The sequence below is a fragment of the Stegodyphus dumicola genome, chromosome 6, assembly GCF_044657685.1.
Source record: "Stegodyphus dumicola isolate Sdum_Otavi_A_Nest chromosome 6, ASM4465768v1".
Taxonomy (NCBI): Eukaryota; Metazoa; Arthropoda; class Arachnida; order Araneae; family Eresidae; genus Stegodyphus; species Stegodyphus dumicola.
The window spans coordinates 164,096,922-164,169,010 of record NC_140773.1 but is presented as its reverse complement, the minus strand read 5'-3'; the positions used below and the strand labels follow the sequence as shown (position 1 = coordinate 164,169,010).

At 33.4% G+C, this 72,089-nt stretch overlaps 1 protein-coding gene across 1 annotated transcript; it reads left to right on the top strand.

Annotated features, from left to right (window-relative positions):
• The first annotated feature begins 36,765 nt into the window (after window positions 1-36,765).
• Window positions 36,766-68,008, top strand: LOC118203389 (rRNA methyltransferase 3, mitochondrial). The gene is made up of 4 exons (XM_035375671.2): window positions 36,766-37,223; window positions 46,367-46,611; window positions 56,379-56,537; window positions 65,054-68,008. The coding sequence occupies exons 1-4, from the start codon at window positions 36,940-36,942 to the stop codon at window positions 65,602-65,604; spliced, it is 1,239 nt and encodes a 412-aa protein (XP_035231562.1). The 5' UTR covers window positions 36,766-36,939; the 3' UTR covers window positions 65,605-68,008.
• Window positions 68,009-72,089: the final 4,081 nt, after the last annotated feature.

The following is a 72,089-nucleotide window of genomic DNA, read 5'->3' as shown; positions in this document are numbered from 1 at the left end:
TGAGAGTCTGTTTTCAGGTATATCAATTAATTCGGGTTCTACTATATCATTCAAGGGTCTTCCAATGAGAAAATGACCTGGTGTTAATGCCTCTAAATCATTTACATCGGAAGATAAGGGAGTAATAGGGCGAGAATTTAAAACAGACTCTATCTCAGTTACTACAGTTAATAACTCCTCAAAAGTCAACCTTGCATTACCTACAATCCGCTTTAAGTGATATTTCACGGATTTTATTCCAGATTCCCATAGTCCACCAAAATTAGGTGTCAGTGGGGGAATAAACTTCCATACTATTCCTTCTTCACCTAAATAATCTGCTAATTTTTTGTCGGGATTTCTAATTAAATTGTTAATTCTTTGCAATTCGACATTTGCGCCAACGAAGTTTTTTGCGTTGTCTGAGAAAATGATTGAGCATTTTCTGCGCCTAGCAATAAATCTCTTTAAGGTGGCAATAAATGCGTCAGTGGTGAGATCACTCACTAGTTCGAGATGCACTGCCTTTGTTATAAGGCAAATGAAAAGAGCTAAATATACCTTATGAAGAGTTCCTTTCCTCTGTCCCTTGTACCTAATAAGAAATGGACCGCAAAAATCGGTGCCGACATGATTAAAGGGTGAGCTTGGATTTACGCGCTCTGCAGGTAATGACCCCATAATTTGTTCGATAGTGACTGGTTTATTTTTACTACAAATTATACATTCATGGGTAATCTTTCTAGTTAAATTCCTACCTTGTAATGGCCAAAATTTCTGTTTCATAAAACACAATAATGCTTGCGAACCTACGTGTAAATATTTCCGATGATAATGCTCAGCAATCAGCTTAGTTAGTTTGCATTTAACAGGCAAAATTATTTGATGTTTTTGTGAAAACATTACATTGGCCCCTTGTAATCGGCCTCCTACTCTCATTACATTATTTGTATCCAAAAAAGGGTTCAAAGAAAGTAAATTATTTTTATTATTAATGGGTTTACCTTGTGCGAGGGAGTTGTAATCTGAATAAAAACTACATTTTTGAACCTCTCTTACTAAAAAGGATTCTGCCTCATTTAACTCCTTTGAACTTACTCCTCCTGTTCTTCTCTGTGCTCCTTTCTGTTTTGCACACCTAGAGTTCCAAATGAACCTGAAAATATAACTAACAATACGTAATAATTTTAAATAATTGTTAGTGATATCTAGGACATTATCAATAAATTTTGAAGGCAAAGTGCATAAACAAGCAATGTCAGTTCTTTTTCTCAGTTCATTAGAAAATGTCTCTGTTTTTTCTAATTGTTCAAAGTCAATGTTCTTGTTAGGTATGACACCCTCACTCAAGAATGGAGGACCTTTCCACCACAGATCAGCAACATGCAGTTTGTCAAAATTCTGTCCTCGGGAAATAAGGTCTGCTGGGTTCTCCTCTGAACGCACATAATTCCACTGGCATGTCTGTGTTAGCTCTTGGATCTGCAACACTCGATTAGCAACAAAAGTTTTTAGTATATGCGGGGGATTCTGAAGCCATGCTAACACTATGGTTGAGTCACACCACAGACATATTTTACTGATGTCCAATTTCAATAAAGGCACCACCTTTGCAACAAGCTGTGCTAGCAGTACAGCTGCGCAGAGTTCCAGTCGAGGTACTGTCAGCGGTTTTAGTGGAGCTACTCTGGACTTGCTGCAAAGCAAATGTGAAGATAAATTATTGTCACTTCTACAGCGTAAATAGATGGCTACTCCGTATGCGTGTTCTGATGCATCTGAAAATCCATGAATTTGTATATCAGAAAAACTATCCTGTAAAACATCTACTGACTTTCAAATTGTTGATAGATTGCATTGAATCAATAAAAAGTTGCCAATCCTTAATTATCCTTTCGGGTAGCGGATCGTTCCAATCAAGCTTCAATACCAAAGTCTTTGGATGAAGATTTTTGCTTTTGTTATCCCTGGACCAAGCAGTCCTAATGGATCATAAATGCGAGCAATATCAGACAACACTGTTCTCTTTGTGTAAGTAGTTGGTTTCTTGATGGTTGATTTGTACGAAGAACAATCTATCTTTGGATTCCATAATAATCCTAAAGTTTTGATGCTCTGATCGTCATCGAAATTACTGAAAGAATATTCCTCTTGTCCATCCGGAAACTGCAAAAGATCAGGATGATTAGCACACCATCTGTGCAGACGCATTCCTCCACGTGATAATAGGTTAATCAATTGCGACTGTAATTCTTTAGCCTCTATTAGAGTATGGGCTCCTGTGAGTACGTCATCGACATAAAAATCCCTTTGTACTATTGGCGCTGCTAACGAAAAATTGTTTTTCTCGTCTTCTGCTAATTGATTAAGTGTGCGTGTTGCTAGATATGGTGCGTTGGAAGTACCGTAAGTTATAGTCTTCAGTCTATAGACCTTAACTGGTTCTTCTTCACTACTCTTCCATAAGATGCGTAATAAATCTCTTTGATGTTCTTTAATCAAAATCTGACGATATATTTTTACAATGTCTGCTGTGAAGGCAATTTTATGCGTTCGAAATCTGCAAATAATATCAAATAGTTCGTCTTGAACTAACCCTCCATTCAGCAGAATATCGTTTAACGAAATTCCAGTAGTCGTAGGAGCAGTGGCATCGAACACTACCCTAAGTTTAGTGCTAGGTTTCTCGGGTCTGAAAACCCCATGGTGAGGAAGATAATATGAGAAACTAGAGCTATCCCCTTCATCAATTTCTTCGGAATGGCCTAATTCATTATATTCCTTAATGAAATCTTCGTATAAGTGTTTCATTGCGGGATTGCGAGTGAAGCGTTTAAGTAGATAATTCAGTCTTTTGCTAGCGTTTTCTCTCGATTCCCCTAAAAGGCTAAGTCCTTCCTCCTTAATTGGCATTTCCACTACATATCTGCCATCATCTTGTCTCGTGTGTGTACGAAGAAAGTGCTGTTCACAAAATTCCTCTTCCTGACTTTTCACTTTTTTTGCTTCATTAATACCTTCAATCTCCCAAAACCTTCTCATGTTGTCAGATAAATTATCCCCATTTTCCACAAACCCACAAAAATTATCAACACTGCCTTGCTGCGGCATGCGTACTGACCCGCTAACGATGTATCCAAAAACTGACTGATGGAGAATCAGGTCTTGCATATTTATTCTATTTGTCCCCAGTAAATCAAAAAATATTTCGTTAGATAATAAAACATGTATTTGACCAGGTTTATAAAACTCTGGATCAGCTAAACCAATGAGTTGCAACTGCTTAACATCAGGAATGTTTATATATCTAGCAGGCGTTACGCGAGTTATTTTTGGAACAACAAAAAATTGTAAGGTACGAATAAAATCTCTAGTAGCGTTAGCGATGGTTGCTATAGCTTTTTCCTTAACACTCATAACTGTACCATTGATACCTGAAATAGAAGCGTTTATTTTTCTTTTCTTCAAATTCAATAACTCAGCATCTTGTTTAGTAATGAAATTATTTTGAGAACCGGAATCCAGCAAGGCTCTCAGCGAAATAAATTTTCCATCATTACCCTTAACGAAAATAATTGCAGTTGAAAGTAGAACTTGTTTATTAAGAGAACTGCAAATATTCAACGCAGTACCGTTAATGGACTTTGCTTGGTTGGTTTCATTAGTGTCACTAACCTTTTGGCTGCTTGCCATTGGAGTAAATGTATCAGCATTTGGAGAAAGATTACTGCTAAATTTATTAGTCTTGTTTGTGATTTGATTCGATGTGCCATTTGCTTTATCGAAATTTTCTTTATTTCGATCAAAATGTAAGAGCGAATTGTGAAATTTCTGACATTTTCTGCATGTATTAGAACTTTTACAGTCCTTGATTGTGTGGACCGAAGATAACAATTGAAACATAGTTTTTTTTGTCTTTACAAATTCCAATCGTTTTTTGACTATTGGATTTAAGAATTGCGCACATTTCAACAATAAATGATCAGCTTTACAATAAGGACAACTTTTTGAATTTTCCGAAAGTGATGTAAGAGCTTTGGTATTAAATGAACGTTTCGATTCCCCATGCGGAGGTTTGTAATGTGATAGGGTGCGAGCGTGTTCCTTCAAAAAACATGTCAGTTGTTTAACCGTTCCTATCTCGTCTTTTTTAAGTGACCTTTCCCACCAACACCGAGTATTTCTATCCAACTTTTCAACTAATAAATAAACAATTAACGTGTCTGAAAATTCTTCCACCTTTTGCTCCAATGCTTCCAAGGATCGTAAACATTCATGCACCTTATCGATAAATTTTAAAAGCGACGAAGTAGAATCACTCGTTTGAGGTATAGAAATTAATTTCTTTATGATAGAATTGATCAAATCTTTTTTTGTTGCAATATCGATCAACCAACAGATTCCATGCTATGTCATAATTCGAATCTGAAATTGGAATGGACTGAATAATATTTAAAGCGTCTGCCTTACACGAACTCTTTAAATATTGCAATTTTTGCGCATTAGTTAATTTGCTATTTTTATGCACAGCTGCGGAAAATAAATCCTCAAATTCAATCCATTCTTCGATTTTCCCACTAAATACTGGAAGAGACAATTTAGGCAATTTTATATCCGAAACAATTATGGCTTTACTCGAACCGTTTTCATTTGAGCAGCTATTCCTTTGAGAACGGATCTCAGAAATTTTTCTTTTAATTTTCAAATGAATTTCATCGAGATTATCTACTACATTTTCCTTTTCCTTAATGAATTCGTCAGTGTCCTTTTCTTCACAATGTGCAAATAAATAATCGAAAATGTTACTTAATTCCTTTTTAAATTCTAATATTTTTGATTCGTATAACTCCAATAAAGAAATATCTGCTTCATCCACTGTAGAATTTACCTTATTTTCAAACTTTCTGATACTGCATTTTAAACTTTTTTTTGTTAGCTTTAATCGCTTTCAATTCACTCATCATGAACAAATAAATAATTTATCACTTACCGTGATTGCAGATTTCTCGACAGCAATACCGGAAATGAACGATGACACAGTATCCAATCTTAATTGCGTAATCCACACGAAAACGAAAGCATTCCAAACACTCTATATGAAGTTATGCGTAATACAACCAAACGAAAGTATTCTAAATGTTCTAAAAAGTTAATTTTAGCAACGATATCTTTTACCTCCGGCTCGACGGACCATAAAGTGTTCATGCGATGCGTGCGTTGTTATACAACAATTTCAAATTAACTGGAAGTGGACTGTACTAAATATTTTATTCAACAACCTTAATCAATGCATGCCATCTTTCAAGCGATGACTTACTACTAACAACAACAGCAATAAAAAAAAATGAGTAAGCGTTTACAGGGTTGCTGTAATGAACATCTGCGCCATGCAAGGCGCCAAGAAGAGAAAAAATGACGTAATCTTACAGTTAAATAGTCTTAATGACTTAACAGCCGCCATCTTGAATCACGTGACAGCCGGAAGTCACGTAAATGGAAGGATTGACGTAGACGGAATGACATCATCCAAGTTTCGTTTTGATTTTGTGGCAATGATTTTATGTTTCAAAGTTTTTATTTTTTGTGGCATCGAATATATATTTTTAGGTTTTTGTGGCAACGAACTCTTGAACAACGTGTTTGGAATGACATCTCTTTTAATTTATTATTTTTACTTATTTGACATGTGATTAATATTAGTTTGATATTTGATTAATATTAATAATATTTTGTATGTCATTAATTTTACTTATTTACTCTTTTTAATAAGTATGTTAATTATTTAGAACGTCATTATTTATTTAATTACTTTTGATTGAATCCATTATATTTTAATCTCTTTTTAATGAATCTTAAAAATAACTCCACGAGCGGGATTCGAACCGCCACCTTTAGTATGGTAGGCGATTGCCCAAACCACTATGCCAGCGACGCCTTTCGAGCGAGCTTAGATTATCGCGTTGAGTAGAAAAACAACCATGACGTCATGAATCTGGGGGAAACAGGCAAACGTCATCTCTTTCACGTTGCAGCCTGTCGAAACCGCTTCACGCTTTCTGCATCCGCCGTGGCGAACGTATACAATCTTAACATCCAATCAGCATTCCGCTAACAATATCTATCTTATTTCAGCCAATCAGCGTTTCACTTTCATTGTATATTCCCTATAAATTCGCTCGCTTTCACGATTTCATCATTTCTACTCTGATTCTTGCTGAGTGAACGTCATTTTGACTCTGCCATTTTCCTGCGCCATTTCGTTTTCTTGTACACGATGTCTGCTAAACGAACTTATTCTGCATCTAATGTAAGTATTTTTCGCTTGTACCTAATTTCTAGATTACTGTTTTAAACATGAATTTTATTTCTTTTTGAATGTTTTATTTATTTAAATTTTTAATTGCCAGGTCCTGTTTGAAGATCCTGACTTTCCTTTTCGGGACTTAGATGACGATGTAAGTTTTTACACGTATTTTTAACGCACTTTCTATTTAACGTATTTTATTACTATTTGAATGTATTTTAAACGTATTTTATTTTATTTTGATAGTTAATCGATGAAGTGGATCAGATTTTTCTGGAAAATCCTATGGATCTACCCTTGTATTATCAAGTGGGTTCCGGATTTGAGGTAAACTTTCGTTATGATTCGATTAGAATATTTTTTCTAGTACTAGAAATGAATGTATTTATTTACTTATTTTTAGACTTCTCCTTCATCAGCTCGTGGGCCTGTATACATAGCCGGTATATATTTTTCTTTTTTACATGATTTATTGAAATAATGTATTTTTGAAAATGTTTGATTATTGCTGAAACTTATTTTTATGTTTCAGATCGATGAGGCAATTGTTTTACGGAAAAGTCTCGTCGTCGCAATCATAAATATCAAGCCGAGGAGATTACCTTCCACGCTTGTGGGGACATCGAAAGACTGCCTCAAGGCGTGCTAGGCATCCCGATGGTCCGAATTCCAAACACCGTCCGGGAATTATTTGAACAACTCATTCGCCGCACAGCAGCTGATTTAAATCCATCGGATCTTAACCGATTTTGTATCCAAGCAGAAGGCTTGGACAAACCTATCAGCGCATCGTTGATGACTGTTTCGACTTTGACGGTCGAAAAGATTTTGGCTGCCGTCATGAAAGTGCTGCAGTCCAAAGACAAGATCGAAATCAGGTTTCGTACGGTCCTTAAAAGTCCTTAATTTTTTCAAAAATGATTTTTGGTCCTTAAAAGTCCTTAATTTTGGCCAAAATGAATAAACGGTCCTTTTTCTCATTTGACATTTCTTATCATTTCTAATGATTGCCATTCTAAGTGTGAATTACGATTTCTCATGAATATGGAATTAAAATTAGACGGCTCTTAACCAATCTGTTGGCGGATTTGCATTGCAAACGATAAAAAAAAAAAACAATTAGCTACCCGAACGAAAGTATCGGTGTCTGATTGGCTATTCACCCAATCTTTCGAAACAGGTGTTATCCATAAATTTAGGCAGATTGTGACGAAAGCGTGAAGCCGGAAGTTCTTTAAGAGGCGAAAGTGGTGATGAAGGTGCCGGAGAATTCTGAAAATATTTGCCAAAATTAGAGCAATTCCAACTTGGAAGCCCACAACACTTCGACGCCAATAGGAACGAGATGCCTGGAAAGTGCATTTTCAATAAACTGTGGCTTCATCAAGCTGACTACAAAGACTGGATATTGATGTACGGCAATCCTTAAATGTGGTCTTTGTCTGAAACAAATTGAAATTTCTAGAATGGGAGAGTCAGCGCTGAAAATTCACATGAAAATTAAGTTTCGTTTTATCATTTCAATTTGTTTTTACACGGTTTTGCTTAGCTCAATTTCCGTGTTTGTTTCAATTAAGCCATAAATTAATTTTTTTTCACCTTCTGCGGAGTTTATTCTCTTTTGCACATACTATATGTATGGGATATCGGGATTATGAGTTTATTTCTGCAGCTTGTCTGTTATCGATTTCGCAGGAAATCTGTTGGCTCCATTTCGACTTTAGGTCGCCAAGGGCAAATTCGGTAACGCTAGCCGAGAAAAAGTGAAGTTCGGAAATACGTTTTGAAGCTTCAATAGACAATTAAGTATTTGGTTTAAACCTATGTTGTTGATAGTAATGCATAATTTTTGCTAATGGCGATGCAATTATTAGTTGAAAATAACTAACTAATTAAAAAATTTTTAATATTTTTAAAGCTGAAAACAACTAATTGAAACTAATTTTCCTGAATTAACTAGACGCAACATTAACTTTCATGAATTACTAAAGTTATTGGGTAGAAGTTTAACTGAAAATATACTTTCCGTATTATATATATATATATATATATATATATACTTTGTACTGTATATATATATATATATATATATACAGTACAAAGTCCGAGGTCGGGGCTTCGGCGATCCCAGATTTGAGATTTTTCCGGATATTAGATCATTTTAAGGGTTTTCATCCGCAGAGAACCCGTTGGCGCCGTTGCATTCTTACTCGCCAAGCTCGCGGTTCATCGACGATGAGCCAAGCCGTAAACGTGATTTTTAGTGCATGTAAATTCAAGTTAGCAGATAAAACAATATATTAAGCATATGGTAGTAAAAATTCACAGATAATATGCTTGTAGATGTAAAACTAAACGGTTAAACGTGATATACGAAAATAAATTTGTATTAAATTCAAGTTAGCACAGAAAAGAATATATTATTAAGCATAAGACAATATATAAGCATTTATAATGGAAATAAAAATTCATTTAAAAATATAAATTAGTATTAATATACTGAAATTAACCTGTTAAACGTGATGTACGAAAAAAATTTGTCTTAAATTCCAGTTAACACAGAAAACAATATATTCCTTACACCAGCAGTGGATTGCTAATTTTGATGACCATGGTGATGCATCAAACTATTCTGTCGTCGTAGATAATCAATATTTTTTTATTTCAATTTAATCATCTATTTATGCCACACCTGCCATCCTCTGAAAGGTTATTGTTAGAAAAGCATTAACAATATATTATCTTGTTAAAATTTTACGCCATAAAAATTGATTTATTCTCATAATTTTAGATGACAATAATAAAAATAAAAGCATTATTTAATTATTTAAAATGCACATGCACATACATTTTTGCGGTCTACGAAGACAAATTATTTTAGACTTAGAGCTGTTAATATTTAAGAACACAACGTGAACAGCTGTGTTACAAATTAGCATTCACCCCTCCTTTCATCCCGAACCGAGAACTGGCATCTATCTACAAAAATATTTCTATCTATTCGTTGTTAAGAAATTCAGAAAAAATAATAATAAATAAGAGAGTAATAATATAAATCTGCAAATGCGAACAACGAAACAAGCGAATGGGATAAATCCGATGGGTTACCAAGTTTGAACTATTATCGCCAAAGTTGGCGATGTTTACATTTACCGGGTTCTCTGCGGAAGTGCTTCCCATTTTAAATCTACTAAGATTGCACGTACAAATTATAAAATTGAAAATATGAAATCGTGATTTATGAAATAGTGAAGTATTTATGATTTAAAGGGTATCAAAATTTACAAAAGAAAAGAGCTTAATATATGTTTACTTTATTAAACATTTCTTTCAATGTGAGTTGTTTGATTTGTTTTCTCTGCTAATACTTTAGACTAATACTATAGACATATTTCTTGTTCAGTTATTAAGTTCCATTGTTCAAGTCCTGTAATTGCTGTGTCGAGAATTCTGAATAACTTGTCAATCAAAATTTTTTCTCGTTCAGTAACCTCTCTGTTACTTTCTTCACTATCGGTAGCTGTATTTTCTGGATTTAGAACCATACTACAGATTTCGCCCTCCGTTAATTGATTGATGATTGGGCATTGTTATCGCAATGAAAAACTTCTGTTTAACTTCGCTAAATTCTGCCGCCTGGTGCGGCCATGCGAGCTCTGGCGCTGGTTCTGGCTTTATGTGAATAACAAATCAGTTATTCTTAATTCAAATAGCACTAAATATAATCGTTTGTCCTATGAGTATCATTAACAAAATCTATTTTTAGCATAAGGAAAGAAATTTCTGCTAAATCTCCCCTTGTCAACATTTTAGCGCATTAAACTTAAATCTGTAATCGGATAATACTCTATTATTTGGCATCGCTGCATGATTCATCACTCAAGTTGTCATCCGTTGATAAACATGCGGTGATGAAAGCAAAATACAATAAATAATGATTCGCGATTTCGGCATCAAGGATATAAAATATTAGTTGGTGTAAAATTAACAAATGTTTCGGTTTGAGATTATGCAAAGCAGATACGCAGCTATGGAGTCAAGTTACTAATCACACAAATTTATGCTAAAATAATTATTTCTTCAATAATGAGATATTTTATTTAGCGCCAAACTGAGATTAAGAATCGGGATTTCCGGCATGTTTTTTTATGATGAGGAAAAAAATCTAATGCGCGTGCGTAAAGCATACCCTTTCCCTTCAAAAAAGCCCTAAAAAATTGGTTGGTGGTGGCTTTGAGGTCCGGATTTTAGATCATTCCAGATATTGGATGTCCGGATCTCGGACTTTGTACTGTATATATATATATATAGACATCTTTCAAAATATAACTTACCAGTATGGATTCACTCTTTTAAAATAATTCTACTTTAATTAAACTTAGGAGATAATATAATCAATTAATCAATATTGTTTAGGAAATAAATTATATATATATAGTAAAAAATGTATATTTTCGCTATTCAAGTATTCACTGTGACAAGTATTCCCATCTTGTCAGATGAACAGGCCTCTGGTGAAAGGGGCTTCTCTGTAAATAAAGCAATTGAAATTGAAAATTTAAGTGACTCATCATACATTTTTCAACGCACAGTATTTGATTACATAAAATTTTTTGGAGGTGTTGTTCTAAATATCGAAATTAATAAAGAAATGAGATCAGCAGCAGCTTCTGCAAGAAGTGGAGTTCGTTATTTAGAACAGGGTTGCCACTCAAACAGGAGAATGAAATTCCCTGACTTTTCCAGGTTTTCCAGGTGTGTTTCAAGAAAATTCCAGTCTATCCGCGTAATGTACGTTGGCTGTGCTAAGAGGTAAATTAATTATGGTATTACTTGTATTGTGTAGCAAATTCACTTAATTATTCAATAAATCCCAGAGGACATTTATTCTTAATTATTCTTGGTATACTTTGTATGATAATTTTGTTTAGTTTTCCACTTAAGAAACTTAATAAAATTTAAGATATATATAATCCGGTCCTTATAAATCACAACGCAATGCTAAATAGTTAGGTTAGATTTTAGGTAAATTTAATTTGCGTGAGGTATGTTCTTAAAAGGCACCTTAACACTTGAAAACACAAATATAATTATAATAGTTGTTGTTTTCTCCACTGAAGATTGAGATTAGAATCTTCCCAATCTGGAATAAAATAAGGCTTTTTTTGCAGACGTTCTGCAGCTAAACGAAAGAAAGAAATCTATTTTAATAAATTGAGGTATTTTATATTTATTTTGCAGCATACATAAGGAAAAAATATGTGCATTAAATTTCGTGATGATATGTCATCATACTGCTATAATTAATTTTAGGATTATGCCAGAGAAAATTTCCTGAAATTTGGAAATATTATTTACTAATAATAAATAAATTTAGAGGGAAGAAGCAACATTAAATTATATGAATAACATAAAAATAATTACTTAAAAATTGATTTAGAATAATCAACGATATTTTAGCGAATATAGTTAGTTATATTACATGGCTAGCCTAGATGACTGATTACTATTTTTTTAATTTACTGCAAAATGGCAAGGTATTTATTAGAAAGAAAAAAAAAAGGTTTAAAAAGATTTTGCGGTAAAATTCTAGTATACGGTAAGGCTTTGGCAAGATTTTGAAAATTGTCGCCAAGACCAAAATGACCCGTTTACTGCGCATCATGATGTCGCCAAATCCCATTATTATTCTAAACAAAGAACGTCTATGTAAAGAAGAAAAGGTTCCATACAAGTAAAATGCTATTACGCCGTTAGAATGCGGAGGGAAAATTTGCCAAGGGATTTGGCGACGGAACCTGGCGGCCAGAATTTCTCTCTTCGCGATGTGTACAGGAAATTGAGAAATACGTATTAAGTGTGTGTGTGTGTGTGATTATGGCAAAGCCTCGAGGGCTATCTGCCAAAGAGGAGGGATGCCTTCGTGGAGGACTTTCTAAGGAAACTGGCTCGTATACACGTTACACATGGGGAAAACCACGAAAACACCCATGCAGCCAGCCCGTTCGCGGGATTCGAACCTCGGACCGAACTACCAGTGTTCAGCGACTTTACCGCTCGGCCGCTGGTGGGCAACACGTATTAAGAAGAAACGCTCTTTGACAAAAAGAAAACTACGAAAATCCGTTTTTTAAATTATTGCGAAAAATCCACGCAATAATTTTAAAAACGGATTTTCGTAGTTTTTTTATTCCCTGAAAATAACTAATCCATGAATTAATTTACTTGCGCCAAAAAATATTTTCTTTTCCTTTAGAGTTTAACCACTTGCGCTAAGACTAAACTTCACGGTTGCGGTGCCGTGCACTACAATATAACAAGCGGTAAAGTGTCTCATTTACGCCGCTCCGCATCTGCGAGTGCAATCCAGAGCTGTAACTCGAGAAATAAACAATCTCGTTGTTAGGCGACGTGTGCACCACGTTATTTTCATTTTTGCGATAAGTGCTTATCGACGTGGTGTTCACGTCGTTCACGGTTTGAGATAAAAGCATATCGACGTGCGTGGCACGTCTTTTTAGCGCAAGTCGTTCAAGAAATTTTAAACGATATTCATTTTATGAACTCTTGATAACGTGACCTTCGAACTTCGACACCGGTTACGAGCTTCGGCGACAGATATATGAGACATGCACAGCTGTTTCCCTCTATGATGGAACGGAGCCACGTCTGTTGCAGAGAGGTTTTCCTTCTTTACAATACATATTCTTTGATTCTAACCTCCATGGTACCGTATACTAGGATTAAACCCATTTTGTTTTATACGAGAACAGGTACTTTCTTTAGTTCATGCACTGCACATGTGATTCTCGAGAATACTGGAAACCAAAAGTTGCGGGAAAGTTGCTTTGCCTTTCTGAAAGACAATCAAATTGCAGCTGCGAAAATTGGCTCTATGCCAGCTACCCGAATGACACTCATGTGATACATAATTCGCCAAAAAAGTTATCTCTTCCGACGTCGGCGCAAAAATCGCTATTTTTGGCGGCATCGTTGTATGAACTTCCCTGACTTTTCCAGATTTTGACAAAAATACTTAAATTCCCTGACTTTTCCCTGAATATTTTGGTCAATTTTCGAATTCCCTGACTTTTCCCGGTTCTCCAGGTAGCGTGGCAACCCTGTTAGAAGTTCAGTATTTAGAAGAACGTTCAGTATTTAGAAGAACAAAAATCTTTAACTAAATCTGAAAATTCAAAGAGGAAAAGAAATATTATTGAGGAAGAAATTGATTATATGAAGCAGAAAAAAAAATTTCTTCAAAGGGACATTAAAGATATTAATGAAGAAGTAGATGCTTTAGCAGATGAAGCTGAGACCAGCAGGCACATTGATTTGTTTATCAAAGCAAATGAACTTAGAAGAATAGTTAAAGAAAAGGAAATAGACCTAAATAAATTAGATGTTAAAATAGCTGAAAAGATTTCAAATTTAAAAAAAGCACAAATGTTTTGTATCTTTTATTGTACAGTTTATTATTCTAATATCTTTCAAAAAACCAAGGAAATAAATTGTATGTTTACAAATCAGTTATTTTAATCTGCAAAATATTCTTACATTGTGATTATAATAGTAGTTGACTGTGTTTAAATAAATATCAAATAAGTTAAATAATAATCACGTAAATCTCTAAAATAGTGACTGTTATTAGTGTAAAATACACTTATACATGTTTTTCAAGAAATTATGTTCCTAATTTAATGTTATCTACTTCATAACTTGTAGGGAGTTAGTTTAATTTTCAATATTGTTTTATGGTAAGTATTAAATTGAATTTAATTAATACTGCATAATACACACTTCTGTTAGTTTCTTAAAGTGAAATTACAAGCATGAAGTCTGTTTGTATGGATAATTGCTTTATATTATTCATTTTTTTGTTTGCTGATAGGTCCTTAATTTTTTCTTTGATGGTCCTTAAAAGTCCTTAATTTTCATGTAAGGAAATGTGTACGAACCCTGGAAATGGATACGGGATTCTCAGTGTGTTAAGTTTAGGATTGTGTATCCATAGATCGCCAATAGATGGCGGTAATGTTTGTTTGTAAAAAGAAACTGTGATATCAATTATGTATATGTATCAGTTCGTCTTTGGTGTGCGTGAATAAATGTTGTGTGGAAGAACGCTCCTCTGTTTATTACTTTAACTGCGATCCAGTCTGATTTATTAGAGACTAGGTGTACCCGCCCGGCGTTGCCCGTGCATTTAGAAAATGCAGATAAGTGAATAGCGCAGGAATAGTAGTGTAGGACATGTAGACTGTCTCTCTCTCTTCCCCCCCCCCACAAGCTACAAAAAAGAAATGAATTGTAATTAATCGATTTAATGTATCGTCAAAACAGCAAACTAACGCTAGAATAAAGAAATCAATTGTTACAATCGAACGTTATTTGAAAACAAATAATAATATCAGTGAGTCAAAAAAAACCGTGATTAATTAATTATAAATAATTTTTTTAAAATTTTTCTAATTCAAAAATCGAAAATCGGGCTTCGAGGTCTGGTGGCCAGCCCCTTTGTGCTTCCGTATAAAAAATTCCAGGTCCCTGCGTGCGATAGATTTGGCTGGAGAGCTCGGTCAGACAGACAGACAGACACATTACACTTGCTTTTATTATTATAGATTTACACATATTTTGTTTATGGTGCCTGCAAACCGGGATTATTACGAACCAGAAAATCGACAGACTGAATATTTCGAAAATGGAGGGCGTTCTTGAAAATTTGAAAAAGAAACGATCGGTTGTTAGACAATTAACTACGAAACTGATAAGCAAAGTCGAATCGAATTTAGCAAATAATATTCCGCTAAATGAGAAAACTGAGATAATCGAGGATTTATATGAACAGTTAATTGAGAAAATCAATGAACTGAAAAGTTTAGATTCAGAAATAGAAACGAAAGTAACTTCGGAGGAGATTGAAAATGAAGTTACCTTAAGTCAAGAATACCAGGATAAAACTGTTATATGGAGAGGAAGAATGCAACGATTTTTGAAGAAGAATTCGGAATCTTCTAGAACAGTTCATCAGAACGAAACGGCTAATGTTGCACTTCCAGTTGAAACAAAACCAGTGAAGTTACCACGTCTGCAAATCGGAACTTATTACGGAGATTCGTGTAAATGGTTAGACTTCTGGAACCAGTTCGAAAATACAATTCATAATCATAGTGGATTGAGAAAAACTGAAAAATTTGCGTACCTAAAATCCTTACTTGGAGGTAATGCTTTAGCTGCCATTTCCGGTTTCGCTTTAAGTGACCTGAATTATGATTCCGCAGTAGAAATATTGAAAGAACGTTTTGGAAGACAAGATGTTGTTATCACTTCGCATATGAATAAATTATTATCCCTTGAACCAGTGGGAAACATTTCAAATGTTAAAGCACTGCGTAAGCTGTACGATGAATGCGAAGTCAACATTCGAAGTTTAGAATCGTTAAACGTTACTTCTGGAAGTTATGGAAATATTCTTTGTCCTATCATTTTGCAGAAATTTCCAGAGGAATTAAATTTGGAATTTAATCGAAGTCGAAATATGGAAGCAGGATTTGATATAAAGGAACTTATAGAATTCTTAAAAAAGGAAGTTAACTGTCGAGAAGCTGCAAGTTTAATGAATTCTGCGAAAACGAATCAGAAACCATACTTTCGTCAAAATGAACAACGCACGAAAGTTTATTCGAATTATAAACCGAAAGTTCCGACTGCTTCAGCTTTATCAACAATTGGATATAAATGTATATTTTGTGACAAAGAAGATCATACGAAATATAAATGTACTGAGGTGAACTCTGAAGAGAAACGAAACATTTTGAAACGTACAGGAAAATGTTTTCTGTGTTTTGGATGTAAACATTTAGCTATCAACTGTAAGAACAAACAGTTTTCCTGCAAAAAGTGCCGCGGTAAACATCATGAAAGTGTGTGTGTGAATCCCGCATCAGCTGTCTCCAGTGCAAAAAATAAGGAAACCGAAACATCGGCGGAAATTGTTCAAAATTCTTCTGCCAAAACTGGATCTAATATTATGCTTCAAACGGTGTATGCTGTGGCTGAGGGCAGAAATAAGAACTGTATTGTGAGATGTCTTCTTGACGGCGGTAGCCAAATCTCTGCAATTCGAGAAGATTTATCAAGAAAATTACAGTTACCAGTGAAAGGAGAAACTGTTTTAAATCTGCATACCTTCGGTGAAAAGAACGGGAAACATTGGCGTCGAAAGAAAGTTGAACTTACGCTCCGAAATATTAATGACCCTGAAAAATCCATAAATCTCGAAGTCATTGAAGTACCAGTCATAACAAATGCCGATATACGAGTACCAGATGTAGAAATCAAATCCAACCTCCAAGCATTCGGCATCACTTTGACAGACTGTGGTGGCGCCGATGGAATGAGTCATATTTCCGTTTTAATCGGCGCGGACATTATGTGGAAAATAGCAAGCGAAGAAATAAAAAGGATAAACAGAAATGCCGTAGCTATGAAAATTTTGTTTGGGTGGTGTATACAAGGCAAATTTCCTTCATCAGACCTTCAAATCCATGATGCGTGTTTAAACGTAAGTGTAGAAGAGAAACTTCTAAAAAGCGTCGAATCGTTTTGGGATATTGAATCTATAGGAATTAAAAATATTTCTGACGAAGAACAAAATGAAATGCCCATGCAAATATTTAACAACTCGATTACACAAAAGGGTAATAGATACGAAGTTAGACTTCCATGGAAAGATCAGAATGTGACTTTAAGAGACAATTTTAAGAATGCTGAAAGACGATTTTTAAATCTGATCGAACAATTTAAATCAAACTTGAACTTTTATGCGCATTATAAAGAAGTGATTGACTATCAGCTTAAGGAAGAAATCATAGAAAAGGTCGATCTTGGTACTCCATCTGGGAGACGAACTTACTACATACCTCACCGTGCTGTCATCCGTGAAGATCATAATTCTACGAAACTTCGCATTGTTTATGATGCTTCTTCAAAGGAAAAAAATCATGAATCTCTAAATGATAATTTACTACAAGGACCAAATCTTCTTCCTGAACTTTTGAAAGTTTTAATAAATTTTCGACTTCATCGAATTGCATTTACGTCAGATATTGAGAAAGCATTTTTACAAATTTCTGTTGCACCTGAAGATCGGGATTCAATGCGATTTTTGTAGATTGATGAGAATTCAAGTTTGAGCAATCCCAGAATTCAAGTTTATCGGATGTGTCGTGTAATTTTTGGAGCAAAATCAAGTCCATTTTTGCTGAGCGCTTGCATTAAGCATTATATAAAGAAATTTGAAGACATCCATCCCAGAACTGTAGAAATGTTAGAAAACTTCATGTATGTTGACGATTTTATGTGTGGATCAGATACGGAGGAGGAAGCTATACAGATATATTATGAAGCTATACATGATATATCATGATATATACAGATATATCATGAAGCCAATGATATAATGAAAAAGGCATCAATTACTTTGACCAAATGGAATTCTAATTCGGATACTGTAAAAAACCAGTATAAATCAAGTGACAACTTCGTTAGCTTTAAATTGCCTGACTGTGATTCCCCCTCAAAGATTCTTGGACTTCAATGGAATACAATTAAGGATATCTTCTGTTTTAATGCACAAGACGTTATTGAGTTCATCCAATCAAATGACCAAACAAAACGCTGTGTTTTAAAAGCTGCTTCAAAAATCTTCGATCCTGTTGGGTTTCTTGCTCCATATGTTATTCAAGCAAAAGTTCTGTTTCAGGATTTATGGCTGAAAGGTGTTGATTGGGATGAAATTATCCCACCAGAATTGCAAGGCAAGTGGAACAAATGGTATAGGCAACTATGTGATCTACCTAATATCCAGATACCTCGGTGGTATTTTCGTGATGTTGATGAAACGCCTGAAACACTGGAACTACATTGTTTTTGTGATTCATCTCAAAGTGTATACGGAGCAGCAGTGTACGTGAAATTCCGTAGCTTAAAATATTGTGGAACAAGTTTAGTGATAGCCAAGAGCAGAGTGACACCCCTGAAAAAATTATCTTTACCAAGACTCGAGCTTATGGCAGCAGTGTTAGGTGCAAGACTTGTAACTACAGTCCGTGTGCATTTTCCTCAAGCTAAGATTCATTAATGGACAGATTCTCTTATTGTGCTTCATTGGATAAAAAACTCACCACGGCGATGGAAAACATTCGTACAAAATCGAGTGTCTAAAATTCAAGACAAAACATCCCCGAGCATGTGGCATCATTGTCCTGGCTCAGATAATCCAGCCGATAAAATCACACGTGGTGTTAAAGTGAGTGATCTGGTAATAGATCAAGTGTGGTGGCATGGACCTCCATGGCTTCATCAAGATGAAATAAATTGGCCTAAGGTGAACGAGCATTGTAACATAGTAGATAGTGCTGAAGAAAGAGTTGTGACTCAAGTTACTAGCAGTGTTCAACCTTTACAACCTGTGTTAAAAATAGAAAACTTAAGTGACTTAGGTAAACTTTTAAGAGTCACGTCATATGTATTTAGATTCATTAATAATTTAAAGTCACAGAATAGAGTGATTGGTCCTGTGACCAAAAATGAAATATGTAATGAATATTATTGGATTATCTTATCACAAGGTGAGTATTTTTTTGAAGAGTTGAATGATGTTAAATGTAAAAAATCATTGTCTCATAATTCCAAATTGTTTGGGTTAAATCCAATAATGGATGAAAAGGGTTGTTTAAGAGTTGGAAGTAGATTAGTAAAATCATCATTAGATGTCGATGAAATTCAGCCTATAATATTACCAAATAATTATTTTTCTCGTTTAATTATTTTGAATTGTCATGAAAAGGTACTGCATAGTGGTGTAAATGAAACTTTAGTCCAAGTAAGAGGGAAATTTTGGATTTTAAAAGCTAGACGTTTTGTAAAATCTGTGTTACATGATTGTAGATTTTGTAAAAAATATAATGCTAAAGCTGGACACGAGATATCGGCTCCTCTTCCAGCTGACCGAGTGGAGAAAGCTCAACCATTTGAGGTAAGTGGCATAGATTTCGCTGGCCCTTTGTATTTAAAGGATGGTACAAAAGTGTATATTTCATTGTTTACCTGTGCAGTGACTCGAGGAGTCCATTTAGAATTGTTATCAAATTTAAGTACAGAGTGTTTCATTCAAGCTTTACGTAGATTTTTTGCACGTAGGGGTATTTGTAGAGTTATATATTCTGATAATGCTAAAACCTTTAAGACTGCTGATCGTGAATTAAAATATTTGTATAAATTATGTAAAGATATAAAGGTTCTAAATTTCCTTGGTAAAAATGGGTTTGAATGGAAATTTATTGTAGAAGGTGCTCCTTGGTGGGGCGGATTCTGGGAACGTTTGGTAAGATCTGTAAAAACTTCTTTAAAACGTATCTTAGGTAAAGCTTCTTTATATTATGAAGAACTGTATACTGTTTTAGTTGAAGTTGAAGCTGTTATTAATTCTAGACCTATAACGTATGTATACAATGAACCAAATGAACCTGATCCTCTTTCACCATCTCATTTTATAACTGGATCTAGATTGACTGTTTTACCTTCACCTGAATCTAAACTAGAATCTACAAGATCTCAGTTGATTAAAAGATGGAAGCATAGACAATTAATATTAAAGCATTTTTGGAAAAGGTTTTATAAAGAATATTTGTTAGAATTAAGATCAGTCATGTTCTCGAAACCTCCAAAGAACTCTCCAGTGTTTAAAATTAATGATGTTGTACTTGTACGAGAAGATAATGTGAAACGCTGTAACTGGAAGATAGGTAGGATTAAGGAATTATTTCATGGAAGAGATGATAGAATTAGATCGTGTGAGATTCAGTTGGATAAGGGTGTTGTTAGAGAAGACCAATTGAAAGACTTTATAATCTTGAAGTTCAATAAAATTGATTCATCCGTTACGGATGCATGGGGGGGGAGTGTTAAGTTTAGGATTGTGTATCCATAGATCGCCAATAGATGGCGGTAATGTTTGTTTGTAAAAAGAAACTGTGATGTCAATTATGTATATGTATCAGTTCGTCTTTGGTGTGCGTGAATAAATGTTGTGTGGAAGAACGCTCCTCTGTTTATTACTTTAACTGCGATCCAGTCTGATTTATTAGAGATTTATATTTTGTTTACAGTGGATGTAATTACTATCAGACGACCTATAGGTGCCGGACGAAACAGATGTGGTGAATATCTCCATGGACAGACTGAACAAAAAATACATACTGTCTATTCCCTATGACGACGAAGGACTATGCTGTGCTAAAGCGATTGTTTATGCTTTGGCCCATTTACATATGGATACGACTGCCATCAAAGCCATGCAAAAGCGTTGTCGGCCAGCCCTCGTGAAACGTGCAAAGGAACTTCATATGGCTGCGAATGTGCCTCTAGGCCCCTGCACGTTTTCAGAAATCGCCATATTTGAAGACCACTTGGATGTGCAAATTGTCGTCTTTTCTTCGGAAAACTTGAACCGAGTAAGTCAATATTTTTATCTCAAGATATTTCTGTTTTTATTATATTAACTTTATGCATGTATGCAGTTCGTTTCCACGTTAAAAAAATATAACTTGAAAATAAATACATGGTGAATTTTCTAGATTGTGTTACATTTTTTTAGATTATTTTTATGTATGAAATTTATTTAGATGCTAAAAACATAACTTGAAAAAATTTAGAGTAATTCAAAAATTTACCATGCATTTTTGTAAGACATATTTTTAGCGTCTAAAGAAATGCATAAAATATAAATTTTATCTTAAATGTAAAATTAATCTAAAATTTTTCAAGTTATGTTTTTAGCATCTAAATAAATTTCATACATAAAAATAATCTAAAAACATGTAACACAATCTAGAAAATTCACCATGTATTTATTTTCAAGTTATATTTTTTTAACGTGGTAACGAACTGCATACGACAATTCATCACTACATGCCGGGTACGGCCCTGAACAGAGCCCACAGGTCGGGATGAAATTTTTCTTAAGGCGGTGTGGGCAATTCATAGATTGGTGGTTTCCCGTACATCTGACGCAGCGCAATGGATTATGGCAAACTCCTCTTGTGTGACCGTACCTCTAGCAATTAAAACATTGCGACGGTCCTGGTTTTGATTTGTAGGGTACTAGACGGAATCTCATATCCATTATAGTACAGTCATCAACGATGTGCTGATAGGCTTGTCCAAGCCTTCTGCTTGGATACAAAATCGGATAAGATCCGATGGATTTAAATCAGCTGCTGTACGGCGAATGAGTTGTTCAAATAATTCCCGGACAGTGTCAGGAATTCGGACCATCGGGATGCCTTGCACGCCTTGAGGCACTCTTTCGATGTCCACACAAGCGTGGAAGGTAATCTCCTCGGCTTGATATTTATGATTGCGACGACGAGACTTTTCCGTAAGAACAATTGCCTCATCGATCTGAAACATAAAAATAAGTTTCAGCAATAATCAAACATTTTCAAAAGTACATTATTTCAATAAATCATGTAAAAAAGAAAAATATATACCGAACGTATCGGAACCGGCTATGTATACAGGCCCACGAGCTGATGAAGGAGAAGTCTAAAAATAAGTAAATAAATACATTCATTTCTAGTACTAGAAAAAATATTCTAATCGAATCATAACGAAAGTTTACCTCAAATCCGGAACCCACTTGATAATACAAGGGTAGATCCATAGGATTTTCCAGAAAAATCTGATCCACTTCATCGATTAATTATCAAAATAAAATAAAAGACGTTTAAAATACATTCAAATAGTAATAAAATACGTTAAATAGAAAGTGCGTTAAAGATACGTGTAAAAACTTACATCGTCATCTAAGTCCCGAAAAGGAAAGTCAGGATCTTCAAACAGGACCTGGCAATTAAAAATTTAAATAAATAAAACATTCAAAAAGAAATAAAATTCATGTTTAAAATAGTAATCTAGAAATTAGGTACAAGCGAAAAATACTTACATTAGATGCAGAATAAGTTCGTTTAGCAGACATCGTGTACAAGAAAACGAAATGGCGCAGGAAAATGGCAGAGTCAAAATGACATTCACTCAGCAAGAATCAGAGTAGAAATGATGAAATCGTGAAAGCGAGCGAATTTATAGGCAATATACAATGAAAGTGAAACGCTGATTGGCTGAAATAAGATAGATATTGTTAGCGGAATGCTGATTGGATGTTAAGATTGTATAAGTTCGCCACGGCGGATGCAGAAAGCGTAAAGCGGTTTCGACAGGCTGCAACGTGAAAGAGATGACGTTTGCCTGTTTCCCCCAGCTTCGTGACGTCATGGTTGTTTTTCTACTCAACGCGATAATCTAAGCTTGCTCGAAAGGCCTCGCTGGCATAGTGGTTTGGGCAATCGCCTACCATACTAAAGGTGGCGGTTCGAATCCCGCTCGTGGAGTTATTTTTAAGATTCATTAAAAAGAGATTAAAATATAATGGAATCAATCAAAAGTAATTAAATAAATAATGACGTACTAAATAATTAACATACTTATTAAAAAGAGTAAATAAGTAAAATTAATGACATACAAAATAGTATTAATATTAATCAAATATCAAACTAATATTAATCACATGTCAAATAAGTAAAAATAATAAATTAAAAGAGATGTCATTCCAAACACGTGGTTCAAGAGTTCGTTGCCACAGAAACCTAAAAATATATATTCGATGCCACAAAAATAAAAACTTTGAAACATAAAATCGTTGCCACAAAATCAAAACGAAACTTGGATGATGTCATTCTGTCTACGTCATTCCTTCCATCTACGTCACTGCCGGCTGTCACGTGATTCAAGATGGTGGCAACCACGCCCCTTTTCTGTGACGTCACTTCCGTCGGCTGAGTACGGGCGGTTACTACTTCTGTTGAACTTAATGCATTTGATACTCAAATATTAAATTCAGAATTTTCTTCAAATGATCAGTTTGAAAATGAATTAACGAAAATTGAAGAATACAAAGAAAAATTAGATTTAATACGGGTAAAAACGAAATTATTCTTCAATCGCCAAATGATACAATCTACTAGCGGTATTCCGCCGAATTCGAACAAACGGAAACTGAAATTACCTAAAATAGAGTTAAAACAATTCGGTGGCGAAATGAAAGATTGGTTACCGTTTTGGGGACAAGCTCGGCGAATACATGAAGTTAAAGAAATTCAAAACGAGGATAAGATGCATTATCTCGTTCAAGCGATCCTACCCGGTACGAGACCACGGGATATTGTAAACAGCTTCCCTGCAACTGCCGAAGATTATGAAAAAGTTATAGAAAGCTTAAAAATAGGTTTGGCAGGGAAGAATTGTTGGTAGAATTCTATATTCGGGAATTATTAGGTTTGATTATTAAAAATGCCACTGATCAAAAGGAAAAACGCCTGGACCATGGATAGAAGAACTAAGACAAAATAATATCCATGCATCTGATGTAGGAAAAAAGGATTTGAAAAAAGAAGTTCTTATTGGAGCTGACGTCGCAGGTGTTCTGTTAACCGGAAGAATTCAGAAATTAGAAAAGGGACTGACTGCTGTGGAATCACTACTTGGATGGACAGTCATGGGAAAGATAAAAGATAACGTTTCAGAAAGAAACTTCTTGTCCATGTCTTCAACCATAACGTCGATGTTGACTCACAGCAGTGACATAGAAAACTTGTGGAAGCTAGAAGCACTGGGAATTACAGATACCAAAGAAAGTAAAACTGACTCAGAATTATAAGAAGCAGTGTGGGATCACTTTCACAAGACACTGAAGAGGGTGGACGATCGCTATGAAGTCAGTTTACCTTGGATCAACGATAAAGAAGCTTTACCAAGTAACAGAGAAGTTGCTGAAAAGCGATTGATTTCCATGACAAAGAAGCTCATGTTGAAAGATAAATTTGAAACATACAATGCAGTGTTCGAAGAATGGCTCGAATCTGGAGTAATAGAAGAAGTAACAGAAGAAGAGGAACGAGTTAACAATCATTATCTTCCCCACAGATCGATCTTCAAAGATAACTGTATAACAGCAGTACGGCCTGTATTTGACGCTTCGTGCAAGCAAAAGGATTTCCTGTCACTTAATGACTGTTTAGCAAAAGGTCAAAATTTAATTGAATTAATACCTAGACTGCTTCTTGAATTTAGGCAAGGAAAAATAGGGATTATCTCAGATATTAAAAGAGCTTTTCTTCAGATATCTGTTCAAAGATCTGATCGTGATTTCCTAAGATTCCTATGGTGGAAAAACTCGGAACAAAAGGAAATAAAAAAATTTCGCCATTGCAGAGTAGTCTTCGGACTAAAATGCAGTCCGTTTCTTTTAGGAGCAGTGATCAACTCTCATTTAGACCAATGTGAACCTTCTTTGAAGAAAGTGGCTACAAAATTGAAAAATTCCTTCTATGTTGACAACTGTGTCACTTCAGTGAATTTGAATGAAGAAGCAGAATACTTTATTGCAAAATCAACTCAGTTAATGGCAAGTGCTAACTTTGAATTAAGAGGGTGGGTGCAAACAGAACTGAACAGTGGAAAATCTACAATGAGCGAACCATTGAAAGTACTTGGTCTTCTGTGGGATAAATATGAAGATTCTTTGTTTTGTGACATCCCTAATATCAACTTGACTGATCTCTCAGTGACAAGACGAAACGTACTATCAATTGTACAGAGAGGTTCTGACCCAATAGGTTTCACATGCCCTTTTACTCTCCTTCCAAAGTTATACTTGCAAAAAAGCTGGGAAACTAAATTGAGCTGGGATGCAGAGCTACCTAAAGATATTAAAAGAAAATTCTTGAAGTGGGTCAAAGAATTGCCCTTGTTATCCTCTGTGAAGATTTCCAGACTACTTTCATTGACAGAAGGATAATCTTTAGTTTGCATACGTTTGCCGATCCTTCACAGGGATCTTATGCAAGTGCAGTATATTTGAGAAGTCAAAATAAAGAAGTCAAAGTGACCCTAGTGCAAGCCAAAGCACGAGTGGTTCCTTTGAAAAAAATAAGTATACCACGACTTGAATTGCTTGCTTGTCTTATTGGGGTGCGATTAGCATCATTTGTCAAGAAGAACCTTAAGGTCGAAATTTCAAAGAAATATTACTGGACCGATTCGTCAACAGCACTGTTCTGGATAAAGAACGTAGAAGTTTGGAGCACTTTTGTAAATAACAGAGTTTCAGAAATTAGAATCCTATCGGATCGTGAAAATTGGCATCATGTACCAGGTGTGGAAAACCCAGCCGATATGCCATCAAGAGGATGCTCTGTGAAGAAACTCATTGAATCAAGATGGTGGGAGAGCCCAACTTGGTTGGCACTCCCGGAAGAAGAATGGCCTCGTTCTATCCAATCGATAATAAAGAAGAGGTTAATACTGAAAAACGTAAAGCAGTTATAGTTTCGTTAAGCAATGTTAGCGATATGTCTTCACAATTCTTTGGCTATTTTTCAAAGTATAAGAAACTACTTAGAATGATTGGGTGGAAACACAGATTCATAGGAAATACCCGAAAGAGGAAAGAAGAAAGAGAATCAGGAGAGTTTAAAGTTTATGAATTGATAAGAGCTGAGAAATCTATCGTGAAGATTATTCAACATGATTCTTTTTCATCTGATGATATTAAGAAGCTGAAGTCAATAAGTGTGTTCAAAGATGACGGAGGCATTTTACGTGTCAGGTCTAGGCTGACTGAAAGGAAAGACCATGAAAATTTTATTTATCCGATGTTACTTCCGAAGAATCATAAGATTGTGGAGAAATTGATAATTGATAAACATCTCTCTATGTCTCATGCAGGAATTCACGTACTGATGTCAACACTTAGAGAGACGTTTTGGATCCTGAAAAGTAGAGCTACGATTCGAAAAGCTTTATATGCATGTGTCAGGTGCAGGAGACCTGGAGGTAAACGACTACAGACTGTACCTGCTACTCTACCAGAAAACAGAGTTAGAGAGGCTCGTGTTTTCGAGATTGTCGGCGTTGATTTAGCTGCCCATTAATTTTGAAGGATAAAAGAAAAGCTTGGATTTTACTTTTCACTTGTGCTGTTTTCAGGGCGGTCCATTTGGAACTGATTTTGTCCCTTTTAACTCAAGGATTTTTACTTGGTCTTAGAAGATTTATTGCCCGTAGAGGGAGGCCATCGATAATTTATAGCGATAAGGAAAGCAATTTTCACCATGGTGGGGTGGCTTTTGGGAACGACTTGTTCAAATGATTAAGAAGCTTTTGCGTCCAGTCCTAGGCCAGTCATGTCTGAATTATGAAGAATTGATGAGTGTGCTGTGCGACTGCGAAGCAACTGTGAATGCCAGACCACTCACTTATATGTCAGAGGACTCTGATGATCTCATCCCGTTGACACCGTCCTTGTTTTTAGGTGAAATTCCAGTCTTTGGAGTTCCTGACTTGGATCATCTTGATAAAGTTGATTTCAACAAGAGACTGAGACATTTACAGAATTTAGGAGAGCTCTTGAGAAGGAGATTTAGAAATGAATATCTCGGCCCGCTAGTGCAACGTCCATCCACAGTGCCGATTTCTCAACAGATAAAAATCGGGTATATAGTTCTTATCGAATGTAATGACAAACGCAAGGTGTTGTGGCTTCTATCAAAAGTAATTGAACTATATCCCGGAAAGGACGGCAACATTCGAGTAGTTCGTGTCAAAACCATGTCTGGAGAATTAGTTCGACCAATCCAGAGAATATTCCCTCTCGAAATACCTTCATCTATGGAGTCAGATGAAGCAAATGTAACTGAGACGCAGGGTGAAGACAGTTTAGTCTCAAAATTATCAAAGAATAATTCAGCTGCAGATTTATCAAAGGACATTAAGACTGTCGTGACTAGAAGTGGACGACAAATTAAAATTCCATCTAGATTTCTAACCTGAACACTACTTGAGTTGTTTTAGAGTAGAAATTTAAGAACGTAATTTTTTCTTTTGTTAATTTTGTTAGCCTTAATATTTGTGTGGACAGTATTTTTTATTATATTTTGTTTTGATTGATTAAGTATATGTCATCAATCAAAAGGTGGGAGTATTGTTAGAACACAGCCTCATTTGTTATTTTTCTTTTCATAGTTTGTCACTGTAAGAATGGCAGCGATTTGATTTTCGTTATAGTTTGTTGTAGTTCTACGGATTTTGAAAATAAAGATGACGCTTTGGAATTTTATATATAAAGTTATTTTATTTTAAGTTTCTTAGGAGATAGGAGAACGGGTAGTTCTTGCAAATCTCGAACAATAACCATCTGGCCACAATATCAGGCTGCTTATCTAATTGCATATGAAAAGTGAGAGGTTTAGCATCAGTTAAGATAGTAAATTTTTTTCCATGAAAATGTTCATGAAAATGCTTCACAGATGAAAATATAGCATAGAGCTCACGTCTAATAGATGGATACCTAGACTCAGCAGGAGTCAGAAGTTTCGAATAAAATTCTACAGGAAAGAATTTGTCATAAATTTTTTGCAAAAGTAAACCACGAATAGCTACTTTAGAAGCATCAGTAATTAAAAAATTTCATGATTATCATCAATGTTTTTATAGTAGGCTTTTCTATCATTATTGACTGTTACAGAACAAAAGCATCCTGACAGTCTTGATTCCAAAAAAAAAAGGTACATTTCTTTTAGTCAAGTGTACTATTGCCTGAGTGATCTCAGCAAAACTATGGATTAAGTGTCTAAAATAATTCATCATACCAAGAAAATCTTGAACTTGTTTAACATCTTTTGGAATAGGGAATTTTTAAAGCTTTGCTATATTATCTTCAGAAGGAGAAAAACCTGCTTTAGAAATGTTAAAACTAAATAAGTTATATCAGATTTGCATAACTGCACTTTAGCTGGATCCAAAGTGAAATTGAATGCTCTTAGCCTATCAAAAACCTTTTGAAGAATTACCTTCAATTCAGATACACTGTCAGCAGCAACAATAATATCATCCAGAAAAAATTGAACATTACTACCTTTGATATTATTTAAACATTTTGAAATTAATGTGTGGAAATAAGAAGTACTATTGCGTGAACCAAAGGGAAGTCTACAAGGATGAAAATTGCCAAGCTCGGTGCAAAAAGCCAACTTTTCTCTATGAGACTCTTGTAACTTAATTTGGAAAAAAGCTGATTATAAGTCGAGTACACAATATAAATTCCTGCCAGCAATGTTGTGTAAAATTTCAGAAATTTTTGGTAAACAGATTTTGTAAGATTCTGTGATGCTGTTTAATAGACGATAGTCTACAACCATACGAAATTTTGGTGTGTTTTTATCCTCATCAGGTAAATTCCTTTTTCTGACAAATATATCAGGAAAACTATAACTGGAAGAAGATGGTTCTATTATGCCAGCCTCTAATAATTTTGCAATTTCTTGTTGTGCGTACTGTTTAGCAATTTTAGGAATGGGATAAGGTCTCGTCTGATTAGGAAAATTATGAAGAAGTTTAAATTCTGGCACAACTTTATCAGTGGCACCTAAAGTGTTATAAGACTTTGAAAATACAGCATAGTTATTCATTAACAATTCTATCATTTCACCTTTTGCCTTTTCATTTAGATTATCTAGTTTAAAATCTGATACATTTAATTCTTCTTTTCTGAGCTTAATTACTTCTTGCAGATTTAGTGCATTTATTTGTAATGCTTCATGATTTTTTTGGATTGACAATATCTTCAAAATGGAATGGCACAGCAGTTCCCATGACAGAATTCTTTCTTAGAACTAATTTTTCATTCGTATTATTTTCAATGATAGTTTGAATATGGTTGTAACGACCAACTGTATGCAAAGATTCATTTATGTGAAATCTGTTTTTTGATGTTTTTGGACAAAGTAAAATTTCTTTAGATTGTTTTAAAACCTCAGGTACAGCTAAGGAAATTATCTGAGATTGACCTGGCATGACAGTAATATTAGAAACCATCCTTACTGCATTTAAACTGCAATTTTTCTTTTTTGTATTGTTAATTGAATTAGTTTCTGTTTTATTAGGAGAATTTTCCTCAAACTCCAGATGGGTGTTATCAATTATGAGTTTCTTATTTACGGAATCTAACAAAATTCTGTTACATTGAATAAAGTCATACCCTAGAATCATCTGATACGTGGAATTCCAATTGTTTTGAGTAACATAAAATAAATTAGTAAACCATTTATTTTGAATTTTGAATTTTAAGTTAATTGCAGACACGTAAAGAATAGATGAGTCTTCAATTGTCTTTATTCTAACCATACGAGAAAACTGTTTAGTTTCCTCAATTACATCTGGTTGAACCAAAGACAAATTAGCACCTGTATCAAGAAAAGCTTTGTAAGTCTGCGAACCAATTTTAACTTTAATTATTGGTAGATAATTAGAATTTTCAGAGCTACAAGACATTAACAATTTGGTAACATTTTTATTTTCTACTAATTTATTTTGGAGTTGATTGATATTTCCTTCAATCATTTTTATATGTGTATTTTGTCTGTTGAAATATTTTTTATGCCCCTAGTCTTTACGGATCCTTGCAAGGGGTCTAAATTTAGAGTCATATCTCTGCCAAGAACCCTTAATTAGTTTAAATGATTGTTATGCCCTCTTTTGTACTGACTGTTATCTCCATAAGGATGATAAGTCCTACGCCAGTTATTACGAAAGTCTCTAATATCTCTGAAAGTTCTACTAGAATAATTATGTCTATCTTCCTTAGGAAAATACCAACAATCTGTTGTTAAGTGTCTTTTGCTACGTATATGACAAGATACATTACCAAATCGGTCGTATTTTGAGATGTAGAAGCACTCTGATTAAATTTTGATTGTGAGCTATTCATTTGCATATTTTGAGACAATTCATTTATTTTATCTTTTAACTCCTTAATGATTTTATTTTGTTCAAATTTTTCTTTCAGCAAAGTGTTAATTTCTAAATTTTGCTCAGCATTAATACTGTTAAGATAGGTTTTTGGTCATTCAAAGCATTCTCTATATTACTAGCTAGTTCTATAGCCTTATCAAATGAAGATGGACCTAACTTTTTAACTTCAATCCTGATATCAGCTCTAAAAGCCTCAAGAAATTTTGTCAGTTTCATATTTTCTTTTAACTTCTGTAAGCTAGGATTTTCAACCGAATCTTCATTAATGTACTTTATGGCTGCAGTATTTATCTCTTCAGCTAATTCTCTGACAGACTGATTACATTTTTGACATATGCTTGAAAATTTTTGCTGAATAACCTGAAAAGATTCAACTTTAGCAAATTTCTCTCTTAGTAATTTCCCTAAATTTTCAAATCATTTTCCCTGGCTGCCCGTAGGTCATTGACCAAGAATTCTAGAGCTTTATCCCGATAGTTAATTTTTAGAATAATCAACTTTTTCTCATTGGGCCATTTTTCAAGTTCTGCCACACTATTTATCTGATCTAAGAAGAAGTTCACATTTTCCGAAACATTACCACTAAATGTGGGTAGAGCAGATGCTAAGGAAGTAGTCATTATTGGTAGTTGACTTAAATTTTGATTTTGACATAGATAAACTATAGTGTTACTTATCTTTTTTTTACATTACAACATTCAATTTCAAACACATTAAGATACACATAATTTTTTTTTACTCTTGTGTTAGAAACTCTTCAACACATGAATGTGTGCGCCCTTGTGTAACCGGACTGTTACAGTAGACGTCGTTATTTGGAGTGAATTGTGTTGCAAGGCTGTCAGCTAAAACTTCAGCCTTTTAAGTGTCTGTGTAAGCCATCTGCGTGTAATCGGCCGTTTGAAGGGGCGAAATGTGTCTAGATTGTTTGCGTATTCGGGCGGCGGCCCGCCAAACCGAATTATCTTCAGTCGTTAAAGACTCAATGTAGTGTTTCCACTCCGTCTGTTTAAAAAGACGGGTTTCAGTCCTTATCTCGTTCTGTATTTTATTTTGCAAAATTGGGCGCGGATACTGGGATCGCGCTACCTTTGCCAAAGTTTTCGCAAAACGTTTTGCTGCTTAATTTTTGATTGAGGTGGTGTCTCACACCTGGTTAGAAAATAGGTTTTGAAGCCGCAGCTCTCGCTTCTAAGTATGGACTCCAAATTTTGTAAACACCTGTCAAAGTCCGAACTTTCCGAAAATATCCAGAACCGACCGCTTGCGGGAGGAGACCTGTTGTTTGATCTAAGGGTTCGTACTGCCGACACCTGACCTGGAGGACGAATGTTCGGAAGCTGCTGGAAGCTTCTATAGGCGGCGTGAACCGTGCGCGGGAGATCGTCGTAGGCAGAAGTGAAAGGCAGGAGACCCGGCGTTTGACCGAAGGGCGGGTGTTGAGGGAATGGTTTCAGGTTCGCCTGCTTGCGTCTCCCTCAATTCAGCGTCAGCCTCCTCGTGGCGCCCGCTGGTAACTATGCGCAGCTGAGGCTATGGTCTCAGTTTACATAGGCTAATGACGCTGGACAACTCATCGCTTTGGATCGACTGGTAGGAATTTCCGGAACTGACCAGAAATGGGAGGAGACCGGGGTTCTTCCAGATCACTGGCTGAACTTGTGTCCTGACAGCTTCGGTTTCTTGGCTATATAATCAGACTTGACAGGACTAAAACCATAGGTCCATCCTATGACAGGCACAGGATTGGCTGGGACCCTACTGGTACTGTCGTGTCTGTTGCCTTCGCTGTGAGGACGCTCTCATGTAGATATTAAGCGCTGTGTCGGGGGGGCGTATCTCCGCGCAACCTCCAGTGTGATGGATTGTGGCCATGAACATGAGAAATCCCTGCGGGGGCTGTACGGTGGGTTGGCACCCCGCCGAAACAGTCGTCCGAGTGGGCTGTTTATGATTTTAAAGCAGCTTTCTGAAGCAGCCAGGCAATGAATAGTCCCAAACTTGGTGTTAATTATAAACGGCAGCCAGATCAAGATCTGCAGAGGACCCTCTCACACGGTAGTAAGTTAGGAGGGTAGGAACTGTGATCTGTGCAGGGTTACTCTGGCACCATGAATATAGACTAATGCCATACCTGTTCCTTTTAGGACAAAACCAAGCGGTATGACGCGAATTTCGATCGCCAGCAATAATTAGGTGATTTTATATTGTTAAAAGTTTATCAAAATCACTCACAGGAAAAGTACTACTTCCACGTGCAGCTGAAAGTGGAGGTAAGTATGCCGAAATGACTGTTAGTGGGGGAGAAATTTGGAGGAAAATTTTGATAATTATCGCTTCCAAAATACTTAAATCAGGAAGGTATCATGTGGTGCTTAATCGAACGCTTCACGTAGATACAGGTGTCACCATTTGCTTGCCTGGTTAATGGCACCCTGTCAGTCGAGTACATGCCATAATTCCCAATTTTGGGAGTTCTCCCTTGGGTTACGTCTTTGACCTCATCGATCTTATTGATGAGGCATTTTGCATTTCATGTACACATGATAAGTTCTCTGTTGGTAATAGAACTTTGTCTGTTTTGAAAATCGAATTTAAGGCCGTTATGAAAAGGTTACAGCTCTGAAAAACCTAAGACACGGGTCTAAACTAGCCGAATAATCCTAATTTGAAAGCATAACATAGCTTTCATAAATTAGAAAGGTCCTCGTAAAAGTGTCTACCTGTCTAAGCTTTGGCAGGGCCATTTGAAAAACTTGCAGTAGAATAGGCCTATTTACCGCTGGGTCGCGCGAGATTTCAATAAGGCAATAATAAAGTAGAGGCAATAAAGCAATAATAAAAATTTCAATAATAAAGTAGAGGAGAAAACATCCTCAGAGTCTTCACTTTCTACTTGAGTAACCAGGGGACTACTTGACGCACATTCGCCGTAGCCTCCGGATTTGGACTCTTGTTTTCGGGTCGGGGCTCCGTAGGTCCTTTACCTAGGGCCGCTGCATAAGACAACGAGCTTGTGCTTAGTGGAGCAGTCACAGGGGCTTGTTGGACAGCTTTTGCTGTGGGTTTCGTGGTTCCCTGAGGGGACTGCGGGTGCAGCTGCCTTAGGAACTTATTTTTAGTGCTCTTTTGTTATTACCTGGGTAACAAGGACAAGACTTAAATGCTGGATGAGTACCTCCACAGTTACAACAGCAAGCAGGTTGATCGTCACTTAAAGTGCAATCTTTTGCCCAGTGCGGGCCAGCGCATCTCACACAACGGATGTTAAGGGTGCAAATTTCAGAAGAATGACAAAATCCTTGGCAGCCAAAGCATTGAGTAGGGCCTTTACGGCCTCTGTAAGCCTCATAAACGCCCCGCATATCGGTAACGCCCCGCATATTGGCCACTGAAGGGATGAGGTCGGACTTGTATATAAAGAAGTGGCATAGAGTGTCTAGTGCACGGTTTAGTCAACTGAGCGCACCTATGCACTTGAAAACCCCAGGATTCCACTTCATTTTGTACGTCCTCGAGTTCAGTTTCTTTCTCTAATAACAATTTTGATACGACTGTCTTGTTTCAGATTGAAAGTTTTAAATTGGTTGCTGGCCTGACGCATCCATTGTGTAACCTTCCGAAAATCTAGTTCGGTTTGATAATTTTAGAAAAAGTTCAGTGAGAATGCGCTTAATATTTGGGCAATATCTCGCAGGAAAGTCATTCTGCGTTCTCCACTGCTTGCTGCTCTTTAGATGAATAGCCAGAATCACAGCTTTGGAGGGGGTTGGGAGCGCACTGTGACCAAAGAATCTCTAAGGAGAAGAATGAAAGCTTCCATAGACGCAATGTAAACCTGTTTCGCCTCTGCGCCTCTGTACAGAAGAGCCACGGCTATGCAGTGAAACACCAGCCCAGGGTGGAATTTAAATAGCGCAGTCCGAGGAGATAGTAAATTTTGTACATTGAAATAACTCAAAATGTTTTATTTTCATACATTTCTGAGTTTTATGAGCAAAATGATGTTAGTTGGGCGAATTATAGAAATTCTATCCAATTTTTACTTTCAATTTAAACAGCGAGCCATACGAAGACAAAATTTAAATGAAATAAATTTCTTAATACTTAATAGGATTCAGAGACTTCTGTTTTAGATAAATTGTGAAGTTGATCTTTAATGTTCTTATCTTTAATTGTTTCGCATGGAACATCTTAAAGTTCAATTGCAAAAATGAATTGAAAAAAAATGAATAAATTTTATATTATATTATATTTTTATTTTTTCCCCTTAACCCTTCTTTCTGTAAATCCACATAATTGTTTTTCATTTGATATAATATCCAGCATTAATTTATAACTAACATCAGAATTAACAGAAAACAAAATTAACTACGGCTGTGATGTTAAATTTCTAACAAATCTGCAATTAATTACATAAATAACGCTATTTTGTAATTCTTTTCGTATCAAGCATATTATTAAATATTAAAACAAATAACACATTTTAAGTAAAACAATGATATTTATTGACATTTCTTAAGTTCCAGAATGAAGGTATGCAAAATAATTTTAAGCATCTTCACAAATACCAAAGAATTTTTTAGACAATTATTTGGAATGACCATTATGAAAACCATGAGCGATGTTTGCAGCCAAGAGCCAAAAGCATATCACTTAAATTAACAAATACAAAATTACACTTAAAAGGTCTTTTAAAGAATTTCACATAAATTATTAAAATAACTGATTTCATTCTTTTTTTCGTAAAATATTCAATACTTCTTACATTTATTAATATAAGATTAAATACTTAACTTGAAAATCAAACCTATAGGTATTATTAAAACCTGGGAAGAAATTTTGTAAATAATTTACTGAATCAAATAAATATTGTTATATCAAACAAATATCGTAGCCATTGGGACAAAAATTATAGAATTAGGAATAATTTTTTTTTTAAATAAAAATTACAAAAATGACTATTTTCCACCTTCGCTTTACAACTAATAATTGTAAAATTGCTGTATGCTTCGACTTTTCATAATTTTAATTTTGCATAAAATCTATTTAATCCAAAATTATTCAACAAATGAGTACATTTAATTCTGTAAACTTAAAAAGGGGGGAAAACACATGCCATACAATACGTAATAAACTTTTATGAATCCATGGTTAAAATGTTACAATGAAATTTTAAAAGCAAAATTTGCATATAATTAACTGAAACAGAAAAAAATAATTAAAGACAATTAAAAGCACCCCAAAATAAATTGAAAACATTGAAATACATTATAATTATCTGACAACAACTTTAAAAAATAATTACCATGAAAACTTTTAGACAATTATTTGGAATGACTATTATGAAAAACAAGAGCAAAGTTTGCACCCAATAGCCAAAACTATTTCACTTACAGCATTGCATTAAAAAAGTCTTTTAAAGAATTTCACATAACTAGAACAAAGTACCTCTGACTAAAACAGCAAAGAACCTTTTCGAACAACGCTGTAAAAGATTGATAATATGGCCGACGGCATGCTGGGTGTTATTTCGCACATGCGCAGTGAGGTACGGAGGGTGGATAGATTGCCCCTTTAAAATAAGCTTCAGGGATATACATAATGTGTCTCTTCGGTCTGACGGAGCCACATTTGCCTCGGGGAACCTTTACTTCTTCTTCTTAGATATTCTTTGCTGTGACTGCTTCGAACTTATTTCTTCTCCTGGAGTGTCCCCGTTGCTAGGGGTGGGTGGTCGTTGCTCTACCCTCGGCAGGACTGCTACCGCCGTCCAAGAGGGATTTTTTTTATGCGTTCATACTTATTTAAAGTAGCAACTTTCTTTACATTTGAAATATCATCTGCTAAATTCGAAGTGTTAACATAGTAATCAATGGTGATTATTACAGGTGCTTTTTCCTGTTTGCGAGATGCAAGGGTAATAAAGCCCTCCGAATCGGCATTCGCAGTCTTTTTCTTTCTACCAGAGGCAGTAATGGCTGCTTGATCTGAGGCAGAGGAAACTGATTCCTCAGCCTGCTTCTTCACGCTATACGTGCGCGAAACAGGTTTCAAGTTGCCTTTGCTGGCTTTGAGTTTCTCTTTACGGAGAAAAGCTCCTTTTTCAGCTGTCATTTTGGCCAGATTTTCATTCTAGATAATCTGCTTGAATTCTTCTAAGGTGGCAAGGAATTGGAAAGTTTGGACTTCCAGTTTGTTGGCGAGTTCAATAATACGATGAAAAAGTGTCTTACAGGCATTGTCCAGTTGCTGGTATCCGGTGGCATCCAAAGGTGATCCGTTTTTTTTTTTTTTTTTTTTTTTTTTTTAAGTACATCTTTTGTGATTGAATGGCTTCAAACTGAGCTGTCAGTCCGTAAAAATCGATAATCCATTTCGTGCGGTTGTCAGGGTCAATATCATCTGTGGAATTACTCTCAGACGTACACAGCTGCACAGTCGAAGTATCCAAGAGTGCGTTTTGAACATTTTGTTGCGGTAAATCGTGCGAATCTCCAATACTCCTTGATTGCAACTTTAAAATGTTTCTTCTTACAGGCAGAAAGACTTAGTGGATGCAAAATAAGGCATAAGTATACTTTGTCCATTAGCATCGTTCAGATATAAATAAATAGAACTATACTTTGCTTTTAATGCGTGTTTTTGATTCTCTTGTAATAATCTATCGAATTGTGTAAAATTTTGTTATATTTTTTAGCTTTCGAAATTTTTTGTTAACGATGACATCAACATTAATATCGAGAACAGTGTACAAACTTAGTTATTTATATACACCTTGTAGAAATTACGGTAAAAATATATTACGAAGGAAAGCAATCCGAGTTTTGAATGTGCCTGAAGATGGAGTTAGACCACTTCGTGATGATACATTTGATGAAAGTAACCAGCTCGCCAAAGTATCCCCAGAAATGCAACAAAATCATCTGACAACGGAAGTAACTAAAGAGAAGAAAATTATGGTTCCACCTTATGAAAAACTGCAGAAAAATGACGCTCGATTCACGTAAGTAATATTATGTGTAATATGTAGCACATTACGCAGTGCCATAACCATAACATAACGCAGTGCCATAACCAGAGCTTTTTCCGCGGAAGTGGACCTGAACGTATCGCTCTTCTAAGTACATATAAAAAATGCTACAATATATCAAATCGATGTGCAAGGAAGCAAAAAAAAAAAGAAAAGTGGCTAATATTGCATAAGCTAGGTAAATTGGCGCCAAACTATTTTGGCCTTCAAAATTTGGCAAGTTTTTAGGCGGCAATGAAAGCGCTAAGATTTGATTTTTAAACGTAAAACAGAATAGTAACTTTTAAGGGTTGATCTTTACATTATGGTAACTTGGCGTTTTTTTGGCGAAAATTTGGCGACCAACTCTCCTACAGCAACTCTCTATTTTTTTTCCGCCGCCATTTTGTCTTCACGAAGTAAAGACATGTTTCTTTTCTTTTTATCTACTGAACACTTCTTCCAACAATCTACTAGCCGAATTACACTTATGCTAGAAATTTTATCTAACAAAACTGCTTAATCATGACAAATATTCACTGCAAAATTGGGAAAAAGTGCACAATACCATACTCCTTACGCGTTTTTCAAAATAACACATACACATAAACCATGTACACGCCGACTTATTTTTACTTAAAAAAACATCCCAGAATTGCACAAAAATGGCATTGCGCACACTCTTCACTATATCCATGTACACTGCTTTTTTCTCATAAATCAGAAAAATTTCACGAAAATACATGACAATTTTCTCAATCTTTAAACCCGGTAAAAAGAACATATATGAAATTACCTGATCGCGAAAAAGTATTTACCCTTTCCAAATATGAACATTTCCACATATAAAATAAATAAAATATCCAAAAACTTTTACCTCTAAATCATCTATTACATTATACACGTCACCAACGAATTCATACCGCAAGCATTACAAATACTTAGTATCAAATATTTAAATTATTTCCATGCACGTTTACTTCAACTTAAACGTATATCAAATTCCTACAAACATAAAATTCACAAAATAACTATCATTTAATTAAAATATCACTAAACCATGTACACGCCGACTTATTTTTACTTAAAAAAAACATCCCAGAATTGCACAAAAATGGCATTGCGCACACCCTTCACTATATCCATGTACACTGCTTTTTTCTCATAAATTTAAAAAATTTCACGAAAATACATGACAATTTTCTCAATCTTTAAACCTGGTAAAAAGAACATATATGAAATTACCTGATCGCGAAAAAGTAATGAACATTTCCACATATAAAATAAATAAAATATCCAAAAACTTTTATCTCTAAATCATCTTTTACATTATACACGTCACCAACGAATTCATACCGCAACCATTACAAATACTTATTGTCAGATATTTAAATTATTTCCATGCACGTTTACTTCAACTAAAACGTATACCAAATTCCTACAAACATAAAATTCACAAAATAACTATCATTTAATTAAAATATAATTAAATTCAAAAACACTACTTAAAATATAAATGAGCACATACATTAAATTAATACATACATAAATACCCATTTCGAATTCACTTTAGTTACAGCCATGGGATCCAAAAATTCACGAACACTGTTTCACACAACACAGAATAAAGCCAAATACAAAATTTCCAGATTTTTTCCCGATTTCCCCCCTTTTCCGATTAAAGAACCGTAATTCGTCCATTAATATCACATGACATATCCCATGATCTCTCATTTCCCTCACACAAAATAATGCGTAATCGGAACTGAGTACTCCTCACATTATTACCAAAGTGCCAGGTAGTAACCTTTATCGCCTCCAAAATGTCGCCAAACTACCAGTTACCATATTGTAAAGATCAACCAGTAAAACAAAGTCCAATAGCTTTGCAAGTAAAAACATAGTCCTATGTATGTAATTCATCATAAAATAGTAGAATGAATTCTTGTAAATAATTATTGAGTAAATAAATATATACACTTATCAGATCAGAGCACTGCAAAGTGACTTATAAACTGAACTCCAGGCGATTATTTGGCGACCAACTCTGCTACAACAACCCTCTATTTTTTTTTTCGCCACCATTTTGTCTTCACGAAGTAAAGACATGTTTCTTTTCTTTTTATTTATTCAACACTTTTTCCAACAATCTACTAGCCGATTTACACTTATGCTAGAAATTTTATGTAACAAAACTGCTTAATCATGACAAATGTTAACTGCAGAATTGGGAAAAAGTGCACAATCGCAAACTCCTTGCATGTTTTTCAGAATAGCACATACACGTAAACCATTTACACGTCAACTTCTTTTTTCTTAAAAAAACATCCCAGAACTGCACAAAAATGGCATTGCACACACTCTTAACTTTATCCATCTACACTGCTATTTTCTCATAAATTACAAAAATTTGCACGAAAATGCAGGAAAATTTTCTGAATCTTTAAACTCTGTAAAAAGCACATACAGTCAAAAGTCGTTAATTCGGACTCGTCGGGACTTCGGCGATTCCGGATTATCGATTTTTCCGGATTATAGATCATCAGTTTAAATCTCGTAAGATGGCATGCAGAAATTCTAAAATTAAAAATATGAAACCGTAATTTATGAAATAAAGAACAATTATGATCTAAAGGGTATCAAAATTTGCAAAAAGAAAAAGCTTAATATTTATTTGTTTACTTTATTAAACATTTCTTTCAATGTAAGTTGTTTAAGTTTTGCTTCGTTTCATGTGATAATACTTTCTCTTTAATTCTATTAAACAGACATAATTTCTTGTTCAGTTACAAAGTTCCGCCGTTCAAGTCCTATAATTGCTGTGTCAAGAACACCGACTAATTTGTCAATCGAAATTTTTTTGTTTTCAATAACCTCTGTCACTTTTCTTCGCTATCGGAAGCGAATTATAATGACGAGGAACTTGTTTTAAATCATATCAAAGACGGAGCATATCGAGATGAAATACTACATTTGGTAAGGAATTATAAGCCAAATAAAATAAAAACATCTGCGCTGAAGATAAGGATAGTGCTGACAAATCAACTTCCAATTCATTAGGCGCCCGCCGCCGAGCAGCGTGAAATTGATAAACAGATTTCGAATTTCAAAACATACTTTCGCTTTAGATTCTTTACATATTAACAAATATCTATCGGAAATTCTATTTGATATAATCGAAAGTTTAAGCTTACTTTTATAAAATTGCTCTTATAGTCTGCAAAAAATAATAAGCCGGATTCAATTCGAAAATTAAGGAACAACGCAATCATCAACATTAACTGAAATAGATAATTAGATAATTTTAGCTTATACGTCCATTATACATAAAATGCGCACGCGAAAACGTATTCTGCACTTGCGCACACTCATATGCGCAGTCATAAAAGGTCTTACGCGCACGCGTGAACGCCTCTGCGCATGTGTCAACGTGGCGCATGCGCAGAAAGTTTTTAGTTTTGATGTCCGGATTATAGATCATTCCGAATTATGGGTGTCCGAATTAACGACTTTTGACTGTATATGAAATTACCTGATCGTGAAAAAGTATATACCCTTATCAAGGATGAACATTTCCACGTATAAAATAAATAAAATATCCAAAAACTTTTACCTCTAAATTATCTATTATATTATAAACATCACCAACGAATTTATACCACAAACATTATAAATGGTTACAAATACGTGTCAAATATTTAAATTATTTCCATGCACGTTTACTTCAACTGAAACGTATACCAAATTGCTACAAACATAAAATTCACAAAACAACTATCATTTAATTAAAATATCACTAAACCATGTACACGTCGACTTATTTTTACTTTAAAAAAATCCCAGAATTGCACAAAAATGGCATTGCACACACTCTTCACTATATCCATGTACACTCCTTTTTTTCATAAATTAGAAAATTTCACGAAAATGCATGAAAATTTTGTGAATCTTTAAATCCGGTAAAAAGGACGTATATGAAATTACCTGATCGCAAAAAAGTATATACCCTTTCCAAGGATGAACATTTCCACGTATAAAATAAATAAAATATCCAAAAACTTTTACCTCTAAATTATCTATTATAAACGTCACCAACAAATTCATAACGCAAACATTAAAAATGGTTGCAAATACTTAGTGTCAAATACTTAAATTATTGCCATGCACGTTTACTTCCACTGAAACGTATACCAAATTTCTACAAACATATAATTCACAAAATAACTATCATTTAATTAAAATTAAATTAAATTAAAAATACTACTTAAAATATAAATAAGCACATACATTAAATTAACAAAAATTAGCTTACAATCGTAATTACTTTAAACTAAACCATTGCTAATAACAGTTTTCCAATAATACCATATTACTTTACTCCTTACATTTTGAACAATGCATAAAAATAATATCCTCAAATAATTAAAAATACTAACTTACCTAATCTTTTTCAGAATCTTGATTATGTGGCGGATAAACTTTTCTAATCGATTCGATAAAATTCTTGAATGATTTTTTCTGCGAATTTTTCCTCCATACTTCCTTCGCTAAATAAAAAGCAAAATTCTCTTTATCATAATGCTTCGGAATGGCGCTTTTTATAGCACTCCACGTGCCCTCTATTGTATTCGTATGTGCGCCTGTTTCAGGATCTTTAAAATGATACTTATGGTTCACGGCAAGATGTTGAAAACCTTCATCCTCCAAACATTCATATGATTTACAGCAATCAGATATGATTTTTGTACCAGGTAGAATATACTGTTTAATAAAACTTAATAAGCAATCTTTACTTCTATCTCGCACAACCTTAAAAAAACACTTATTACTACCCCTTTCAATCCCACTAAATACCCATTTCGAATTCGCTTTAGATAGGGCCATGGGATCCAAAAATTAACTAACACTGTTTCACGCAACACAGAATGAAGCTAAATACAAAATACTATACTGCAGATATTTTTCCAGATTTTCCCCCTTTTCCGATTAAAGAACTGTAATTCGTCACATGACATGTAATCACATGACATATCTCATGATCTCTCATTTCCCTCACACAAAATAGTGCATAATCAGAACTGAGTACTTCTCACATTATTCCCAAAGTCCTAGGTAGTAACCTTTATTGCCTCCAAAATGTCGCCAAATTACCTGTTACCATATTCCAAAGATTAGCCAGCAAATGCAGCCTACATGGCAATTTATCCTATTATCGGCAAAAAATCGAAGCTCAGTCTAAAAATGAAGAAAATGCTTTACATATCTCTAATTTGACCGATCATGCTATATGCAGTGCCGGCCTGGGCAATCGCCAATAAAACTGAGCGCAAAAAATTGGATATACTTCAAAATAAAATTCTACGTAGCATTGTGAATGCACCTTGGTACGTGAGAAACTCTATAATTCATAACGACCTGGATATTCCATCTGTGCATAACTTTATACTCATGACAGCTCATAACTTCTTCGAGAAGATGAAGCATAGTCAGTATAACGCAATTAAACAAATGTTGGATTATGATCCAACCATTGAATACACTGTCAAATGCCCAAGGACAATTCATCACAATTCGTCATGGTGGTAACTTGTAAATTTTAATTTTAAAATTTACTTGAACTCTGAAATTAGACTCTATCATGTTATTTGTGTTACATCTTATACTTATGTTAATCAAGAAACTTTTTTATTCAAGATTTTTATGTTACTATTTCATTTTTAAAATTATTTTGTATGAATTTTTACTTTATCGTATGATTCTACAAACTTTCGAACTTTTTACGGCCTATCTAGCTGCTGCATACTTCTGAAGGACTTTGAACTCTTATGCCATTCACAGCTTCAAACTGTCTTCGCGCCATTTTCATGATGTCTCACTATTGCTTAATCTGCACTCTTACTAGCTATATTGCACTCACCACCTGCATTTGCCATACAACTCACTGAACCTTCAATTTAATGCCATTGCTTACCAGTGCACAATTTTTATGCTGAACGCCTACTTTCGTAAGTATTAAGATATGCCTGCTCACGCAGCTGAATTTTCTTCGCCCACGGGTGTTGGTACTTCCCTAGTACCATTTATTTGAAAATATCTTTGCTTAGTGCACTTTAATGCGATCTACTGGCAAAAACTCTTTAGTAGTTAATGACCAGAAAAAAGTAAGTCATAAGTCAATAAGTCAATTTTTTTTAAAAAATTCCTGTCATAATATGTTATACTCACAGACCTATGGAGAAATTTATAGCTATATATTCGGAACTGTATTCTAAAATAAACTGCTAAAGTTCAGAGGGGCTGTGTTTAGCATCTTTCTGCCATTTGTAGTAGCAGCAACAAAAATTAATTTTTGAAGTTTTATTTTAAATTTCAGTGAAGGATTCTTTTTTAATGTCATCAAGAACATTGTTTGATTGATATTCATACTTACATTCAAAAGATTCAATAAGGAAGGTATAGCAGAACTTAGACAGTATTGAAATCTAATGATTTCTTGGTTTGCCCATGAAAAATATTTTTCTCTTTAACTCAATTTTATATGACAGTTTAGCATATCTTGATTCTCAGCTGCCATCAGTGTGTTCTTCCTGCCTCACTGATCCATGTCTTTGTGGATCACCATAAATTTCTGCAAGTTTTCAAATCATTAATTTTTGAGTTACTAAATCCTATTAAAAAAATCAGTTTTTAAAGCCATGTGATTTATGTCATTGTATACTTAATCGGGTTTCTTTTTTATGGACTAAATCTTCTATAGCACCTGAATGTTTTATAGTATTTTTTCTTGAACACTCAACTGCATTCTCTCAATGTATTCTGTTACATGCTTGACATTTTGACTGTTAACTAAAATTTAAATATCTGAAGAACATATGTGAGGAAATATGCAGACAAATGCTCCTCGTGTAGAATGTTTGAATGATTTAATATAGATTATTACATACACTTAATAAGATAATCCAGATAATTTAAAAATTTTTTTTGAACACAGAAAATGATATTTATTCATGTACTTGATACTCTAGTATAATCATATAACTAACTTTATATTGGAAAATGTACATTTGATTAGCAATTCAATTACTAGTTTTGATAATGTCTCATTGATTTAAAATTAAGCAAAAAAATCAACCTTAGTTTGGCATAGATTTTGATTAAAACTCTATCGATATCAAAGGCTGTCTCTTCTTCAAGAGAAGGGGGAAATTTTTTTCCCTTCATGAAAAGAGATTTGTCTGTAACTGTCCTTGAAATTTATAGTTTTATGTAAAATCTGCATTTTGATGCAGATTTTAGAGTGCTAAGATTGGTCTCTTGTTTAATTTAAAAGTATACATTGGTGTGTTTCTCTTCCAATTTTCATGTCTCATTTGTTATTAAATTTGTGTGTTTAAATGCTAAACATTTTTTAACTAATCTTTTTTCAAAATCAGTTTAATATTTGTTATGTAAGAAAGATACCATTTGTAAATTTTTTTTTCAAATGCAGTTTTGTGAAGTGGTTAAAAAACAAACTTTGAACCTATATGATAAATACATATTTTCTTTTATTTATTTTTGCTAAAGCAGCAATTCTCAACCGGTGGTACACAAGAGAAAAATAGATGATACGCAAAGAAACAAAGTATTTTCAACTATTAAATTAAAAAATCTCGTGAAGAAAAAGAACACTTGGTAGTTATTTCCTAGATAACACACTTGTTAATATTTGGTTGAACCGAAATTCTTTTGAATAAGGCATTTCAAATAAATCTGTTAAATTTTTATTGCTTTTTTTTTTTGCACAACCTGTTTGTGTGAACAAGGATTTTCTTCCATGCTATATTTTAAAAATAAATGCAGAATGAAAGTGAATTCTAATTTACGGTTGAAACTAAGTGAAGACCAGACACATAGAAATTGATCTCTCCTAAACAGGCCCAAATTTCAAACTAAATTTTAAAGTATTATAACTTAAATTTTGATAATTAAAATGGTAACCAATTTTTAATCTAATATTTTTTATGTGTGCATATTTAATACAAATAGCCAATAGGTTGTGCGAATGGCAAAATATGTTTTTTTGTAATATTTCTATAAAGAAATTGAAAAATAATCATTGAAAAAAGTAGTGGTGGTACTAAGGTTTTTCAGTTTTCTATTTAGATGGTACACATTAGTCTGAAGGTTGAGATCGCTCTGCTGAATTATTATTGCAGATATTTTCTGATTATCCTCATCACCTTCCTAACAAGTCAGCAACCACTGATGACTAATTTTTAAGCTAAGATGTGAAAGACAATCCTTTTAAAAAATGGCAGTGCACCAAGAATTAGTAAAAGAGAAACTAATTAAAAATTAAGAAACATCCTAAAAATACCTACACTTTTTCACTGCTCTTTCCACATACAAGGCAATCAATCTGTTTTCGCTTCAAAAAACACCAGACAATTGCAGAAATTCAGCGATCTGCACAGCTTGGCATTGTGCACATTGTTGTTCTTCCCATTTTCCCGCATACACAGGGATCTGTTTCCTGGAAAAAAAAGAAAAATAAAGAGGGAAAAAAATCAGAATTGTGTAAACTCAGCATCAGCTCAATAATTTTAATCCATAAAATTTTAATCCATTTGATTGTGTATGAAGTACAGCTTCATGGCATGCAAGTTTTTGCATTCTGTACTGTCAGACAAAATGCCATATTTCTGAAGAATTGCCGTGCTTTCTCATCAGCTGCTAAACTCTACAGTCCCATTAACAATCCCAGGCAAGAAACAGTCTTACAGTCCCAGGCAAGAAAAGAAGTTACACTCCATGAAAATAAAAAAAAAAAAAATAAATTAAAAAAAAAAAAATTATCATTGAATTTGAAGGTGGAAAGATGGCTTTCAGTGAAAATCGGTACACGTGAATGCGTACATTAGTATCCACATAAATACATTTTGGTGATGTCATGAGTTTGCTGTTTTGATGACATAGCCTTATACAATGTAAATATATTTCTGGAGGCTGTAGTTAATCAGAAAATATTAAAATTTGTAATTCTTCCTGCAACCAATGAAATCTTTTATATTCTAAATTTTTATAAAGATATATGTATTTGTTATTAAAGCAATCTATAATTCTTTATAAAAGAAAATTAATCTTTTGATTTATAGGAAGACACTTGCCATGATAAAAAATAGGAAAAGGAGAGAAAAGAGTGGGCTAATCCTCTTAGAAGGAAAGCGTCTGATAAATGATGCCATTGGTGTTGGGCTGAAAATGAAGACACTTTATTTTAGCAGAGAGGAAGATCTGGCTGCTATTAAAATTAAAGATCCAGAAAATGTTGAATTGTGTAAAGTATTCTACAAAACATTATCATTATGGTCTGAATTAGAAACAAGCCCAGGAGTGATGGGTAAGAATAATTAATGATTGTTTTCTTGATGTCATTTTAATGTTAAATTCTTTAATTCTTTAAAGGGCACCAGCATATAAAATAATCTGGATGTTTGCCAATTTTTTAGCCTCCTAAAAAGTGCTAATTTGTCTACACTAAAAGCTGTAATCGTAAGTTTCTAGAGTTTCTTTTTTTATTCTAAATGGCAGCACTATTGTATAAATGCTCAATAGTTTGCAGTTATGAAATTAATAGACCTCATTCCAAGGTATCATGTTTGAAGATTCATAAATTCTATGAGAGGGGGAGAAAAAATTCCAAATCTGCAAATATATGACATACACATGCTAAATCTTATATATTTACTGCATTTCAGTCAGAACTGATAATTAAAAGAAGATTATTTATACAATTTTAAGACCGTTGTATAAAATATACTGGCACCCATATTGAGGCTACCAAACCAATAAATGGCAGCACCGGGTTTCTCCTTCCTTACTGTGTGGGATGATGGAATTTCCTGATATTATAATTGTTTACAATGTAATAATTAGTTCTTTATGATTAATTTATAAGTGTTCAATATTAATTACTATGTTCATGGAGATGAGTTTACTTGACCCTCTACTAAGAATGAATAAAAGTGTTTTAGGTTCTTTTTGCTTACTCTAGTCGAGTTTCTCATGTGTCTAAAATTTTAATTTCACCACTTTACCCTTTTCCTGGGAAAGAACTCATAAACTTCAAAATTATCATCTGGCGTCGAAACTTTACACAATTGTAAGGGTTAAATGTGGAATGTTAGCCCCAAAAGACATTCGTCACTTTGTGTTTCTAAAAACTGTAGAAGGAAACAAAAATAAAAAGAGGTGATTGATAGATAATTTGGTCATGCAATCTGCACAACGGGGCTGTGATAAGATGAGAGCCTGTTGGTAGCATCACAAAGTGCAATTTGACTATTAAAAAAAATCATTGTTTGTATCTGGTGGGATTGCTGTGTTATTATCCACAAAGTGTGTCTGGCAAAAGGTAAAACCTTCGACAGTAAGGTAAGTGTACAACGAGATGCTAGTTTGTGTTGATGCTACATCTTGCTGGTGCTGTCTTACATTCTGCACAGAACATCCAAAATGAAGTTGATCTTTTTATGGACTCACGGTCACCAAGTTTCTGGGGTGAAGGCGTTGAAAAACTAGCAAAATGTTGGCAGAAAATCATAAATTTGGATGGTGATTACTTGCACTAAAGATACCGTTTTCATGTTTTTTTTTTCTAACTTTGTTAAGAACACTTTTTGGCAGAAAACTTTCACTAAAACCAGATACAGTCAAAAGTCGTTATTTCGGACCCCCATAATCCGGAATGATCTGTAATCTGGACCTCAATGCTACAAACTTTCTGCGCATGCGTCATGTTGACGCATGCGCGTAAGACCTTTACGACTGCGCATATGCATGTGTGCATGCGCATAATACATTTACGCGTGCGCGTTTAATGTATAACGGATGGTATAAGCTAAAATTATCCATTTCAGTTCATGTTGCAGATTGCGTTGTTCCGTAATATTCGAATTGGATCCAGCTTATTATTTTTTGCAGACTGTTACAGCAATTTTATAAAAGTAAGCTTGAACTTTCGATTATGTCAAATAGAATTTCAGATATATATTTACTAATATGTAAAGGATCTACAAAGCGAAAATATGTTTCGATGTCCATCAAACAAAAAGTGGAATTGCTGCATAAAATGGATAAAGGTCATATCCTTTGTTTCTCTAACCATTCCGAAATCCGTTTATCAATTTCACGCTGCTCTGCGGGGGGAGGGGACGTCGCACCGCTCAATGAACTGGAAGTTGATCTGTCAGCACTATCCTTATCTTCAGGGCAGATGTTTTTATTTTATTCAGCTTATAATTCCTTACTAAATGTAGTATTTCATCTCAATGTATTCCGTCTTTGATATGATTTAAATCAAATTCCTTGTATTTACAAATATCATGAGTACACATCAAATAGTTTTCTGGTTGCAATTTTCTAATTTCGACTATGCGTAATGTATGCTTTACGCATGTGCGCGCTGAAAGAAATGTTTAATAAAGTAAACAAATAAATATTAAGCTTTTTTATTTTTTATTTATTTATTTATTTATTTATTTATTTTTTTGTAAATTTTGATACCCTTTAGATCATAATTGAATTGACTTATTCTATTTCCCATCGATAGCTATATATCATAATAAAATAACACCACACACATTACACAGTTTCAATACATTTATTTTCCATAGCGACTCTCTGGCGGTAGGTTTCACCTTACGGCGTAACATAAGAATCACAACTTCCAGTGTACCACAAAAATCAAGTTTCTCACAGAACACATTACAGTGCCAATTCCGGCGGCGCATGCGCCATTAGCCAAGATTCTGCTCTGGCGCCAAGCATTCCTTAGCTAATACAAAACACTCCCAACGTTGAAATTAATAATTTCAAAACTATTATTTCAATAAATGTAAATATAAAGGCACTACAATAAATAACAAACTTCACAATAACAAATCACAATATTGAAAAATATACATTCAAATTATTACAACAAATACCAGGTTATACAGTCAAAAGTCGTTAATTCGGACACCATTAATCCAGAATGATCTATAATCCGGACCTCAAAGCTACAATTTTCTGCGCATGCATCGCGTTGACGCATGCCCATAGGCATTTACGCATGCGCGTAAGACCTTTACGGCTGCGAATATGCTTGTGCGCATGTGCAAATACGTTTACGCATGCGCGTTTAATGTATAACAGACGGTATAAGCTAAGCTAAAATTATCTAATTCAGTTAATGTTGCAGATTGCGTTGTTCCTTAATCTTCGAATTGGATCTGCCTTATTATTTTTGACAATTTCATAAAAGTAAGCTTGAACTTTCGATTATGTCAAGTAGAATTTCCGATATATATTTACTAATATGTAAAGGATCACAAAGCGAAAGTATGTTTCGAAATCCGAAATCTGTTTATCAATTTCATGCTTCGGCGGGGGGGGGACGCAGTGATGCCGTGGCACGCAATGAATTGGAAGTTGATCTGTCAGCACTATCCTTATCTTCAGGGCAGATGTTTTTATTTTATTTGGCGTATAATTCATTACTAAATGTAGTATTTCATCTCAATGTACTCTGTCTTTGATATGATTTAAATCAAGTTCCTCGTCATTATAATTTGCTTCCGGTAGTGAAGAAAGTGACACACAGGTTATTGAAAACGAAAAAATTTCGATTGACAAATTAGTCGGTATTCTCGACGCAGCAATTATTGGACTTGAACAGCGGAACTTTGTAACTAAACAAGAAATTATGTCTGTTAAATAGAATTAAAGAGAAAGTATTATCACATGAAACGAAACAACTTACATTGAAAGAAATGTTTAATAAAGTAAAGAAATAAATATTAAGCTTTTACTTTTTGTAAATTTTGATACCCTTTAGATCATAATTGTTCTTTATTTCATAAATTATGGTTTCATGTTTTTAATTTTGTAATTTCTGCATGCCATCTTACCGGATTTAAACTGATGATCGATAATCCGGAATTGCCGAAGTCCCGACAAGTCCGAATTAACAACTTTTGACTGTAATAGAACTAAACCATCATTCTACAGGAAGTATACATATATCTCGAACATTTCTTTTCAGCAAATGCTGATTAAGCAATCTTACAGTTACTACTCTTATTTTGTTATCCCTACCATGAAAAACCTCGGCTATTCTCCTTGCTAACCATTTGGTTGAAGGCAAATTTTCATCTTTTATTAATACAAGAGTTCCCAACTGAACGTCATCCGTTAAAAATTTCCACTTGTGTCGTTCTTGTAAATTATTAAGATAATCATGTTTCCATAATTTCCAAATTTTTTCTGTATACTTAGTGATTCTTTGCCATTTAGAAAGTCGGTTTTCATTTATGTTGGATAAATCTGGCTCAGCTAGAGTTGTGATAGGTCTACCAACCAAAAAGTGACCTGGGGTCAAAGTTTCAAAATGATTGTAATCAGCTGAAATTGGAGTAAGAGGTCTTGAGTTCAATACTCCTTCAATTTCAGTTAAAACAGTTAAAAATTCTTCTAAAGTTAAACACTAATTACCAATAACTCTCTTCAAATGATTCTTAAATTATTTAACCCCGGCCTCCCAAATTCCACCAAAATTTGGCGACTTTGGAGGAATAAATTTCCACTCTATACCTTCAGTGGTATAAAAACTCGCTAAATTCTCATCTGGACACTCAACCAATTTTTGCAATTTTTTAAGTTCTACACAAGTACTTTTGAGGTTTACACACTGACCTTTTTTTAATTGATTTATTTCGTCTCTAAACTCACTTTTTTGGGCCTCTAATAAAATATACACCTCAGCATCCTTTATCTCTTCTAAAGTAAGTACTCTGTACCTCCTTGCCTGAGGGTTCTTAAGATTATGGATAAACCTGAAAATGAAACTTACAAGACGAATAAGTTTAGTATAATTAGAAGACAAATTAAGAATATCATTAAAGAGGTTTGGTTCATTACATGTAATTAAAACTAAGTTAGAATCGTTATGCAGTTCATTGTCCTTTTTAAGTTCATTTGGACATGCTTCTTCAACTACCTCAAATGATGAGTTCTGATGAGGAATCTCTGAGCATGTTAGAAAGTCATAGCATGACCACCATTTGGAACAGTTTACAAGAAAGTCAATTTGAACACCATGCGTCATAATGTCTGTTGGGTTCTCTTTTGTTGAACAATAGAACCACTCTGTCGGCTGTGTTAACTTCCTAATCTCGTTAACTCTGTTGGCAATGAAAGATTTCCATTTGGTACTGGTACCTTTAATCCAGCATAGCACTATTTTGGCATCAGTCCAATAAAATATTCTCAAGGATTTCTTTTGATCGAGCAATTATTTCACTCCAGAACCTAAATGCGCTGCTAGTAATGCACCAAGTAATTCAAGACGAGGTAACGTAATTCTTTTCACAGGTGCAACACGACATTTTGATGCGACGAAACTCACAGAAATTTCTTCTTGCTTACGCAGTTTTACGTAGACAACGCAGTTTTACATACATTTGTCCCTGTCCATAGACAATCGTTCAGTGATAGCTGCCTGAACTCATGTGAGCTGCCATCAAACACTATTCTAGTCTTCGTTGAAGCACTGGTTTCTCTAAATACCGTTTGGTGTGGTAGGTAAAATACTGGTTTACCGATAGGTATATTTCCATCTGACACTCTTTCAATGATACTTTGCTTGAGATAATCATGTAATATTTCACTATATGTAGAAAGCAGTGTTTTGTCATAATTCGCTTTGCAAGAGTTTTTAATCTATTTTCCGCTACTCAGTAATTACCAGCTAATTCCCTCCAGTCCCTTTTCCAAGGTAAAGTAACCTCGTAGCGACCAGCTTTAAAACAAACGGTCTTATTAAATATTTCCAGTGCTTTGTCTTCCTCATGACAATAAGGATCATCTTTAATTCCTAATGATTCTAGTTCGAAAAATATTTTCAATTCACTCTCTGAATTATCATTTATTAACCCACAATACGATAAATTATTTCTCCGTGAATCATTTATATTTCCACTAACTATATATCCAAACACACTATTTTGTAATATCAAGCCTGTGTTAATAACAGAGGTTTTACCAGCTCGTAACATATCATAAAAAACGTCCACGCCGAGCAACAGGTGTACTTTCTCTGGTATATAAAATTCCGGATCCGCTAAATTCACCTTCTCAGGAATCACAAGTGTACTAACATCGATAAACTTTGCGGGAGTTAAACCTGCTATTTTTGGAATTACCAAAACCTCTAGTTTCCTTTTATACGTTTGTTCCTGATTACAGATAAGGGCAACTGTTTTTCTTTTTTATCGTAGTTGAAATACCTGATATACTGCAAACCGAAATATTTGTCTTTTCCTTTTTTAAATTAAGTATATCCGCTAATTCAGGGGTACAAAAACAAGAAACACTTCCACTATCACATAACGCTTTCACCTTAATTAAAGTTCTATCATTAGTCTCAATGAATACAAAGGCAGTAGATAAAATCACGTTTTTCCCACTGTAAACTTTTCCACTGTTCCCATAGCGGCTGTAAAGGTTTTGTTTTGAGTTTTAGCTTGAAATGCAGGTGCGTGTACATTTAATTCATTGCTGTTTTGATCACCCAACTCCTGATCTGAAGTGTCTGCTCTTTCTACTGTGGTGCCAACGGAATTATTTTCATTTTGATAGCATAAAAGAAAGCTATGCTTTTTCTTACACTTCTTGCACAAGTAATTAGAACGGCAATTTCTGACACTGTGCAAATTAAAACAACAAAAACATAAATTCTGTTTTTTTCACAAATTCTACCCTTTCTTTTACACTTAATTTCTAAAATTTAGGACAGTTAAAAAGCTTGTGATTGCTCAAATTACATAACCTACACGAATTCTGCATATGTTTTTCATTTGCATTAGAAAGGACAGCAGTAACTCTATGTGTAACTTTTTTTGTGTTAGTCACACTCTTTGAAGCGTTGAGAGTTCTTGCATGATCTTTAAGAAATTCTATAAGATCTGTTAAATCAGGCAAATTCTCTTTCTCTAATTTTCTTTCCCACCATATTTTGGTGTTAGGATCTAATTTTTGCCCTAAAATGTATGCAAATACATTGGAAGAAAAAACGTTAACACTCTGATTTAAAACTTCTAATGATCTCACGCATTCATTTGCAATGTCAAGTAAGTTTAATATTGCTGACGCAGACTCATTTTGCATAGGATGCATATTCATAAATCGTCTCAGATGAGCATACACTTGTTCACGGTGATTAGAGAACCTTTCTTCTAGTAATGAAAAGGCTAATTTATAATTAAAGTCAACTATGGATATTGACTGCACAATATGATAAGCATCTCCTCTTAGTGCAGATTTTAAGTACTGTAATTTGACTGCATCTGTTAAATTAGGATTTGAATCAACACTGGCTAAAAAGATATCTTTAAATGAAAGCCACTCATGTAAATTGCCTGAAAACATTGGCAAATTAATTTTGGGTAATTTAACATTGTTCTCAGTATTCGAAGCAAACCGAAGGCTCTGATTTAATATCTTTGGAAAGTTTAGCTAATTTACAATTTAATTCGACTTCTACATATAAGAGAATATCGTCAATCTCTTCTTTCTCTTTTACATAAGCATCAATACGTTCTTCCGTACATAACCCAAACAAAGAATCGAAATTAGAATTTATTTCTGTCTCAAACACTTTAAATTTATTCTTTAGTACTTCCAAGTCACTTCCTTGGACATTTTCGTCCGCAATTTTTTGTTTTAACTTTGTTAACTGTGTTTTCAATGTACGTTTTTTCGCTAATATCTCCTTTAGTGACATTTTAATTAGCAAAAGTCAATAAACAAATGAAGAGCTTCAAAAAGGTACAACGAGCTTCAAAAGGAAGGAGGGTACTTACCCTTTTGTTTCTACAGAACTTCAATCTGGGAGTATCCTATGTAATTCTTTATTTCACAAAACCGAAAGTAAATTCCCAGTCTCATAAACTTCATTAGCTGTTCCGCCTGTGATCGGCCACAAAACTTGAATTGACTTATTCTATTTCCCGTCGATAGCTATATATCATAATAAACTAACACCACACACATTACACGGTTTCAATACATTTATTTTCCATAGCGACTCTCTGGCGCTAGGTTTCACCTTACAGCGTAACATATGAATTGCAACTTCTAATGTACCACAAAAATCAAGTTTCTCACAGAACACATTTCAGTGCCAATTCTGGCGGTGCATGCGCCATTAGCCAAGATTCCGCTCTGGCACCAAGCATTTCTCAGCTAATACAAAACAATAATGGCTCTTTATTTCATAAATTACGGTTTCATATTTTTAATTTTATAATTTCTGCATGCCATCTTACCAGATTTAAACTGATAATCTATAATCCGGAAAAATCGATAATCCGGAATCGCCAAAATCCCAACGAGTCCGGATTAAAGACTTTTGACTATTACCAAAAAATGCTTGCTGAAGGCATTTGAATGAAGTTTCTTAATTTTATGGCAAATGAAAGTATTTAAATTAGTAATATAAGAATTGATATAGGAATAAAATAAATATAAAATGATATAGACATGAACTACATTCCAAAATTAATTTTGAGTGGAAGAAACCTATTTTTTCCAGCCAGTTGCTTCCACTGTGGGAAAAACTTGCCTTTCCTAGACACAAATTCTTTCTTTCCCCTTTATAGAGGAATGACAGAACAAGGCAGAAAATCTTCCCTGCTTGATAACTGCTAATGAACAACTCATTTATGAAAATTTTTGTTCCCAGTAGTCACACAGTCATAGGAAAAATAAGTGTAGATGGCATTCTAGGACAAGACCTCTTATCTATCTAAAAGGTAGAGCCCTCGGTTTCATTATTTGTAATTGCTAGCAGTAACATTTGAGAGAGAAATCATGTTGTTGGCTTCTGAAAATATTATTATAAATTTTCATTTTTGATGTAAATATTAATTGAAATGCCTGTAAGGATTAATTTTGAATGTATAGTGTACGATTGTAACTGAGCAGTTGGACATCTCAAAGCGGGCAAAGTGTCATTCAAGTTGCCACAATAGTAGTATGTGAAAGTGTTATTTCATGTTTTGGGAAGGTTAACAAAGGAGGAAGTGCTATGCAAAAGCATGCTGAAAGTCATAGGAAGACCACCACACCTCAAGAGGATAAATATTTTACTCTAGTGGTGAAAAAGATAAAAGTACTTGTAGCTAAATACTCGGACCTTACAAATGCTACTGGCACTTGCCTATCTGTGAGAACCATTTCTTGTCAATTAAATAATGTTGACTTATATGAACATAAGCCTGTTTGTTACATGTATTCTTAATGAGTGCACCATCATCAGCGGAAAAGATTACATTGGAGTAAGGAGCATGTTTGTAGGATCAGCAACAATATTACAGAGACATGTTCTCTGATGAATCTCGCTTCTCTATCAACAGTGATTTTGAACACCTGCTAGTGTTCAGAGCGAGGAAAGCTCATTATCATCACCAGAATGTCGGTAATTAAGGCAAAAATTAAAACACTTTGAATGGCAAATTGTTACTCATTCACCATATTTTTCTGAATATTTTTTTTTAAATCCTTCAAAAGCATTTTAATGGAAGACTTTTGACTTCGGATGAGATGTCCAAAGAGAACACAACTCATCTTTGGATTAAAACACAAGAACTTCTGTCATGACTGTACTGAAAATATGAAAGATGGTAACAGATCACAAATAATAGTAAAAAATATATATATATATATATATATATATATATATATATGTCTGATCAAAATTGAAACTTTTATATGAGTTATTTTAAAATTTATTTAATAAAATCACATATGGGATCACCTAATTGTATATTTTTTGTTTCATTTTTTATTGTAAATAATTTTTATTAGTTCTTTCATATGAACCATTCCTTTTAAATACATTCACTTTAATTCATTTAGAAACTGGACCTAACCTTATGTAAACATACTAATAAAAAATAATATTTTGGGCTGTGTGTAATGTGAAATTTAAAAGGTCTTTCCAATTCAATATAATAATTTCCAATCAATTTGATAAATTTATATTAGTGTGACTGTTCAGTATCTCACTTTTTCATATTATTTAAATTATATTGAATAAATTATTTCATAACTGTGTAAAATCTTTAGGTATATTTAGAAGGCCATCTGCAGATGACTTGAATGTCCTATCAGATCCTGCTATTCCAGTAACTGTTGTATGTGATAATATTAGAGATCCTGGGAATTTAGGAGCTGTGATAAGAAATGCTGCAGCTGCAGGGTGCGAAAATATTTTGATGCTAAAAGGTAATTATAATCATGAAATAATAAGCTAAAATAGCTAATTTAGTTGTATTTAATATTATCAGTATTACATAAGGGTACTTCTTTGTTATAAGAGTTGCTGCACAAGCCGTTGGTGACATTTAATACTTTTGTGTTACAGACTGGGCAATCAGGTTTGCCAACACTAGAAACAAACTACAGCGGCTGCTTTAACAAAGAAGTACCTATATGAAGTCATTCTAATTAGTTATTAGTTTACCAAAGAAATTCTGATTGTAATACTTAAGAGTATTGTATTGAAAGAAGTGAATGAATGCAAATTGAACCTTAGTTGATTTTTTAGCTTACTCACTAAAATGATCTGCAGTATTTACACCCACGTGGGATTGTGATAAATTGTGAAAAATTTTTATTCTTAAGATACCTCTAATGTAAACAGATAAAACATGCGAAATATATGTATCTATTTAAAAAATTTCATCTTTAATGATTGTTCTAGTTTATTTGCTGTACTTGCAACATATATGGAATACTCATCAAATATATATTTTGCACATGTAAAGCATCAATTCAGAAGCAGATCCATTAAACATAGATTAACTGTTTTCTTCCCAGTACTGGTGAACAATTAACTTATGAAGGCACTAAACAATCATGCATTTACAAATATTCTAAATACACACATAAATAGTAAACTGATAAAGAAACTTGTTGAGCATACATAAGATTTATATTTTAATTTAAACATATTATTTGTACTAAGGATCTGAACCAGGAGAAAGTAATATACTTACAGATGTCTTTAAGGCTTTTTTCATGGAAATGATAATTCTAAATTTTTTCATTGTTCCAGATTTTGCTCCAGTTTTGAATGGTTGTTGGATTATATATTTACATAAAACTGGGAGATGTATATTTATTTATAAGAGCTGGACTACCTGTAAGAGGTAGAGACCATAATGTAAATTTGGGAGAGCAGAGCATTTCTCTGCTCTCCCAAATTTACATTATTTTTACATTATTTAATTTGCTGCACTCAATTGAAGGTATTAATGAAATACCATCATTTCTCATTGATGTAGATTAGATCTGTCCATTGGGCACTAAATAACTGTCTAATATCATTTTTCAGTTGATCACCATTTAAGGGGAATATAAAGTCTTACTTTGTTGCATTCATGTTAAACAATCTGGCACATTAACTGATTCATACATCGGTTGATCTTCATTCATCTTACAAAAAATAAACTCAGACGTTCCGGCTAAACTATACATAAAATTTTTTTTTCACTTTTTCCTCTGTCTTTATCACATTATCAGTATTGTTAGCTCATTTGCCCGTCTTAATCACTTTTAGTCTCCATCCACTTTTTACTCTGAAAATTTGTTTATGCTTTTAGTTTTTTTCATCATGTTAAAAACAAACTATTCATTTATTCATGCATAAACATTTCCCATTCTCACATCTTTTTCCTCTTTTTCACTATTTATCCCTTTTGTTTTAGTATTCAATCAAAATTGACATTCGACGCAATCACGCCTCATGGTATCTCACAGTTGTAAAGAAGGATTCATACTACTTGCATTTCCCCATCTTTCAGGAAAGGTGATGAGAAACCACAGGGAAAAGTGATGCGCAACTATGAGTACCATCTCATCACATGAAAGAGACTAATTTTACTAGTAAGGTAATTTATGAAACAAATCCTAAAAAATAATAGGCCACATAGATAGGTTGTTTATTATTGTGTTTCTAAGTCCGAGGGCAGTTTTCCGAAAAAAAAAAAAAAAAAAAAAAAGACTGAAACCAGTTAAAACTGAAGACTTTTTCCCAGACACATGTTTTCATGAAAACCTAAGAGCTTTACACCTATTTTATTCAGTTTCCTTATTTCAGAAACACTGGCTGATTCGTATTGTATCCAAATTTGTACACAAAGAAGTGTTCTTTTTTTAAAAACAGTGCTCATTCATTTGCACTAAGTGTGGAAGTCATTAGAACCCTAAGTAAACAAATTCATGTTTTATACTGCGAGGGAATGAAAGGAGAAGTATCTTTCAAGGATGCTTTGACCAGAATCTCATTTAAATCTCTTTTTCGGGGCTCATAAATGTATCCTTTACCAAACACCAAAATTACTTCTCTTTCCTTTAAGTAAACTGAAAACAGAATGATTATGCTATAAGAACTATTTTACTTTCCATACATTCAGATTACTACATGACAATACCGTATTTAAAATAATTTTGGGTATATGTAACATTTTGAAAAGCAGTTTCCACTTGCTATTGTTAAAACATTATTTTATGTCAAATGAATAACAGCAGAGGAAGTTTATTATGTTAATTTTTGTTGATTTCTTGCTTGGGTTAGGTACGCATATATTTATTTCAAAGAGATTAAAATAAACATTTTTATCTCTATGAATTAGTAACAAACATTTTTACCTCTATGAATTAGTTTAGTAACATTACAGATATTTAATATTTCCAATTATAATATCTTTTTTATCTGCATTTTTCATTTTCTATTTGCATTTCCCCATCTTTCAAAGATCTGTTTCTATGATTGCAGTATCTAAAATAGCAGGAATCTGCTGTAAAAAGAGATCATCTGAAATTTTTACTGCGATTTTCAGTGTGAATTAGCTAATATTTGAGTTTCTGAGCAAGAAGTGAAATATAAGCATTTCAAAATTATATCATTTTTTTCTAGGTGTTTTTTTTTTTTTTTTTTTTTTTTGAAAACATTGTAATATTGATAAATCTCATTAAAATAATCGTAATGTATTTAAATAACATTGAAATAAAACATTTTTATTTTTTGCTGTCACATTAAAGTTCCATTTTGGCCACTTACTGTACTATATTTTGAATCTGAAAAATAAACAAGGTATAATGCTATAAACCACAATTTACGAAACAGTTCTTAGCAAAACCAAAATAGCTATGTAATTAATTAAAAATATCTTCTTTTAAATTCTTTCATGGTAAGAGTTTTTCCCATGTTATTGCCTCAGAATATGCATCAGTTTTCTCTATAAAGTTAATTTTACAATTTTTCGCCCCCTCTGATTTTTTTTTCTGAAATATTTCTGGCTTTTTGCTGTTATAAAACTCATAGGGGTAATTTTTATTAAGGATTTTAAACATTGCAGCTTGGAAAGTTTAGAAGGATTTGAAGGCAAGATTTATAGACCCACAATTCTAGAAGATTCCAGAAAAATGTGACAAAATAAAAAATGCCTACATGGTATTAACAAGAAATGGATGTATTTTACAGAAAGTTTTCAATAAATTTCTTACTTTTTGGAGAACATCTGGAAGAATAATGAAAATATGATATTTGAATTTTTTACTTCTGATATTAGAATCTTTTTCTTAATATGTTTATCTTCCCTTTATTTTCCCTACTTTTCACTAGACACAAGCATGGAAAATATCAAAAATGCTTCTATCTTATCACATGTACATTAGAATTAGAAATTGAAAACTGACAATTTAAAAAATTCATGTATTATATCTTAATGCATCATACACAGGGTTGGCCATCAGCATTGAAAACCCTAGCTATGGCTCTGTGCATCATACACAGGGCTGGTACTACACATTTTTCCACCTGATGCAATCTCTGTGGATCCTAAATTCTGCTGCCTATTGTTTTTCTAAATTCTACTTCCAGTCCCTGCTCTACATTCTAAAAGTTTTGTCATTCCTAGATTTTGTTGCTCATTGTGTCGCTAAAATTCTAAAAATTCTGCCACACCAGCTCTGTAACCTGTTCTTATTATATATATATTTCATATTTCTTCTAAATGTTCATATGACTAAAGAAATAAAATTAACAGTTTTTTCTATACATTCTAAATGCAGTTAGTTTTTTTTTTTTTTTTTTTTTTTTTTTTTTTTTAGGATAATTGAAATCTTTAAATCTAAAAATTCTAAAATGAAAAGGAAACATGTCAGAAGAAAGAAACTGAATACATAAAGAGGAAGAAAATTGTTCTTCAAAGATATGTCGTTATTATTATGTAAATTACCCAATTGTTTATAATTTCAGCCTTTACTATCATTTCTCATTTCTATTTTCTCACCAAAATGCGAACCTCTTAGATAGTTTTTAAACTGAAGTTTTTGGAATGTAAGACAGAGTGTGCTTCCGAGCTTTGCTTGCTCAATGCGTTAGTTCTTGCCAGGTCTGATCATTTGTAATTATTCATCTTTGCATTATCACTGCCAACATTTGAATTTATTATGATGATAGAATTACTGAGCCAGCTTAAATTAAAATTAAATTGTATAGTCTTTGACCGCTAGTCCACATTTTTAGTTTAATTGATTTTGTTAGTATAAGAAGATGCATTTATGTTCAAAGTTCTTTTTAAATAAAAGGCTAACTTTGTAGTTACTTTCAGACCTAGCAATAATTTGCTTCATGTCTGTGTGGGGATTTTGTATTGTTTAACTTTTACCAGATCAAATAAACCCTCATAGGTACGTTGTGGAGAGGTTGACAAGTTAGGAGATAAAGCACACAGAAACTACTCAGAATACTGGTTTATGTATTAAGACACATTTCTAATTGTTAATAAAGATGCTTAAAGAGAAGGAAATTGATATAAATTAGCCAAAATGTCCGGAAAGGCTTCAAATTAAAATGACACATAGATATTTTGTTGAGGGTTGGTGCTACAAAGCATGAATATTTTGTAGGTTTTAACTTATAATTATCCTAATATCCTTTAAGAATCAATGTCATAAATAACATGTATTTTAAACTGTGAAATTGTATTAGATTGTGATTTTAGTAGGTCTTTTTTGACAAATATTGTTAAAAAATAAGTAAAATTTAATGGTGGCCATGTAAATCCATAATGACTAACATTATCTAATTAGCTAATTTAATTAAATTATTTATAACTAGCTTTTTACCCTTAAAAATTATCTATGCATATTAAAGGGAGTTATTGCCTGTCATTTATCCTTACTGTGGTCACAAGACAAAACACAAAAATGTAAAATTCATGTAAAACTTATTCTTCACATCTAGTGAGACTTGAAATAATACAAAGCAACTTATCACTCTGGTCCTTTAGTGGTTTATTGGAACTTTATTATTAATATATTAACTGGTATATTAACTGGGTTTCAACCCCTGGAACTCTACACGAAGCTACAACACTAACTGCGTCAGACAGAGCCCAACTAACTTTCAATATTGCCAACCATGCCTAGATCAGTCCTTTCAGGTTTGTTCTGATCAGTAGGTCTCTCTCTAGTCAAGCAGCAGTGTTGGCAACAGCCAGTCTTTTGGTATGAATCATGCTGATTAAGATTTTACTTCTCATTTTAATCTATGCTGCTTGGCATAAAATCTACCTGCTATTTAAACCTCTAGACTGAGCAAGTGTGTGATAAAATGAGATATAAAAAAAAAAAATCAACATTAAGCTAATTGTTAGTGAAACATAAATAAAATGTCACTTATCTTCTTTCAAATATGTGCAACTATTATAAGTGTAAAATATTTAACGCTACTTGATAAATTTCATAAAGTTTATTTTATTCTCAAACTTATTAATAAATATGTTAATTATGTTTAATAATAATGCATCCTACTTACGAATCTATTTTATTTTTTAGAATGGTATTACAAAAGTGAAGCTCAGGCATAGATAATAGATTTTAATTGAATTTATTCAGTTCCCATTTGCTTATATGCCCTTATTTTTTTTTAATTAATGGTCACACTTAAGTACTTAAAGTACTTAATTTCCATGTACAGAAATGTGTATGAACTCTGTTTATGCATAATCATAGTAATATAAAAATATTCAGTAATATTCTAATTTTATATTAGAAGTAATAAAACAATGGAAGCTTGCCCTTGTGATCTATTTAGATTTCCAAAATACAGAAAATAAAATTCAAATTAGTTGTTTTTATCACACTATAGATGAAATATTGAAAACCCAAATTTGAACTGCACATGATAGTTGTATGTATTTTTTTTCTTCCAAGATCAGCATTTCATGAAATTTAGTACCACTTGTCAGACCTGTGGATTTCCAGTGGAAAGTGATAGTCTTACCAACAAAAGAAGGATTTAAAACACTGGTAGTAGTGGTTCTTGCTATCAATTTCCTTTACATCTGGTGATGCTGAGCTCATTACCAGTGAAAATGAAATATACAGTTGTGCTTTAAAAATTACAATTCATTTTGCTTCTAAGTATCTATGTAAGAAAGGGTTTAAAAAACTAAGCACCGAAATTGGCTTGATGTTGTGTTGATCTCAGACCTATTGCTGGTATACGTCTAAACATAGAACAGCTGTGCAAGAATAGGTATGCTTATTCATCTCATTAATATGTGTATCAGAATTTACTGAATTTTCAATTAATAAGACAAAGATTATCTAAACTCTAAGAGTTTTGAACTATTTAAAACAAATATTAATTTTTTTTTGTCTCAACTTAATTACCGTATTTGACGGCATATAAGACGCACCCTTATTTAGAAGGGCACACACAAGGAAAAAAAGTTTCAATAGTCTGCGCGACAGTGCGGTACCACAATAACTTAAAATGTGGTTTCTTTTTAGTTCTCACGTCTCGTAAAAGCCAAGTAAACAATTATTGAATGCAATTACCAAACATAATTTTATTAAGGAAAATTAACAAACGGCAAGCTATTTTGAACATGATATGTAAATTTCAATAATGAATAAACAGCAAGCAATCAAACATAATACAAAATAAAGCAGAAACAACAAAAAACACAGATTCAAGGAAAACTTTGCCTATCATGAAATTATATTTTAATCACTTTCAAAACCATAAAAATCCTTCATCGAAAACGAAAATATCATCATCACTACTGTTTCTGTCATATTACCTTCTTTGAATAATGCGTCGTCTTCTGTTCCATCAAGAGTATTGCTGATTTCGCACTTCTTAAAGGACTTAACAATTACTTCAGCCTTTACGTCCTCCCAAGATCTTTTTACCTTGCTGCTGCTCTGTTTTTATTCACTTTGGCATAGTTTAACACTCCTAGTTTATACTGAATTGTATAGCTTAATCTCTTGTTTCCTGTAGTCATATTTTCCAGGGTATTTTTTTTAAAACAAATAGTTTTAAGCACCGATACGAACACGTTTATACAGAGTAGCACTGATACCGACACGTGTGTCGGCTGAGTCAAAGGAAGTCTGTATAAAGAAGGAACTCCATAGACGTAATATGACTGTCGAACCTGTTCGAACTTCGACATCAGCTTCGAGCTTTGGCGACAGATATTTCACGCATGCGCAAAATAATTATGGCAGATGTAGAAAAAATTATGTGTGTCTAGACATTTATCCGGGCTAAAAATACCATTCAGTATTGAAAGTTAACCTGCGTCCTTCACGTATAAGATGCAGGTAACTTTTTTGAGGCCAAATTTAGGAAAAAAAGTGTGTCTTATATGCCGTCAAATACGGTATTTAATATTGTAAAAATTAAATGAATTTTAATCAAGTGTATTTTAAAAATACAAATATACTAGTGGTAAAATACGCTAAAAATTAGATTCAGAAGTGGGCAAGAGTAAGATGGTCTGCAAAACATTCTAATTTGTAAAAATGGTTCTCTTTTTGAAAAAGTTTGACAAACAGTAGTCTGAATGATAGCGCAATTTCAGCAGTTAAAGGTTAATTAGTGAATAAAATTTAGTATGACATGTTGCTAATTTTTATATTGATTAAATTAACCATAGTATTTAATTATAATTTTTTGGATATGAATTTGATATATGCTTAAGTAATTTTATTTTGATTTAGCAATTTATTTTCTTAGCATCCTTTTTTATATGTATCTGTGGCTCATAAATAACTCATGCTCACACATAAATCTAATTTAGTGTTTCAGTGAATTTTTTAGTTTAAACTCCAACTGTTTATACACATGTGTAACATTTAGTTAGTCATACATTTTATTTTTACAAAGTCTCACCATTTGTGAAGTGGCTACTAAATACTGATATTAAATATCGAGCTAGCATGGCTTGAAATCCCTGCAAATAGGTTGGATGCATGTGATTTTCTTGATTTATCCCATGCATAACATAAAAATGAGCTAGTTTCCCTTCAGTACTTCCCAGTAAAAGCATCTCTTTCCTTATGCAGATAGTCTTTGCATGCTTTGTCTTAATAAATTAATTAAACAACAGCTTTTAATTTTACATGTTTTGATAATACATACATATATATGTAAGAAATAAATACACAGTTACAGAATATGCTATATAATAGAGCAGTAATTGAAATCATTATTTATGAAAAAAAAAGTGTAATATTTTAGATAATTCATCATTCAGTATAAAGAATGGTGAAACTGCTGAACATCTAATTGGCTGGAATATGAAATCTATACTGCTATTTGTTGGCAGATATAACTTGAAAAAAAATTTTTAGTGGAAAAAGAATGTCATTGTGTTTGGTTTCTCCTCTTTCATATACATATATTTCTTAATTTTCTTCTGTCTCTTTTTTAGGTTGTGTTGATCCTTGGGAGATTAAAGTACTCAGAGCGGGATGTGGCGGACACTTTCGTATACCATTTGTGTATGATATAGAATGGAGTCATATTTATAATTATATACCAAAAGATTCAAAAATATTTATTGCTGATAATTCAGTGGATATAGATATTGGTAGTAGTACATCAGAGTTCATAAGTTTTGAGGAAACTGATGAAAATAGTGAAGATATACGATATGTTACTTTTAACGAACACAATCAGCCACTCATTGTTGATGAGTCATACAACGAGCCATCTGAATTAGAAAAGTTTGAAGATGTAAATCTTCCTTGTCATTTGTATACTAGCATAAAATATCCAACAAAAAACATTATTTTGTATGTTGGAGGTGAAACACATGGTGTCGATCCAAGAATAGTTAAACTGGCATGTGATTTTGGAGGAAGAAAAGTCAAAATTCCTCTAGAGAATGAAATGGACAGTTTAAATTCTTCTTTTGCAATGACTATTGTATTATATGAGATTAAACGACAAATGAAAGAACAATATATTTTAGAGCAATAAAGAATTTTACTAAACTTTGGGATGCATTCAATCACAAAAGATATTTGTTTCATTCATCTAAAAAGTATGAAAAGTCAGTTTTAACAGCCTTGAATTTGAATAATTCCCCACTTTACATACTTTTTTCAGTGTTAAGCAATTTAAGAGTGTGTGTTAATTTTTTAAAATATGCATGCATTTAATTCATATGTATATGAAGAAACTGCTTACAGTTGTTAAATATATTTATACATTCTTAGGCCCATTTTATGTTAAATAACAGCCTCATTTATAAAAATGTTATGAAAGATATCAAGAATCCTCCATTTACATCAGAATCTATTTACAATAGGACCACTCGAACGGTACTTGTCATAAGTTGAGGACTACCTGCATGTGTGTTAAATGTTAATCTTGGACATGTAGGACTTTTAGTTACAAAATTCTCAAACTATAACAAAACATTTTATAAAATTAGTTTCAATTCTGTGGATGGGATTCGGTGAATATGAATTTTATATGCAACCAAAAATGAAATAAATGAATTCTATAATTGTTAAGTAATTTGTAGGTATACACATAATTAGTATTTTCATGGAGCCAGGATACAATCAGAAAAGAGTGTTGTTTTAGCTAGCATAGAATCATTTATCTCAGAGCAAGCAACTTCTGTGCTGTACTTGTTCATTAAATTTTGTCTTAAACTCATGAAATTTGTTGGTAATAAACATTGAAAAGCGATCATGGTTAATTTGTTCTTGAATATTTCACCAGTTGTAGGCACAGACTTTTGATATGGAATTTTTTATGTTTAACATACTAGATTTAATCCTAACTATGTCTGCCAATTTGCACACTAAAGTATGAAAAATTTCCATATTTAACCATATTAAAATTTAATGGTTATTTCAAAGCATATAAAAGGTTGATTTTCATTTACAGAATTTATATAATAAATCATAATAGAATAATTATAATTTTATATTTATAAAATCCTTTCACAAGCAATGTTAGTACTGTTATAAAATTTCTGTGCCTTACTTTCAGAAATTCTCTAACTAGAAGTTTATGTTTAGGATCGGCATTTAGGAATATATCAGAATTTATCTGCAATATTTTCCCTTTTTTTTTTTTTTTCATGATCATAGTTCTACTAAATATATAGTTCTACATAGTACTACTAAATGGCTGGTTTTGCAGTTTACGCTCATTAAACCACTAGACAAAGAACTTCTTAATATCAGAAATCTTTCCATTTTGAACTTGAAACATTTCAGATGTTAATGAGTCATTTAATTAAAAATTATCAGTATGCTGTGTTTGTAAATAAGCATCAATATAGATAGTATCTAGTTTGTGTCTAGATCCGTTTTTCTATCCTTTTCAAATCAGAGTTGTTACCATCTTTTCTTTTTATGTTTAGGATTTATGATTAAGTATTGTAATCATGAAAAATTCTGGGTTTCTTATTTCAATGAAAATATCTACTTTGACCACTATTGAATGCAATTTAATGATGTTTTTGCATGACATCTGTATGTAAGAACAGAATAATACACTCTTTTTCCCCAAACAAATTATAAAACTGATTTCAAATGGATTCAAAAAAGATTTTTTTTTGGTGTCGTCTATATGTATGTATGTATCTTACATAACTTGGAAAGGAGTAGCCTCAGAACGTTGAAATTTTGTATAAAGGACTGCTATAACATATAGTTGTACACCTCTCTTTTTGGTTGCAATCAGTTATACCAAAGGTATATAAATATTTATATATATACCTACTCTGTTACTTGGCTCAGTTTTTTATTCTTATTAGTTGGTAAATTGTGCATTTTTTGCTTTAAAAATTATTGAATTATGTTGTTCTTATCTTCTGGTTAAGGATTTTATGTATTTAGTTAATCTGCATGCAATGCTTGTAGAATTATCAAAATTTAAGTGCAACCAAGCCCCCCCCCCACTTTTTTTTTTTTTTTTAACTATAGCAGCCATATTTGTGAAGATATGTCAGACATAACAAAACAAAGATCTTATGCAAGTTTTATGTTGTCAGGCACATCCCTCACACCTTTTTATTTGATATAGTTTTTCTATTAAATTCTGCCTCCTTTTTTATGTATGTTTCAATAAGGATTATATAGAAGAAAGGCTTCTGTATTTTTAACTATTAGGATGAACCAGCTCAAATGTATAGAGTAAGGTGGCCAAAGTACATTATAGTAAGAGCCACATGCTAGAATTTAGGAAAATTCAAGAGCCATGACTAGATTTCCTAAAAAAATGTAAATCTGCATTTACATTATTTGAAAAGCAGTAAAACAGATTGTAAATAGAATAAAACATTTGAAGCAATTTGCGAGAATTTTGTGTTTTTACTGTAATTGTGCATTATGAATAAATAATTCTGATTTCTTTTGCTGTATGTTCAGAAATGTTTGTTTCTAGGATACATGAAATTGAAAATACTGCATGTTAGAAATAATACTGTTTTTTTCCCTGAACAAACTAACATTTTTATCTGACAATCTCTTTCTTCTCTCTACTTTAACTAATTTGTTGTATCAGAAATAAAATCAAATTGAAAGAAGACTGAACCAATAATGTGAAAAGCTTTCATTTGAGTGAAGAATGAAGCACTAATTAAAAAAATAGATCGAATGTTTTTTTCTTTAACTTATACACAGTTCTTTGAGACACACAAAAGAAAAATTGCTATTTGAGAAAGCAAAAATGTTTTAAAATCAACTGTCAACTTTTCTAGGCTTTTCCCTGAAAATAATAATTAAGTTTTTCCTACCTAATTAACATAAAGACCAATATATTGAGATCTAACCTAACTTTAAATAATTTATTAATGCAAACTTGATCAGTTACACCCTCTTACTAGAGATATCTGAGTCCCCAGACTAGCAAATCCTAAAAAAAATTTTGAAATTCAAAAACTCGAATTTGGACACTTTTTTTATTATTTAAATCTTTCACATACTAATTTAAGATAATTATTTTAGCTGTAAACTTTAGAAATACTACTATTATAGTTGCCTAAAAACATTCATTAGAAAGGAACACGATTGTTACAATATCAGTGGTGTGTAAATCATCGTCATACTATTTCAGTATATTATCTAGCAAAATCTATTGAATTTTTCCCATAGTCTGTACACTGTGCTTTCTCAAAAATTCTTCACACTAACTCTCTAACTGGCTTGATAATTCTTGATGTGATAACATACTACTACTAAGTTGAAAATGTTGTCTAGCAACTCATGCCATGTTATAGCACCGTACAGCACTTAATTCCTATTGTCTACTAGGTAAACTATTATTAGAGCTTTTTTTTCTTCAAAAATTATTTGCAAGAGCTTAAATATGCTCTTCATTTGTGCCTTTTTATTAAATATACATGTATTTTTTCTTGAAATTTATATTTTGAATTTTATATTAAAAAAAAATTAAGTTCCTTTTTTAGTATTCCTTTGTGAAGGATTTGAATCTGAATTCAAGGAAATTTACAATCTGATGTACCTTTGTTTTTTTCTATCGCATGTTAAAAATGAAACTCATTTGTCATATTATTAAGTTTTAAGAATATTCATTATCAGCATAACATAATGCCAGTGTGCATAGATCGCTTAAAAATAGTATATTGCAAAGAAGCTAATGCAATAAAAATGAAGTTTACATATCCAGTATCAATTTCATCATGAAAACTCCAGTTAGAATAATAATGATTAAATTTCATGAGCTAAATGTAACTAAATGATAGAAGAGATGGGATGATTAGGCATGTAAAGGAAGAACCTCTAGCACAGAATGAACATTCAAGGCCTTATAGAAACATCCTTTTAAATTTTCGTTTGTTTGACTGTCATTGACAAGGCTTGCAAAAAAATGATTTAAAGGACAACAAATTTGGTTTGGAGGAAATTATTGCCATATTATGTTGTGGGCAGAAATCTAGAAGACTTATTATGCTGAAAGATATTTTTATCACCTCAGATATTGTGTTTTCGGGCAAAATGGGCTTGGAAGGTAACAGGGAAGATCTGGAGGATCTTAAAACTAAGCTCAGTAAGAAAGTGGAACAACTTCAGAAAATGAGGAATAGAGAGAGAATGAACCCAGCTTTTGATCTGCAAAATTATGCCAATTGGGATAAGGTGTAAAGTTTCATGTACTGTTGCTACTCTGATACAGCAGTAGGAAGCTACAGCATAAGTATTTTCAATGATATTATCCTACCTCACTTAATAAACAAATTGAAACATAGACAAGAGCAAATCACACTGGATAAATTTTGAATGAAACAGACTATCAGAGAGTGTCAAGCAAAGCCAAGGTTTCATTGTATTGCATAAGTTCTTATTATAAATTGAATGTCGATATTACTAATATTATGCCGCCTAGAAGGTATAGTGGTTAGGCGAGCCTACTGCGGTACTGTAGGACCTGGGTTCAAATCCGGGAGAAGGCATAGATGTTTGTAAATATATCGTGTCTGTGACATGGGGGCACTCTAAATATATGGCGAGCCGAAAATACTGTCATGTAGATTAGTGGCAGGGGAGAGGGGTGGGAAACTCTCGGACCACCCACCCCCGGGTGCTCTCCCTCAAAATTGGGGTGGAAATAGAAGTCCAACTCCTTGAGGCTCTGGCAACCATTCTTCCCTGAAATTCATAGACAAGACAACAACAATAAATAATATTTTGAGATCTGCTTTGCTCCAGAGCATATGAAGAAATGTACTTGCGCTAATATCAACTAATGATTCCATCAAACTTTTAAAGAGGACTGTGAAAGGATGTCTAGTACTTGACTGTTAATGAAAAGTACACCTGAAGAATTCTGCTGTTGGTACACAATGTAAGTATAATTTTTTTTTCTGAATTTTCATATTTCATTCTCTTATATAGTACTCATAAGTTAGATCCTATCTTTCAGTATAAACCTGATGTTGAACCAGTCAGATTCCAGATTTAATTATTGCTATGACAATTTTTAAAGCAAATTTGATAGATGTGCTTCTCATTCTCTACAAGAAGTCCTATATTAATTCTTAGTGACCTTTAAAGGTGGAACAGGTTGCATACAATTGTATTTTTTGCAGTTAAAGACTTGAGTCAAAAGCATGTACATATTTGAGTTCTTAAAGGTCTCTAAAGCATTTAAGTGATAAATATATGCAGTGGAGTTTGTTGCCATTTAGAATACCATTACTACAGGAAATAAAAGACTGTACTTTAAAATTGAAAGTTAACATCGAAAATTCCAACAGAATTCAACAATGTACTGTATGAAGCTTGTGGTTATCAGGCACTGGATCATTATACAATTTTCTTCGTTAAGTTTTGTTTTGTAGAAGGATGTGTCAGATGTCCAGGATGACTGAAGGCCAGGAACATGAAAAACACCAATAGACAAAAAAAGTGTGATGCTTAGGCAAACTAGATAGAAAGAAGATCATTGAGCAACATGCAAAGAATAATCGCATGCTAATAGCTGGATTAACCAGCAAAATAAGCACGTGTTCAGGGCATTAAGGAAAGAGGGCACTACAAAAAGATGTTATGGTTTGGTTTGGTTGATTATGGAAAAGCACACTAGAGCTACCTATCTAAGGGTGGGAGCCTTCGTGGAGTGCTTTCTATAGGGAGCTTTCGGGGACACTGGTTCATATGTACGTTTACGCACGGGGAAAACCACAAAAACACCCATGCAGCCAGCCCGTTCACCTGGAATCGAGCCCAAGTCGGAACCACCAGTGTTCAGCAATTTCATCGCGTACTGTATGAAAGCAGAGGAAATATAAAATTTTGCCATAGCAAGTTTTACCATGTAGTGTATAGTTCAGCTTAACCAACATCAAGAAAGAAGAAATATGGGGGAAAAAGGCCAATATATATGGAGGGGCACCAAAATCTTTTACGTGTTTTGGACCTCTAAAAGTCTTAATTTAGCCCTGCACAGGCTACAGTGCTTTCACTAGCATCAATAAACCATATTTTGACAGATGTCTTACAGAAATGTTTTTGTCCAGTGGGTTCCTTACTGCCTGATGCAACTTTATTAAAACAAGGATTTGATGATGAAGACAAAAGAATCATCAATTAATGAAACCTGGATTAGAGATTTTGAACCTTTTGAAGGAAATTACTGTCTATACTCCCTGCAGCCTCAAAAAGTTTGATGCATACAAATGTAGGTAAGTAAATGATGATCTCTGCTTAGGGTTACTAAGGGTTCATCATGAATGAAGTTCCATATGGAAAAACTATGACAACAGCATATTACTATTACAGTAGAATGCTAATTATCTGAATCAATTGGGATCGGACACCATTCGGATAATTGGATTTTTTCCAAAGAAAGGGTCTACATATTCCTTAATTAATTACTGTATGTACCATATGTTGAAAATGGGAGAAAAAACTATTTTAAAGAAAAAGTAGTTTTAATTAATTAAAATGAAAAGGCAACACTTTTACTTACATGTTATATAG

What these genes read in the sequence shown, in the direction of transcription:
- LOC118203389 (XM_035375671.2), top strand. Translation starts at nt 36,940, where the DNA reads ATGACATCAACATTAATATCGAGAACAGTGTACAAACTTAGTTATTTA. An exon ending in AAAAATGACGCTCGATTCAC is followed by an intron (nt 37,224 to 46,366) that starts GTAAGTAATATT and finishes TTTGATTTATAG; the next exon opens with GAAGACACTTGCCATGATAA. An exon ending in AACAAGCCCAGGAGTGATGG is followed by an intron (nt 46,612 to 56,378) that starts GTAAGAATAATT and finishes TAAAATCTTTAG; the next exon opens with GTATATTTAGAAGGCCATCT.